This window comes from Cherax quadricarinatus, unplaced genomic scaffold, assembly GCF_038502225.1.
Source record: "Cherax quadricarinatus isolate ZL_2023a unplaced genomic scaffold, ASM3850222v1 Contig1109, whole genome shotgun sequence".
NCBI lineage: Eukaryota > Metazoa > Arthropoda > Malacostraca > Decapoda > Parastacidae > Cherax > Cherax quadricarinatus.
Window position 1 is genome coordinate 1 of NW_027196135.1, and position 57,500 is coordinate 57,500.

The 57,500-nt window shown below is 39.9% G+C and overlaps 1 protein-coding gene across 1 annotated transcript; it reads left to right on the plus strand.

Annotated features, from left to right (window-relative positions):
• Positions 1–9,213: 9,213 nt before the first annotated feature.
• bug (thioredoxin domain-containing protein bug) lies at positions 9,214–50,098 on the plus strand (the record flags this gene model as incomplete). The annotated part of the gene is given in 7 exon segments (XM_070080851.1): positions 9,214–9,244; positions 12,748–13,409; positions 20,472–20,552; positions 22,222–22,404; positions 38,475–38,677; positions 43,422–43,596; positions 48,519–50,098. Coding segments are annotated over 7 exon segments (1,506 nt in total). The 3' UTR covers positions 48,696–50,098.
• Between the last annotated feature and the right edge of the window lie 7,402 nt (positions 50,099–57,500).

Sequence of the window (57,500 nt, forward strand, 5' to 3'; positions counted from 1 at the left end):
CTTACTTATTCATACGTACTTCTTACTCAGTTGTACCTGTTTCTTACTCATTTGTACCTACTTCTTACTCATCTATTTATTCTTATTTTTACTCATTTGTGCCCACTTCCTACTCATTTGTACATAAGTCTTATTTTTTACTCATTTATACCTACTTCTAACTCATTTGTACCTATTTCTTATTCAAGTTATATCTACTTCTTACTCATTTGTACCTACTTATTTGTACCTACTTCTTATTCATTTATACCTACTTCTTACTCATTTGTACCTACTTCTTACTCATTTTTTCCTACTTACTCATTTGTACCTACTACTTATTCACTTGTACCTACTTCTTACTTATTTCTGTCACTGGTTTTGTCTTCTGGGGCTCTGGTGGCCTGGTGGTTAACGCTCTCGCTTCACACGGCGAGGGCCTGGGTTCGATTCCCAGCCAGAGTAGAAACATTGGACGTGTTTCTTTCCACCTGTTGTCTATGTTCCCCATCAGTAAAATGGGTACCTGGGTGTTAGTGGACTGGTGTGGGTCGCATCCTGGGACACTGACCTAATTTGCCCGAAATGCAGAGCATAACAAGGGAGTTTCTATATAGTAGTATGTCATTGTTGTCAGTTAGGACTGTATACCTTGTACATGTACTTGTAGTAAATAAAGATATTATTATTATTATTATTATTTACATTTATATGTACATTTATATGTACATTTATATGTACAGTGGAACCTTGGTATACGACCAGCTCCTTACTCAAACAAATCTCAGCACTCGACCAAACAAATACGACCTGCCAGAGCTTCGCTATAAACTATTTCGTGTTTCTTCACAATTTTTGGTGTTTTTTTGTATTATTTGTATAAATAAGTCACCATGGGGCCTACGAAGATTAGTGATAACAGCCTACCAAACAGAAAATCGGTTGGGAAGAACTTGTTCGATACTCAAACGGAGCAGCACTCAAACAGCCTTCTGGAATGAATTAAGGTCGCATACCAAGGTTCCACTGTACTTTTATTTCTTTTCCTTAGCCTTTCCTGTGAAAATTATTTATTACTATCATTATTATTAGTAGTACAGTGGACCCTCGAATTTAGTAGTCCCTTTTCTGTATGCAAAACTATAGATATTCTCTATAACATGTATTTTTTGTTAATATTTCCCATAAGAAATAATGTAAAACCAATTAAACCATTCCAGACACCCAAAAATATTAACAAAAAATACATTTTATAGAGAATAACTATAGTTTTGCATGCAGAAAAGGGACTACTAAATTCTAGTTGTAATATTATTATTGTTATGTGAGTAAATTACTTACAGGAGGCTTACAGGGCATCACCTGAATTATTGCCTGCAAATAATTTGCATGAGGTAAGTGGGACTTGAGTCACAGTAGGTCATTGAAGTGCTGTGTGGAATTTTTCAAGGTTTTTGTTCTGTGGCATTATCAATAAACCATGGTCTTCCTATCATTTTGTTTAATCTTACCTTTACACAAGGTTCACCATTTCAGAATTTATTATAGGGGTCACGGTAATACCCTGAAGAGTCTCTGGAGGGGGGGTCATAGGACGAAAAAGGTTAAGAACCACTGAATTCTAGTCAATGCAAAATGTGGACATAACCTGCTTTCCATAACAGTAGCATGTATTTCTAAAATTCTAGATAAGCATTGCCTTGTGTAATAGCCATCCAAGCTTTGGAAACTTGTAAGACAGGAGCATTTGCCATTTGAAAATTTGTCTCTGGAATACTCAACAATATTGTATAAGTTTATTCAGGTACAGGTACACAAATAGTTACATAAATTATCATGCTTATCAGCATGTATAGATCACCCAGGATAACTCAAAAAAGTCAGACAAAGTGACTTATTTCCATTGGGGTCCTTGTAATATCTTACTATTCCAACTTCTTGCAGAGTAAAATGATATACCACTGGCAGATGCAAGATGAAAACTGTTATTAAGGTAGCCCCCTGAAAGGGACCTTAAAGTGGTTGCCAGAATTTTTCTTTTTTCTTCCTCATCCAACTTTTTGCTTTTATTTTGCTCATAACTTGAGATGACCTAATATATTCAGTCAGCTTAAAATTTTCAGTGCTTGTGAGGGTGTCCTGTAGTTTGATTATTAGCACACTCGGCTCACACACTGAGGTCTGGGGGTCAAACCTCGGTACATGTGGAAACATTAGGACAACACGTGTTTCCTTAAGACACCTGCTGTCCATGTTCACCTATCAATAAAATAGATACCTGGGTGTTAGTCAACTGGTGTGGGTCGTGGCCTGGGAATAAAATTGACCTAATTTGCCTGAAATGCTTTGCATAACAAGTGACTTTCTATGTAGTAGTATGTCATTGATGTCAGCTGGGCCTGTATACCTTGTACATGTACTTGTAGAAATAAAGGTTATTATTATTATTATATTATAACTAGGGTCATATTCTTAGAACAACTGGTATGTGCATGTACCCCATGACCAAAGTTGTTGAACCCATTCCCAGCATCCTGGAATGTCTCCGATATCTTTCAAAACCCTCGGTGGCATAACTTCAAACACTAAAATAATCTGCCTCCTAATTCAACAATGACAAAGTGAAATTCAAGTGTGTAGTTGCACATTTGCCTAATTTATGTGTAAAATAGTGTGAAATTTTTATTCCCATCAAATCTTCTGAACAGCTTCAGTGTACAATAGCTAATGCATCTTATTGCCAAGATATTACCCCAGTGGAAATAAGTCACTTTGTCTGAATTTTTGGGGTTATCTTAGGTAATTTACACATCAGTAAACATAATGGTACTTATGTATACCTGTGCCTAAATAAACTTACTTTTCATTGTTGGTGGGCAAATTTGTCAATATAATAAAATAGTATAAAAAAAAAGCTTTGATTTGTTGGAATCCATGCCACAATCAGCTGGTGTGATTTCATTAAACGCATTCTTGACATTGTTTTTTGGTAGCATAAGACCCAAATTGCCAGTTTTATTAAATAAATAGTAGTATTCATTTATATTCAGTAACTAAAGAATGCTGCTTCTGATCAGCTTTGAATTATTAGTGATGAGGTATTCTGTAAGAATAAGGGTGTCCCGTGGCTCAGTTGACAAAGCACTCACCTCACACTTTGAATCCATGGTTCAGTCCCCAGCATGGGTGGAAACATTGGGCAGGGACCTGCTGTCCCTGTTCACTTAGCAGTAAGTAGGCACCTGGGTGTTAGTCGACTGGTGTAGGTCACATCCTGGGGGACCTACACCAGACGCACACTCGACATAAGACAGACAGTCATCGATGATGCACTGGCTTTCTTGGGTTATCCTGGGTGACTAACCCTCCTGGTTAAAAATCTGAATAAATCTTATCTTATACTCCGTAAGTTTAGTCTGTCCTTCCTGCCTGCAGATGGAGATACTATCCTAGTAATATAGCTAAATTAACACTTAATTGCCAAGAAATTCCATCCTCATTATATACAACGGGACAACATTTACAAGTATCCGAATTAATCCCTACACCACAACGGTGTAGAAATTTCTGGCACTGTGGCCACCCAGCTAAATATAGAAGGTCAATGGCAGAATGCCTAGAATGTAGTGTAGCTGACCATAGCAATACATCCTGTAGCCAACCTGCCACTTGCCTTAACCCTTTGACTGTTTCGGTCGTATATACATGTACAGTGGACCCTCACCTAACGATATTAATCTGTTCCTGAGAGCTCAACGTTAGGCGAAATTATCGTTAGCCGAATTAATTTTCCCCATAAGAAATAATGGAAATCAAATTAATCTGTTCCTGACACCCCAAAGTATGAAAAAAAAAATTTACCACATGAAATATTAATTTTAATACACCTACCATCCGACTTACGACCTGCTCGATATAGGTCCACTCGACTTACAATCGTGCATCTGGCAGCTGGGCTGGGCCGGCTGATGCACACCACTGTACAATATTTGACAATACTCGTGGCGGCAATGCGTCATGCAGGCAGCATCAGTTTGAGTAACCCTGTCCTATCAGCAGCATCATACTGTATTAACTGTACTAACTGGACAGTAAATTTCACCATGGTCCCTAAGATGAAGTCTGTGGCAAGAAAGGCTCTTACTCTCGAACTCTCTATTTGTTTTCACTGTTGCACATAAACCTGTCTGTATCTGTCTGCCTATATATCTGTGTATCTCTGTGTGTCATTGTCTACCTGTGTGTGTCTTTCTGTCTACCTGTGTGTCTGTCTACTTGTGTGTGTGTCTTTATGTGTACCTGTGTGTGTCTTTGTCTGCCTGTGTGTCTGTCTACCTGTGTGTGTCTGTCTGTCTACCTGTGTGTCTGTCTGTCTACCTGTGTATCTGTCTACCTGAGTGTCTGTCTACCTGTGTCTGTCTGTCTGTCTTTCTGTCTGCTTGTCTGTCTCAGAGCCACTCATTAAGAGTATAATTGGTCTTGAAGATGCCATATTAATAATGATAATAACACAATAATAATCACTGAGGCGCATTAAATGTGTATAAAACGTTGATATAGACATTTTGCTTAATCCATCTATGATATCTTTTTCAAAATTATATAATAAACATGCTACATAACATATAAACATATAAATTAACAAATATGAGATGTTTTTCTGGTCGGCTTGACAGAGTGAACAGGAATCATTCGTGTCCGGGCTGGTAACAACAACAACAACAACGTTTGTTTACATAACTCGCCAACCTTCTACACACTCATTCGTTTATTCATTTAATCTTGTTTACTCACCTCTCACTCTACATTAAGACTACAGATATTTTAAGGTAAGTAATGAGTGGACACGATTATTATATTATAGTTTAATAATAATAATATTATTAATATTAGTACATATGTATTATTGTAATAATAATAATTATTATTAATATTATTAATTTAGGGCACTGGAGCACAGATCCACTGTATAGCACTTTGTCTGGATTATTTGGGTTATCCTAGGTAATTTATACTATGTATGATAACTTTACTTACGTGTACCTGTGAGAAAGAGAGAGAGAGAGATACAGAGAGAGAGAGAGATACAGAGAGAGAGAGATACAGAGAGAGAGAGATACAGAGAGAGAGAGCCACATTCAGTCAGCCAATCGCCCACCCGGCCTTCCACCCACCCGGCCAGCCAGCCAGCTACGTATTACACATGTTCCAGAGTTGTTTCTCTTTACTTAGGGTATAGGTTATACTACATTCTGGCAGGATGACACTACCAGTGGTATTCTCCCATTCCACTATGTCGACAATACATAAAGATAACAGTAACATATGATACTGTATGCGATGTAAAATTTACAATAAAGTTCACTACCATGTATACATTATATACAGTAAATAAATAATTAAAATATAACAATAGAAGTAAATTATGGTAAAACAATAGAAGTAAATTATGGTAAAAAAAATTAAATAATGATTGTACATTACATACATTACAGTACTATGTAGGTAGTTTATATAGGAAAAGTTTGACATTATGCCCTACCCAGTATGTTGGCAATTTTCAAAGGTTCGACTTACGTCCACTTTGACTTACGACCGGTTGGTCGGAACCAAGCTTGGTCGTAAGTCGGATGGTAGGTGTACACACAAACTGACGATGACATGTACAATTACATGACACTTGCCTTTATTGAAAATCTGGTGATGATTGATGGGATGGGAGGAGGGGAGAGTGTGGATGGTGTTTAATGTTTAGAAGGGGAATCTCCTTCCATTAGGACTTGAGGTGTCAAGTCCTTTTCCGGGGTTACTTCCCTTCTTCTTTTAATGCCACTAGGGCCAGCTTGAGAGTCACTGGACCTCTGTCGCACAACATATCTGTCCATAGAGCTCTGTACCTTCCGTTCCTTTAAAATTTGTCAAAAATGGGCCATAACATTGTCATTGTAATAGTCACCAGCACGGCTTGCAATAGTTGTGTTAGGGTGATTTTCATCCATAAAGGTTTGCAGTTCAACCCACTTTGCACACATTTCCTTAATCTTTGAAGTAGGCACAATGGATTCTGTTTAATGGATTATTTGGTGTAACTGGTAGCAGGGAGTAAATGATACGTCTTTGGAGGCTTCTTACTTTATTGTTAAGTCGTGGTGGGTACACAGGCTTGTGTGTTGTGCCCATGGCCCGGGAGGGCCATCCCACGAGAGAGAGCTACTAGGCCTTGTGTCTTCCTGTTAGGCCGCTGTGAGAGTGTGTGTGGGACCAGCTTCCCACAGACCTGGACAGGCCCAGAGGGCAGCACCTGAGTGGCGCAAAATATGAACTAAGCTGGCAGACAGCATGGGCTGTCTGTGCAGACAGTACAGGCTGTCTACAATTCCACAACTGGCATAGGCGTCTCAGGGGTAGCCTGTATGTTTGGATGCGACCGTGGTGGCTGGCTTGTAAACACTGGCACCCACGGGACAAGTGAGGCATGCTCAGGCCACATGTGGACGCGTCTCGAATGGAACGAATCGCGTTGGGTGAGTTTTTTAGCGCTGGCCGAAGCAAAATTTTTTGAGTTAAAATGTATCGCTAGGTGGGTTTAACGTTATGCGATGCGTTCGTTAGGAGAGGGTCCACTGAATATGTCTTTCGAGGTACCGTGTTTGACGTATATATACTCATAAATTCTAGCGGCTTCAAATCGAGCAGGAGAAAGCTGGTAGGCCCACATGTGAGAGAATGGGTCTGTGTGGTCAGTGTGCACCATATAAGAAAAATCCTGGAGCACGCAGTGCATAACGAGAAAAAAAAACTCCGACCATTTTTTTAATTAAAATGCCGAATTTGTGGTCTATTTTCATATAGTATTTATGGTTGTATTCTCATTTTCTTGGTCTCATTTGATAGAATGGAAAACATATTATAGAAATAGAGGTAATTTTGATTGGTTTTACTATAAAAAGATGGTTTTACTATAAAAAGAACCTGGAAATGGAGCTCAAAGTAGGGGAAATGTTTGATTTTTGCCAATGTTCAAAAGTAAACAAATGATGTCATTGTCCAATAAATGTCCAACTAGCCATTCTGATATGCAGTCATGAATGGGTTGACATTATTTGTACAATTATTACAGTATTGCAGTAGTCTGCATAACAGTAGATCTTCTATTTTTTGTTTGAATAAAAATTCAAAATAGAAAGCAAGAGTAATATAAGAGGGGCCTGGAGACATGACTGATGAACAAAGAAAATGTTATTTTAGAGCCAGGAATGTCTGCATTGTTCATTCTGGACCTTATTTTGAAATTGTCATATTTTTTAATTTTCGTGAAATTGGCCAAATTGCAAATTTCTGACCACGTTATTGGGTAGTTGAAATCAGTAAATGGGCAGTTTCTTGTACTCAATCGATAGAAAAAACGGAGTTCTAAAGAAATAGCTATGAGTTTGGTTGACTGGAACAATGGGATTAGCCAAAAATAGGGCTCAAAGTGGGCGATATCGCCGATTTGTAAATATTGCCAAGGTTGCCAACTTCGTGAGAGCGTAATTCAGTCAGTTTTCCATCAAATTTTTTTTTTGGTGTCATTACAATCAGGAAAAAGATTCCCTATCATTTCATAAGATTTTTTTTTTTTTTTTTTTTTTTTTTTAAATTTTGCGACACCAGGAGACACCTCAAGATTGGGGGTTGCGACAGTCAAGGGGTTAATTGCAAAGAGGTGCATCCTATGTATTCATACTTGTGAATTCCTCTTCTGATTTGTTTTGAAACATCAATGTTGATAGGTAACTGCATTGCAAACTTGTTACACTCTACACTATTCCAGTCACTTGCATTGAGGTACAGGGGCTGGGGTTATGCACTTACCCCAGTTCCCTGCCCCTCATCTTATGGCTGTGATAAACTTCTGACTTAATTTGCAATAAATGATACATGTGAGTTTATAATTTCTGTGTAGGATATACAGATAATGGTCATCAGTCCAACTGATGTTATTCTGCTTAATCAGGAAATCCAGTTTAACACTTTCAGTGTAGCAAACCCTGAATTTAAAAGTACTGTCAGTGTTACTATTCTAAAAAAAGGTGAGACCAAAAATGCAAAATTTGATGTAAAACTTGTAGAATTACACAGGCACAAAGTAAGAGATCGGGGAGCACTTTAAGCAACTTCAATTTTGCTTAATTTGAGGCCTATTTTAGGCCAATTCTGTAGCTCAAACTGGTCCATTCCTGTCTACTTTACTAGTATGGCTTCTGCTCTGTTGGTTGAGCAAAAGAAACTGCCCATTCATCTATCAAACTACAGTATATTATACTAACCTATTTTTCAGCTATTAAAATACAGTGGACCCCCGGTTAACGATATTTTTTCATTCCAGAAGTATGTTCAGGTGCCAGTACTGACTGAATTTGTTCCCATAAGGAATATTGTGAAGTAGATTAGTCCATTTCAGACCCCCAAACATACACGTACAAACGCACTTACATAAATACACTTACATAATTGGTCGCATTGGGAGGTGATCGTTATGCGGGGGTCCACTGTATAACCAAAAATGATTAGTCATGGTTAGGCCATCCCAGTAATTAAAGCAGGCCTACTTGTAGTCTGAAATTGACCAAAATTATCTCCATTTCATTAGTATGTCTTCTGGCCTATCAGTTGGCACCAAGAAAAAGCCAATAAAACTGTGAAAATAACCCTAGAAAACAATTCAGAGTTGCTTTTTTAAACCAAATGCAAAGTCAAGTTAGTTGTTAGCCTACTGTATACGGCACGATTTTTTCTATACTGCACACAGCCATGCACAAACCCATTCTCTCACGTCTAAGTAAAAATTTACTGTACACAGCATATTTGAGGAGGCTATGATTAAGACAGATTTACAGAAACATCACTTACTCCAAAAAATGTTAATATAGTTGAGAGCATTGAAAGGGTTAATAGCTCCAACTTTCACTGATCTTGGATGAATAAAATCTGACAGTATGACAGTTTTCTTAAATTGCTCTTTTTAGAAATAAAGTTAGGTTATGGTTATGGCTTTCATCTGAGAAAATAGTAATATAACTTCCGCTAATTTAGATTTGAGTAAGTTATGCTGATATAATTGTAGTATATATGTCTTATGATTTTTCTTAGTTTTAGCATTATATGTGATTAATGTGTACTGTTTACAGTACAGTACATATATACATATTTGCTATTTGCAATTTAATTGATAACTGTCTTCATGTACAGGTTAAAATGCAGAGGCACACATTGCAGATCAGTAAGTTATTATTTCTTCCTTGTTATTCTTCTTGTTTGTAGCTGTATACATTGTAAAATCAATATCAACTAAAAATATTAAGAAATCATGCTGAAAAATAAATAAGCTATTATTTGATTATATTAACTGTTTGTATTTTAAGTTCATAAATTAGTTGAATCACCTTTTTTAAACTAGACAATTATAAAATTATTTTTTTAATGAATTATGTTTTAACTTGTATCTTTTTAATCCCTGTTAATACTACCTACAGAGTCTTAAAAGTAATAAACCAAACTGTGTACAGGTCGGCCATCACTAATCTGGCATCATTGGGACCTGTAGTCTGCCGGATTAGTGAGTTTGTTGGATTACAGAGTGGTTAGGTTAGAATACACTTAATTAACGTATCAATAGAGACTGCTAAATCTTCCTCATTTTCATCACTGCCTTCTCCTCCACTGGCTTGTTGCTGTGGATTTACAACCATTTGCACAATTTCTTAGTCAGTATAATGATGAAATTTGAGTTAGTATAATGATCTGAGTCAGTATAATGAAATTTGAAATTAGGCTAGCTGAAATTAGTGCCGGATTACTGATGGAACCAGATAACTGATTGCCGGATTAATGATGGCTTGATGATTATTGTATATTTTGTAATGCAGTGATTAGAAATAAGGAATCTCAGTCTCGTTCTTAATTTTCACGCTCAAATATATATTAATATTATATCCAGGTAAACCTCATTAATACTGCAATTGCTTTAGAGCACTTTATTAATATGGTGCTTTTCAATTATATTGATGTTTATTATTTTTTGTGTTTGCATTGCTCTTAATTAAGATGGTTTCTGGCAATTTTCAATAACAATTTATTTATTATTTTTACTTTTGGATCTTTTTATTAGGCCTAGTGCTATTGCACACGTAATAAATGAGAGTGAAAACATATTTTTGGTCTTTTATATGCACTGACAAGTAAAAGTAAAGGTTATGAGTCACTTTAAGGTGATATTCGCTTTATGGCAATGGTCTGGAACATAACCAGATGTATTAGTGACCTATAGCTGTACAGGAGAGCCCCCACATATACTGCACCTTTTTGGTGTCCCACATTTTTATTGGCTTCAAATTGAGCCATTGTTCATTATGTTCCACCTGCCAGTGATAGTCACCAGTGGGTGGAGCAGTGGCTCAGTTGAAAGTCAACGAAAATGTGGAACATTGAAAAAGGTGCTGTATATGCGTGGCCCTTCTATACTGTATATACAAGAGTGGCCACTATTAGGTGCACCCTTTTAGTACTGGGAAGGGCCTCCCCCCTCCCCTTTGCCCCCATAACAGTTTGAATACATACTGGTCCATGTTGACATGATAGCATCATGCAGTTGCTGCAGATTTGTCTGCTGCGAATCTCCCATTCCACCACATCCCAAAGGTGCTCTATTGGATTGAGATCTGGTAACGGTGGAGGCCATTGGAGTACATATAATGAATTAACTCATTGTCATGTTTGTGGAAACAGTTTGAAATGACATGTGCTTCTTGACATGGCATGTTATCTTCTTGGAAGTAGCCACTAGAAGATGGGTATATTGTGGCCATAATAGGTTGCATATGGTCAGCAACAATACTCAGGTAGGCTGTGGCATTTAAATGATGCTCATTTGGTATTATGGACGAATGTGTACCAGAAAAATATTCTCCACACCGTTACACCAACACCACCAGCCTGAATCATTGACACAAGGCAGGATAGACCCATGGATTTATGTTGTTTATGCTAAATTCTGACCCTGTCATCTGCATGTTGCAGCAGAAATGATGATTTGTCAGACCAGGTGATGTTTTTCCAATCTTTAAGTGTCCAGTTTTGGTGAGCCTCTGCCCAGGGTAGCCTCAGTTTCCTGTTATTTGCTGACAGGAGTGGAACTCAATGTGATCTGCTGCTGTAGCCCATCCTCTTCAAGGTTGGACATTTTGTGCATTCAGAGATGCTTTTTGCATACCACTGTTGTAACACATGATTATTTGAATTACTGTCTAGTATGGGCCAACAGGCCTGCTGCAGTGTTCCTCCTTTCTTATGTTCTTATGTTCCTGTGAGCTTGAACCAGTCTGGCCAATCTCCTCTGACCTCTCATTAACAAGGTGGTTTTGTTCACAGAACTTCTCCTCACTGGATGTTCTGTGTCTTTCACTCCCTTCTCTGTAAACTCTAGAGACTATGTGTAAAAATCCCAGGAGATCAGCAGTTTCTGTGATGCTCAAACTACACTGTGTGGCACCACTAATCATTCCACAGTCAAAGTCACTAACATCACATTTCTTCCGGCATGCTTGTAGGTATTGAGGTGCTGTTACATGATTGGCTGATTAGATATTTATAATAAACAGCAGGTGTACCTAATAAAGTAGCCACACATTTCACACTTTCTACTGTACATGCTGTGTCTACAGGACACTCAATTCAAACATTAATCCAGGGTTTAAATTTTGTCCAGAGAGCTGCCTCACAGCACAGAGAGACAATACAAAGAACAGGTATCTGTGACCTTCCACATGTATGACTCAACCTGCTCATACACCCCTTGCATATAAAAGGCACCAAAATTTAGAACTCACTGCAGGTAAAGAAACTGAATGTTATATGAATGCATTTAGAAGCCTGAGTAGATCTATCATCTACTCTGATAACATGGGTATAGATAGGTACACTTATGGAGCAACTTGCAATGTGAACAGACTGAAAGATGTAGTGGCCAGGCTTGAGCTTGGTTACAAGTACCTCTGGCAGGTTGGCAGACACACAGATGATGAACAAACCAAATGCAAAGTAGGTGGTCAATCCTGTGGTCACTTGAATGCTATGTGCTTTATTGTTCACTTATTAGGGAATACAGGAGGGCCCTACTTATACAGCAGGTTAGGTTACTGTTGTAAAGTGAAAATAGCTGTAAAGTGAAACATAGCAATTTTTTCACTTTCAAATGCATAAAAAAAGTCTGATAACATGTTTACACTATCATATATTAAGTAAACAATAGCTAGGCTTAAAAATGCATGTACAGTATACACATTACTTACCCTAAAATATTTTCATCCTTTGCTTATAGTGAGTGGTGAATATATTTATTGTAGGAAGTTTGAATATATGAAGAATGGGTATCATTGAAAACCCCTGTATTAGCAAAATGCTGTAGAGCAGAAATAGACTGTATAATAACCTATGTGATATGTCAAGATATCTTGTTAATGAAAATAAGATACCAAACATTGCAAACAGATTTCGTAAATTTTATTTGCAATAGATAAGTCAATTGTAGATCTAAATACAGATGCACTTCTATTAATTAACCCTTTTGAAGCCTAGTCCCTAGGTCTTTTGTGTATCCACATGCTTTTGCACTACCATCCACAGGATGGATATGGGTGCACAAAACCTAATCTAATCTCTACATAGACTATACATGAAGTTAGTTACTTTTATAACAGTATATTCATTCAACCTTTGTATTTTCAGAATTCATGATCAGTTTCTTGTTAGTGCTCACAGTAGAAGTATGTTCAATAGAAGATGGAGAAGAACTAAAGGATATAAATATTGATAACACTCTTAATCATCATACAACATTTAATCATGCAGATAAAAAAGATGAATCGAGTACTGTAACTAGTGATGAGCTTTCATCATTAGAGTATACTGAGTGTACTTCACCATTACAAAATGTAAATGGTGATTCACTTCATTCTAAAAAACCTTGCAAAGGTGTTGACTCTTCAGTACCAGATGGAGATGACCTGAGTGAACCAACGTTACTTGGAGAAGATAATGATAAACAACCCTTTGCAACTAAAATTGGTACTGCATCGCAAGACTATTGTCCCAAGTTAGAAGAAGAAGTCACCTACCATTGCCGGCATCACTCTGCTCACATCGCAGATGCAGTGCAAGATGACCACCCTAAAGTTGAACAAGATGATGTAAATTGCAAACTTTTAGAAAAAAATAGTAAATATTTTTACAAAATACAAAATGAAAAGAATGAGGGGGATGGTCATTTAGAGAAAGAAAGAAGAAGTGAAATTTTGGTAGATGATAATGCAGGAAGAGAATTGGAACAAGAGGAGATGGATCCTGAGCTGGAAAATGTTCCTCTCAGAGAAATCCTTTTGAAACTTAAGGTTAGTCGGTTATGTTTTTCTTTAGCTTTAGGCTTCTATTGTCTCGTCTTTTTTCACTCACGTCCAGTTTCCTTTGGTAAGCTTTCTAGAGGAGGTGGAGGTGACTGCTAAGAGGCCCTTAACCCGTAAATGGTCCAAACGTATATATACGTTCACTACCCCAGTGCCCCGAATATTTTGAAAAATAAAAAAAAAAAAATTTATAGAAAAAAGAGCACATTTTTCTAAGTGTTATAGGATAAAAAAAAAAAATTTTAGGGTCAGTACTTATCGAGATATGAGGCCGCGAAGTTGACACTTGGCGATCACCTGATGACAACATGGAGCACTGCCGTTTGCAGAAACTCTACATATTTACTGTTTTTTCCATTTTTTTTCTTGGTTTTCTTGATACGATACTTATGTTTTACAGTAATTCTTTTGATTTCAATGTCAGTTGTTGCTTATACACCAATAATATATACAAAATTATTATCATATTGTCACAGACACACATGTACACACTGACAGGTGATTTTGCACACCTGGCTCAATCACACATTATTATCTACAACTATATACAAGTATTTACATGTCCCACTTATGATTCTAGAACTCCACGATTGTATGATACTCCATGAAGCATGGATTCATACAGAGTGCCACCCCACACTGGTTGCAAATGTATCATGTGTCCTTTCACTGTTGGGGTCGTTTTGTGGTGGTAGCACACACAACACATTTTTTCTGGGAATGCTTCTTTGGGGTAGGTGGTATTGGTACCAAGTAGTGACAGTTAGGGATGATTCGGTCTGGCACTTCCCCCACTGGCTGTGGTTGTGGTTGGGGGACAGGTTGTGGTGTGACAGGTCGCTGTTGAGGGGCAGGTACAGGTGTGGTACCATACTTTTTTGCTATCTGTTTTATGACATTCAGGGAGAATTCTGCAAAACGCTGTCATTTTCTAGTCTTTATTTCATACATATTGAATGCATTGAGCACTGCAATGTCTACAAAGTGATAAAACAGTTTTATATACAGCTTGTGACTCCTACGCACACAGTCAACGAACCCTATCATCATGTCACACTTGTCAATGAGTCACATATTTTTTGTATAGTTGACAACAGCAGCTGGCTTGGCAATACGTTCATTGGTCTCCCTGTTCACTTTGTCTGTTTGTACCATCTTGTTTCTGTGGATGGTTGACAGCAATGTCACGTCCCGTTTGTCATGCCACGTCAGTGCCATGATGTCATTGGCATGAAATCCTTGCACTGCACCTTCAATACTGCCTCCACTGAACCTTGGCATATATTTTTTATTCCTTCTCACTGTTCCACATATATCAGTATTGTTCACATGTAGGAAATCAGCGAGCATAGGGCTTGTATACCAGTTGTCTGTGTACAATGTATGGCCCTTGCCAAGGAATGGTTCCATCATTTTTTGAACAACATCACCAGAAATGCCCAACATGCATCTGGTATTGTCGAGTGTGTTTTTCCCGGTGTATACAATCACATCCAACATAAGACCACTCTCACAGTCACACATAACAAAAAGTTTTATACCAAAGCGATGATGTTTGCTTGGTATATATTGTTTGAATGACAAGCGTCCCTTGAACAGAATCAAGGACTCGTCAACAACAATATTCTTGAAGGGATAAAAGTAGGCACTGAATTTCTGCTTCATATAGATAAACACTTCCCGGATTTTGTATAGAAAGTCATTTCTGTTGGGCCTATTCCTGTCTGAGAAGTGCAACATTCATAGCACTAGAATGAATCTGTTGCAGGGAAGGAGGTCACAGAAGACAGGAGTACTGATAAAGTAGTCTGTGGCCCAGTAGTTAGGTATATTGTTCTTATAGGTATGTGGCATAAGCATGACAGTGGCATGGAATAAATACATTTCATCCACTGTTGTATCTTTCCATCTGCGCAGCCGTGACGATTCCCCAACCTCTGGTGTATTGTCCATGATATAGCGGTAATAATTCTTCATCTGGGTCATTATCAAGTTTATTATAGGCTCGTCAAAGTATAACTGGAAAAAGTCTAACTCTGTAGACTCATTCGTTATGGGACATTCTGGCAGGATGCCACTTCTACTCACTCTGGCACGAATATACTTTGTGTCCAGTTCCACTCTCGGTCACATGGTGCAGGGTGGACCTCTGGCATGGGGCATGGGGGAGCAGGAGGGGGGACAGGAGTGGAGGCAACACATGGTTGAGGGGGTGCCGGGCGGTCCTTTGTCTGTCCACCCACCGCGCCATGTGGTCCAGGCACCGTGCCACCCACCACTATTTCCTTCATCCCTGCATATTCACCTTCATGACCACTTTCACTATCAGTGGCAGGGGTTTTGGATTGTGACCTGCCATGACCCTTGTCACCGACTGCAAATGGGTAATGACGTAGGTAATGATGCCTAAAAGTATGCTTCACTGGTGAATAATAGTCACTGTCACTAGATGAATCCTCTAATGGCATAAAATCAATCTCATCGTCACTTATATCACTTTCACTATCACTAAAACACCGGGAAATGATAGTTTCCTCTTGCATAGTTGCCTATGTGTAACACTCGCCACTCCAGAGGTGCTTGGCCCAGTGTCTTGTGTGGCCACACTGGCCACCCCAGAAGTGCTTGGCCCAGGGTCTGGTGTGGCCACACTGGCCACCCCAGAGGTGATGGGCTGAGGGTCATCTGGGTTATCGTCTATATTTTCACTATTTCCTTGATTATTAGTAGCCACATCTGTGTCAAATCCGCTAAACTTGGGTTCCATATCACTTTCCTTGAATAATAGAGTGCTAATACAATGAGGCGTGAGTGAATCACGAGGATGTGCCATGATGTTGACCCAAGATGGAGCTGAATGTAACTGGTCCTACCATGTGGTACCCAGGCATCCCAGATTTTTTTGATACTGCGCACACCGAGTGCTCACATCCATTCTCTCTTGTCTAGGTGACGCAGGCCTATTGCGCCAATTTTGAAGGAATGAAAAATAAAACGTAAATATACGTTTGGGGCAGTAGCAGTAAAAACGTATATATACATTTGGACTGTTTATGGGTTAAAATCCCAAACCACAGTACAGAAGAATACAGGTATTGTAACCTGTGGTACTACAGTACTATTCTAACCAAAACTCAAGGGAGGGCATAGCAAAAATTAACACTTGATTAACATATAACTAAGGCTGCATTGCAGTAGGCCTACTGGTCCATAGTAGGCAGTACCTACTGAAATCAAACCTTTCTCACTCATAACCCTCAAGGAACGTTCCTTGATGCTGGTGAAGGGCTCTTGGATCTGTGCTCTAGTTCCCTGAATTGAGCTTGAATACCTTCCATACCCCCCCCCCCCATCCACAGGAATTGTATAAACCCTACAGGTTTAGAGCCCCCTAATGTTAATAATAATAATAATTTCTCATTCAAATTTGTCCAGCCTGTTTTTAAAGCTAACCAGCATTCTAGCTTACATAGTCAAAGGAGAGCAAGGAAAGGCAGGGCAAACAAAGCAAGCAGACAGTTCTGGCATGCATGGAAGCAGGCACGGAAGCAGGCATGCATGTTCACATGCATGGAGAGATTTTCTTTGGATTTTTACTCAGAGAGTTAGCCATCTAGGATAACCCAATAAATGTCAGTACATCATCAAGGACTGTCTGTCTTATTTCAGTTGGGGTCCTCTAATTTTGTCCCCTAGGATATGACCCACAACAGTAAGCAAACACCCAGGTACTTATTCCTGGGTGAACAGGGACAGCATGTATAAGGTAACATGCCCAATGTTTCCACTCATGCCGGGGATTGAACCACGGACACTCAGTGTGTGAACTGAGTGTGCTATCAACTGAGGTACAAGTACCAGGCAGACAGTGAGAAAAGCAGGCAGGTAGGGAGGGATGGAGGGAGGGGAAAGCAGGCAGGCAGGAGGGAGGGGGAAACAGACAGGCAGGGAGGGAGGGGGAAACAGGCAGGCAGGCAAGGAGGGAGGGGAAACAGGCAGGGAGGGAGAGGAAACAGGCAGGCAGGCAGGGTGGGAGGGGGAAACAGGCGAGAAGGGAGGGGAACAGGTAAGCAGGCAGGGTGGGAAGAGAACAGGCAGGCAGGTAGGCATGGTGGGAGGGGAACAGGCAGGCAGGCAGGGTGGGAAGAGAACAGGCAGGCAGGCAGGGTGGGAAGAGAACAGGCAGGCAGGCAGGCATGGTGGGAGGGGAACAGGCAGGCAGGCAGAGTGGGAAGAGAACAGGCAGGCAGGCAGGATGGGAGAGGAACAGGCAGGCAGAGTGGGAAGGGGACAGGCAGGTATGGAGGCAGACAGGTATTGGTAGAGATTGGTAAAGATATGTAGACTTTATTCAAATTAGTAATCCTGAAGAGTTAATAACCCAGGATAACCTAAGACATGCAATGTGGTTTGTTTACATTGGACTCCTGTTTAAGGTCTCACAGAATGTGACCCACTGCAGTCAACAAACTCCTTCCTGAAATGCACACACATGCTAGTGGCTTTCTTTTGTCTTAACAATATTTTATTATATGTACACTACATTTTTATACTGCACAAAGAAATGAAATTTGTTTGTTTGTTACAGTATGTAATTACTGCAAGGTAGCAGTTAAAAATAACAAAGAGCTCAACCTGAGTACAGGCATACCTCACTAATATGGCAGGTTAGGTTCCAGACCAGTGTCGTAAAGCATTTGTCACCTGAAAGCAAATCACGGCCTTTTTTTCACTTACCATTGCATATAAAAGCCTAAAAACATGTTTTTACTATCATTTATTAAGTGTGTAATACTACTTGGCCTAAAAAACTATGCAAAAGTAAAAATAATAAATAAAATAAAAAATTGCCAAAAATGATCTTAAGAGCAAGGCAAGTGCCAAAAATAATTAACATGAATATACAGTGGTACCTTGACTTACGAGTTTAATTTGTTCCGTGACCGAGCTCGTAACTCAATTTGATCGTACATGTGAAAAAATTATTTTGTTTAATACTTTTGGGTGTCTGGAATGGATTAATTGGATTTCCATTATTTCTTACGAGGAAAATTAATTCAGATTCCGACAGATTAGGTTAGAGACATGTTCTCTGGAACGGATTAATGTCGTAATCCAGGAGTCCACTGTATATCAAATCAATTTTCCTCATTGAAATTAATTGAAATGCCATTAATCCGTTCCAGCCCCCTTCCCCCCCCCAAAAAAAAAAAAAAAAAAAATTTTGCTACGGGTTTTTAAATAAGAAAAATGTAGTCATAAATAAGAAATTATTTTTGCCTTATTTGCCAGGTCCCAACAATGTTTTAGAAATGCTGGAGTGTATATATGAATCTCCTTGAAGCACGGTGTAAGACGAGTGTCACTTCACTGCTGACAGTGCAGCATCGAGTGATATTTGGTGATCGTGCACTACCTTGGCTTTATTTTTCACTGTTACACATAAACATGTCTGTCAGTCTGTTTCTGTCTGTCTGTTTGTTACTATCTATTTGACTGTCCGTCTAGCTCTATGTTTATCTTTCTCTGCTTATCTGTCTTTCTGTCTGCCTGTGTTTCAGTCTTACTTGTCTCTCTGTCTCAGAGAGCCACTCATGAACCAGCAGGTATTACACACGCTGCAGAGTCATCACGCATGATTCCTGAACAAGGGAAAATGTGTATCACTTGCCAGTCATGCTTATTATGCCTTATATCTACAAGCATAGTATAGCACTTTGTTTGGATTTTTTGGGTTATCCTAGGTAATTTACACTATGTATAACTGTATGTATGATAAAAGATTTCGTTGGAATTTTTAACCCCGGAGAGTTAGCCACCCAGGGTAACCCAAGAAAGTCAGTGCGTCATCGAGGACTGTCTAACTTATTTCCATTGTGGTCCTCAATCTTGTCCCCCAGGATGCGACCCACACCAGTCGACTAACACCCAGGTACCTATTTGCTGCTAGGTGAACAGGACAGGTGTAAGGAAACGTGTCTGAATGTTTACACCTGACAGGAATCGAACCCGGGCCCTCTGTGTGTGAAGCGGGAGCTTTAGCCACCAGGCCACCGGGCTACGTACCTGTGAGATAGAGACAGAGACAGAGACACAGGTAGACAGAGACAGAGAGGAGACAGACAGAAGGAGATAGAGACAGCCAAAGCAAATCAGCCAGCCAGCCAGTCAGCTGGCCACCCAACCATCCGGCCTGCCGAACATGTATTACACATGTTCCAGAATTTTTCTCTTTACTTAAGGCATGCATTATAGAACATTCTGGCAGGTTGACACTACCAGTGGTATCAAAATTGCAAGGATGTTACACATTGGTTATTATCGAGGTTTTTAATATTTCCTCAGTGTCTCCTGTGAGTGGTGATGTATCTGAAGTTCGCTCGTAACTCGGATTTTGGCTCGCAACTCAAGCAAAAATTCGACTGAGCGACGGCTCATAACTTGGAAAACTCATAAGTTGGAGCACTTGTAAGTCAAGGTACCACTGTAATTGAAGTGCGACATTAGCGAAGTGCTCTAAAGCGAGTGCCGTATTAACTAGGTAGGCCTGTACTCTTGGTTATAAGTCAAACACCTTACCACTACTACAAGGTGCCAAACTTAATTTGCTAGGATGTGTTGATAACATTATTGCTACACCCTTTGTGTAACTGAAGTAACTATGAGATAGACTGGGGTTTGTTGTAAGGACACAAAATGTAAACACTTCGACATTTTTTGCCAAACAATAATGCTTTTTTTCAGTCACTTAAGTTCCTATGTTAGTTTTCTGTTCTTATTGGATTTTAAAATATAATGTGGTATATTACTTTTATTTATTGAGTAGTTTGTAAATTTGTTGCAGTCCATATTCTTTTAAAACACTTAAGTACTGCTGTATCTTAGAAAATATTGAGGTGTTGCATTGGTACAGTATTATATTGCTTAAGTTATGCTAAATGCTTTCTCTGGATTTTGGATTTGATTACAGAAAAAGCTCTTAAACAGCCCATAGATAAAGAGAAAAGCAATAAAATGTTGCATTGCAAATTATATGGATTTTGTTTTCAGCCAGAAGGCCTGACAGATGATGAAGATGAACACTTGTCTGACTACTCTCTCACTGAGGCAAATATGGAGGAAGATACTGAGGTTAGTTTACACATAGTTTTTTTGTAATGTGCAGTGTTGTATTTACATTTTAGGATGCTTCTTTATAAGTCAGACCAATAATTAGGCTCTGTACAGACAAGTAATTTCTAGTTAGGATACAAGAGCTGTGAAAGCTGGAGAAGCCTCATGAACCTTACTGCCAATCAGAGTTGTGGCTGGAGAAGGAAGTAGCTAAGAGTCTTCCCCAGAGTGAAGCACCACCAGCATTATGAGCTCAGTCTCGGTTAAAGGCATTAATGATGTGTCATAAGGGAAGGCATGCCTGATACACAAGGGATTCAGCAGTACTTCCAAGCCATGAGCACGGTGGTAACGATTATACAAGGCCTGCACAAACTGAGAGCATATTGCAGTTCCTGGCATTAAACAACAAACCTTGCTTCAGACAGACCCCAGAGAAAGACACCATTTGATCCAAAGCAAGCAGTATAACTATTAGAAGGGAGGCCATCTCATTTGTAACAGCATTTGCTTTGAATCTGATGTGGGGCACAATCTTTCATTAAGAGAGGTCTAAGCCTGGAACACAAAGGAGAACAAAGAGGAGGGACTACATTTGAGACACTAATGAGAAAAGAGGTTCAAAGAAAACTGGGAATCCATAAAAACAAAAACAGATTGTTAGGAAGACTGTAGTAATCAAAGGAGAGGTCTTGCCAGACAGCATAACATTTCTCAGCTATGACCAAGTGTTATGGAGCCAGCACCCAGATCCAGCAAAGAGGAAGGTGGAAGAATTAGATAGCGGGGCACAATTTTTTATACTGTGCACACTCATCGCACGGATCCATTTTCTCATGTCTAGTCCAAAATTTACTGCTCTCAATATATTTGAGGGCACTGTACTGAAAACATAGATCTACATGAGTGACACTGGCATTAATAACATAGATCTATGTACAAGACAGTGGAAGGGTTAAACTGGCTTATTTTGACTCATAAGAAGTAATGACCAGGAAGAAAACAGAAAATAGGCATTCAGCCAGATGAAGTTTAACTGCACCAACACAAAGTTGAGCTTAGGGAAGGAGGAAGGGAGGAAAGGGTAGTGGGAGGATAGGTATTCACAGGTTCATAACATGTGCATGTTAACCCAAATAAGGACAGACTGTTTAGGTGGTGGTGGAGGTAGGAGAAAGGGTAAAAGAAGAGGATTCTGATAAATGTTTTTATTTTATTTTTCAAGTGTTTTTCGACTAAATTAATTTCTTTTTGTATCTTACCATATAGTGCATGTGTGGTAAGCTAATATTTTTTGGGGGTAAGCAATAAAGATATGATGAATTTGCAAAGTCTAAGAATGAATTCCTATATTTTACAAGTCATAATAGAGTCACTTTATGTACTGTGGGCCCGGAACACACCTATCACATAAAGCGAGAGGGACCTGTAATGTTTGAGTATCTGCAACAATCAAAACAGCAAGTCAGGATTTTTTTTTCAAACCAGCCATATCCCACTGAGGCAGTGTGACCTAAAAGGAAAAATGAAAGTTTCTCTAGGTCAGCATCCATAAGTATTTAATTTATTCCAAAATGCCAATATCATTAACATAGAACATCATAAGTTGGGGGACTACTATACTGCTTGTTTTTAAAATCTAGAATGATGAGTACTGTGTGTAATTCCTTAATTTTTATATTTCTAGGTGGAAGAAGAAGTCCTTATGTCTTCAGGTTCAGCAGAGAAGCAAGAAGAGGTTCCTGATGATAATAGCAGTGGCAGCAGCAACAGCAGTAGTGGAAGCAGCAATAGTAACAGCAATAGTGGAGGCAGCAAAAAAGCTGTTTGCTTACAACTAAATGTGACTGAGCCTATCACCGATGTTGAAGTAATATTTTTATTATTTTAATTATTGCTTTAATAAGTTTTAATGAGGTACTACTGTCCTGCCAAGTGAGTGTAAAAAGAAAGCTTGAACTTGTTTTACATGATGGTAGGATTACTGATGTCTTTTTTCTGTCTCATAAACATGTAAGATTTCAGGTACGTCTTGCTACTTCTACTTACACTTAGGTCACACTACACATACATTTTTTTTTTTTTTCAACAAGTCGGCCGTCTCCCACCGAGGCAGGGTGACCCAAAGAGAAAGAAAATCCCCAAAAAGAAAAAACTTTCATCATCATTCAACACTTTCACCTCGCTCACACATAATCACTGTTTTTGCAGAGGTGCCCAGAATACAACAGTTTAGAAGTATATACGTATAAAAACACACAACATATCTCTCCAAACTGCCAGTATCCCAAACCCCTCCTTTAGAGTGCAGGCATTGTACTTCCCATTTCCAGGACTCAAGTCCGGTTATATAAAATAACCGGTTTCCCTGAATCCCTTCACTAAATATTACCCTGCTCACACTCCAACAGATCGTCAGGTCCCAAATACCATTTGTCTCCATTCACTCCTATCTAACACACTCACACACGCTTGCTGGAAGTCCAAACCCCTCGCCCACAACACCTCCTTTACCCCCTCCCTCCAACCTTTTTGAGGACGACCTCTACCCCGCTTTCCTTCCCCTACAGATTTATACGCTCTCCATGTCATTCTACTTTGATCCATTCCCTCTAAATGACCAAACCACCTCAACAAACCCTCTTCAGCCCTCTGACTAATACTTTTATTAACTCCACACCTTCTCCTAATTTCCACACTCCGAATTTTCTGCATAATATTTACACCACACATTGCCCTTAGACAGGACATCTCCACTGCCTCCAACTGCCTCCTCACTGCAGCATTTACAACCCAAGCTTCACACCCATATAAGAGTGTTGGTACTACTATACTTTCATACATTCCCTTCTTTACCTCCATAGATAACATTTTTTGCATCCACATATACCTCAATGCACCACTCACCTTTTTTCCTTCATCAATTCTATGATTAACCTCATCCTTCATAAATCCATCCGCTGACACGTCAACTCCCAAATATCTGAAAACATTCACTTCTTCCATACTCCTTCTCCCCAATTTGATATCCAATTTTTCTTTATCTAAATCATTTGATACTCTCATCACCTTACTCTTTTCTATGTTCACTTTCAACTTTCTACCTTTACACACATTCCCATAAGCACAGTATCATCAGCAAAAAGTAACTGTGTCACTTCCCATTTTGTATTTAATTCCCCATAATTTAATCCCACCCCTCTCCCGAACACCCTAGCATTTACTTCTTTTACAACCCCATCTATAAATGTATTAAACAACCATGGTGACATTACACATCCCTGTCTAAGACCTACTTTTACCGGGAAGTAGTCTCCCTCTCTTCTACACACTTTAACCTGAGCCTCACTATCCTCATAAAAACTCCTTACAGCATTTAGTAACTTACCACCTATTCCTTACACTTGCAACGTCTGCCACATTGCTCCCCTATCCACTCTATCATATGCCTTTTCTAAATCCATAAATGCAATAAAAACTTCCTTACCTTTATCTATATACTGCTCACATATATGCTTCAATGTAAGCACTTGATCTATACATGCCCTACCCACTCTAAAACCTCCTTGCTCATCTGCAATTCTACATTCTGTCTTACCTCCAATTCTTTCAATAATAACCCTACTGTACACTTTTCCTGGTATACTTAGTAAACTTATTCCTCTATAAGTTTTACAATCTCATTTGTCCCCCTTCCCTTTATATAAAGGGACTATACATGCTTTCTGCCAATCCCTAGGTACCTTCCCCTCTTTCATACATTTATTAAACAAAAATACCAACCACTCCAACACTATGTGACCCCCGCTTTTAACATTTCTGTCATGATCCTGTCAGTTCCAGCTGCTTTACCCCCTTTCATTCTACGTAATGCCTCATGCACCTTCCCCACACTCACATCCTGCTCTTCTTCACTCCTAAAAGATGATATACCTCTCTGGCCAGTGCATGAAATTACCGCCTCCCTTTCTTTGTCGACATTTAAAAGTTCCTCAAAATATTCTTGCCATCTACCCAAAGCTCCATCTCCCCATCTACTAACTCCCCTTCTCTGTTTTTAACTGATAAATCCATTTGTTCCTTAGGCTTTCTTAACTTGTTTAACTCACTCCAAAATCTTTTCTTATTTTCATTAAAATTCCTTGACAGTACCTCTCCCACTCTATCATCTGCTCTACTTTTGCACTCTCTCACCACTCTCTTCACCTTTCTTTTACTCTCCATATACTCTACTCTTCTTATAACACATCTGCTTTGTAAATACCTCTCATAAGCTAACTTTTTCTCTTTTATCACACCCTTTACTTCATCATTCCACCAATCACTCCTCTTTCCTCCTGCACCCACCCTCCTATAACCACAAACTTCTGCCCCACATTCTAATACTGCATTTTTAAAACTATTCCAACCCTCTTCAACCCCCCCACTACTCATACCTGCACCAGCCCACCTTTCTGCCAATAGTTGCTTATATTTCACCCGAACTTCCTCCTCCCTTAGTTTATACACTTTCACCTCCCTCTTACTTGTTGCCATTTTCCTCTTATCCCATCTACCTCTTACTCTAACTGTAGCTACAACTAGATAATGATCCGATATATCAGTTGCCCCTCTATAAACGTGTACATCCTGGAGCCTACCCATCAACCTTTTATCCACCAATACATAATCTAACAAACTACTTTCATTACGTGCTACATCATACCTTGTATATTTATTTATCCTCTTTTTCATAAAATATGTATTACTTATTACCAAACCTCCTTCTGCACATAGCTCAAATAAAGGCTCCCCATTTTCATTTACCCCTGGCACAAGCACGTATATACACACCCCTCTGGGTTTTCTTCTATTGTCTTAATAGTTCTTGTTCCTGTTTATTTCCTCTTACTTCCATGGGGAAGTGGAACAGAATTCTTCCTCCGTAAGCCATGCGTGTTGTAAGAGGCGACTAAAATGCCGGGAGCAAGGGGCTAGTAACCCCTTTTCCTGTATATATTACTAAATGTAAAAGGTGAAACTTTCGTTTTACCTTTTGGGCCACCCCGCCTCAGTGGGATACAGCCGGTGTGTTGAAAGAAGAAAGATATATATTAACTTATATTTGGTATAGTCACCAAGTATTAAAATCTATAATTTATGTAGTACCATGGTATTTATTTATTTATTTATTAATTTGAACATAATAAAGTGAAGTACAAAGTTATTACAGTGTATTATCACTATTGTCATAATTAATCTCTTATTGCTACTCAGGTGGGAAGTTTTTTATTGAAATAAATTTTAGTCTTCTCTTCCTATTAACACTCAGTATATTTTTCTTTCTTCGTCTAATCTTGCCTTCATCAAGTCATTTATCTGTGTACATTTCAAACCCTTTTTTCAGTGCCTTGACTTGCTAACTCTCAAACCACGGAATGGGTGGACATTGAACCTATGGTAAGTGAGTCCGAAAACTCCAAACCAGTGTGTAAGGCACTCAGCCAGCTGGCATAGTGGCTTACTCACTGGCTTGGAATTTTAGGACTTGTTATGATTTCAGTCCCCACTCATTCTGTTTTTTGTTTGCAATTATGTTATTATAACTCTGTTCTCTCACTTTTGATGTTCCACCTTTAATGTAGATTCACTCACCTCTGATGCTCCCACCTTTAACCCTTTGACTGTTGCAAGCCCCAATCCTGAAGTGTCTCCTGGTGTCGCAAAATATTCGAAAAAAAAAAAAATTTCTTATGAAAATATTAAGATTATTTTTCTGATTGTTTTAGTCCAATAAAAATTTTTTTTTGCCATCAGTACTTGCTGAGATATAGAGGCATGAAGTTTGCAGAAAATGAGCCGCGTATGGCAACAGCAGCGGCTGCCACTCACCCGGCAAACTTTGGTTTACTTTTATTCGAAGGTTTCTTGTTTTTTTCACTATTTTATTTTTTCACTTAACTTTTGTGGCCTGTGAGACCAAAGTATGGTCCAATGTTCATATACAGTGGACCCCTGCCTTATGAACGCATCGCCTTAGGTTAAATCTGCCATACGAAGCATTTGAACCCAAAAATTTTGTCTCGCCTCACGATAAAAAACTCGCCTTACGTGATTCGTCTGGGACGCGTCCCACATGTGGCCTCAGCTGCCCCATGGGTACCAGTGTTTACAAGCCAGCCAGTGCGGTTGCATCTAAGCATACATTCGGTACATTTCATATTATCACAGTGTTTTTAGTGCTTGTAGCTGCAAAATAAGTCACCATGGGCCCCAAGAAAGCTTCTAGTGCCAACCCTGTGGTAAAAAGGGTGAAAATTACTATGGAAACGAAGAAAGATATAATTACTAAGTATGAAAGTGGAGTGCGTGTCTCGGAGCTGGCCAGGTTGTATACCAAACCCCAATCAACCATCGCTACTATCTTGGCCAACAAAACGGCAATCAAGGAAGCTGTTCTTGCAAAAGGTGCAAGTTTGTTTTCGAAACAGAGATCGCAAGTGATAGAAGATGTTGAGAGACTGTTATTGGTGTGGATAAACGAAAAACAGATAGCAGGAGATAGCATCTCTCAAGCGATCATATGCGAAAAAGCTAGGAAGTTGCATGACGATTTAATTAGAAAAATGCCTGCAACTAGTGGTGATGTGAGTGAATTTAAGGCCAGCAAAGGTTGGTTTGAGAGATTTAAGAATCATAGTGGTATACATAGTGTGATAAGGCATGGTGAGGCTGCCAGTTTGGACCAAAAAGCGGCTGAAAAATATGTGAAGGAATTCAAGGAATACATAGACAGTGAAGAATTGAAACCTGAACAAGTGTTTAATTGTGACGAAACAGGCCTGTTTTGAAAGAAATTGCCAAGCAGAACCTACATTACTCAGGAGGAAAAGGCACTCCCAGGACATAAGCCTATGAAAGACAGGCTTACTCTTCTGATGTGTGCTAATGCTAGTGGTGATTGCAAAATGAAGCCTTTATTGGTGTATCACTCTGAAACTCCCAGAGCGTTCATGCAAAACAATGTCCTCAAGGCTAATTTGTGTGTGCTGTGGAGGGCAAACAGTAAGGCATGGGTCACTAGGGACTTTTTCTATGACTGGTTACACCATGCATTTGCCCCCAATGTGAAAAATTATCTAATGGAAAAGAAATTGGACCTTAAGTGCCTCCTGGTATTAGACAGTGCTCCTGGTCATCCTTCAGACTTGGCAGAGTGACTTTCTGGGGACATGAGCTTCATTAAGGTCAAGTTTTTGCCTCCTAATACCACTCCTCTCCTGCAGCCCATGGACCAGCAGGTCATTTCAAACTTCAAAAAACTCTACATAAAAGCTAAGTTTCAAAAGTGCTTTAAAGTGACCTCAGACACTCGATTGACTCTAAGAGAGTTTTGGAAAGATCAATTGACGATCCTCAGTTATGTAAACTTTATAGGTAATGCTTGGGAGTGACTGACTAAGAGGACCTTGAACTCTGCTTGGAAGAAACCGTGGCCAGAATGTGTAGAAGAAAGGGATTTTGAAGGGTTTGAGGCTAACCCTGAGAAGCATATGCCAGTTGTGGAATCCATTGTGGCATTGGGGAAGTCCTTGGGGTTGGAAGTTAGTGGGGAGGATGTGGAAGAGTTGGTGGAGGAGGACAATGAAGAACTAACCACTGATGAGCTGCAAGATCATCTTCAACAGCAAGAGGCCAGACCTGAGGAAACTGCTTCAGAGGAGAGTAAGTAAGTAAGAAAGTTTATTCATGTATACACAAATACAGTTACATAGAATTATCATACATAGCAGCATATGTGTAGAGAACCTAGGATAACCCAAAAAAGTGACTTATTTCCATTGGGGTCCTTTTACCTTATTGTAATATAAAGGTTATAATATTTTCTTATTATTCTATAATGAAGATAACATCTTATTATCATAATAAAAAGACTATCTACTACACGAGGGTCATTAAGACTATCTACAATACGAGGGTCATTACTAGGAATAAGGTAAAATTTACACGTATGTTAGCTAAAAAATAGAAAATAATTCCCCTCCCTTTCTGTAGCTACATTCATCAGACACCTTTTGGCACTCTTCTTGAACTGGTTCATGCTATGACTGGCTTTGACATGTGCGGGTAGTCTGTTCCATTTCTTTATTGCTGTACAATAAAAGGTGTTTGAAGCCTGGCCACTGACTGCGGGTACTATAAAGTTGTGCTCTCTCCCCTTAGTACTATGATTGCTTTGTTCCCAACCTTGACAAAGTTGACAGCAAGATATTCTGGACACTGTTTGTGAGCAATTTTATAAACATGATTTAGCTTCATTTGTTTTGCTCTGTCTTCAACATTCAGCATATCCAACTGCTGTAATTCATCCTGGCCTACATGCTCTCTTGGTCCCAGCCCAAGCATGAATCTTACGATTTTGTTCTGGGTGATTTGCAGTCTATCTTTCAGTTTTTTTGTCAAGGCAGAGTACCATGAAGAGCAAGCATAATCCATATGGCATTGTATAAGGGCTAGACATAGGGTCCTGCGAGCCTCAGTAGGTAGACACTGTGCTTGTCTATACAGGAACTTCATTCAGTCTGGCATTTGCTTTCTTTACTACACTGTTCCCAATCAATTCTCCTGACATGCATAGGTCAAAGGGGATTCCCAGATATTTTACTGATGAAACCAAAGTGATGGGCTCCCCATTACACTGGACATTAAAATTATTTATCCTTCCAGTTTATGTTTCGTGCCAAAGATAATGGCTTCAGTTTTCCCAAGGTGTAATGATAGTTTGTTGTTTACTAACCATTTGCTGCAGGACTCCAGTTCCAGTGTTAATACATTAGCTATGTCTTGTGGGTCTTTACCTGACACTACCAGAGCACTGTCACCTGCATACAGTAGGAGTTTGCACTTGACACTGATAGGCATATCATTGCCATAACATAAGAATAATAAGGGACCCAGAATACTATTTTGGGGAACTCCACATGCTATCGGAAGGGGTTCTGATTCCGTTTTGTTGATTTTGACAATTTGTCTCCTGTTGCTAAGGTAGGACTTAAACCAGTCTACAGAACTTATACCGATAGCTTGAAGTTTCTTACATAATATATTGTGGTTGACAGTATCAAAGGCCTTTTGCAGGTCTAAGGTTACCATATCTATGAGGTTCCCCATTGACATCTCAGTTATCAGGTAATCCATCAGATTAATTAGGGAGGTGTTGGTTGAGTAAGATCTTCTAAAGCCTGATTGATAGCTATGGAGAATGTTGTTGTCTCTCTAGAATTTTGGATAATATACTAAGTATACTAACAGGCCTATAGTTGCTTACATCAGACCTACTATTTTTCTTGAAGATAGGAGTAACTCTGGCCTCCTTGAACCCATCCGATACGGTATTAGTGGTGATTGATAGATTTATTATGTGAGCACCATCTTTTAGGAACTTAGACGGGATGTTATCCGGGCCAGTGCTCTTAGTTGGGTTTAACCTGCTTAGTTCTTTTTGAATAAAGTCATGAGATACACTTACTAGTTGACAACTGTTTGGGGTTACCTCTTTATTGGTATACGTAGTATGTTTGAAACTTATCAGAGTCTGTGTTAAAGGTATTTGATGCAGCTGGTAGTTTACTTACTAGTGTTGATGCAACAGATGTGTAGTAGGAATTAAAGCAATTTGCCACCTTAGATGTTTCGTGGCATACCTCATTATCGATTGTGAGTACTATGTTGGACCTATCTACTGGCTTATGGCTATACCCCAACGTTTTAGTTGTTGCCAGAGCTTTCTGGGATTATGCTTATAATCTTCAATTTTTGAGCAATAGTGCTTTGCCTTTGCTCCTTTTATAAGTCTCTGCACTCTGTTCCTCACCCTTTGGAATTCATTTAGTACTGCAATATCCCGTCTGTTTGCCTTAAATCTTTTTAGCAGCTGGTCTCTGAATTTCATATTATCTAATATCTCAGTAGTCATCCAGGGTTCAGTTCTTCGTTTAATTCTAACCTCTTTAACTGGTGCAATATTCTCAAGGATGGTAGTGAACATTGTTTTGAATTTTTCCCAGGCATCATTTACGTCCGTGCAACTTGTTATCTCTGTCCAGTCACAATTGTGTAGCCTATTTACCAGTGTTTCTTTACTGTAGTTTCTAGTTGACCTCATTTTTACTGTCCTGTGTAGGCCTATCCTATCCCTAGTGATTTTCCTAGTGCAGTAAATGATGAAATGATCACTAAGGCCTGTGGTAATGACACCTGACTGACTAATGTTCTCAGTGTGATTACAGAGTATGTGGCTGAGAACTGTGTGATCCGTGTTGGTGTATTAATTAGTTGAGTGTAACTATTTAAACGTAGAATTTGCTTATACCTTTTGCATAGCCCGTTATTTTGCTGCTGAAAACAGATATTGAAGTCGCCCAGTAATATTGTCTCGCACTTGTTTTCAAGTCCGGACAAGACTCTGGAAAAGTCTTCTAAAAACTGGTCCTGGGTAGGAGGGCGGTAACTAGTTCCTATTAAGATGGGTTTGGTCTTGGGAAGCAGTGCTTCAAACCATAGAATCTCCAGTTTATTGTTATTTAAATCAGGTCTTGGGTTGTAAGCTAAGTCATTTCTAATGTAGGCACATACTCCACCACACTTTCTGTTCCTATCTAAGCGTTTTAAATTGTAACCTTCTATTTTGACCTCATCGTCAGTCACCGTATCATCCAACCAGGATTCAGAGATGGTTATAACTGCTGCCCTAATTTTGTTAGCTAGAATCCTAATCTCTGCCAATTTAGGAAGAAGTGATCTTGTGTTGACATGAATAAAGTGAAGGCCTGTTTTCATAAAACAATTATAATCATCAATATATGGCAATGGGTCATTTGTATTAAAATTAGGTAAATCAGTGTCATCATTGCTGAAGGGTAACTGTGCCAAAGTGCATTTGTTACACACAAAGTGAATTCTGGCACCGTTACTATACATCCATCATGCACCCACCCCTTACACATTTTACATAAGGTGCCTTTTCTGTTTTTCATGCATTCTTTAATACAGTGTATGCACCTGTTTGGTAGTGTTTGAGATAGTAATGGCTGTATTGTCACACATTGACCTATGTATGCATTACATATGGAGTTAAGGTTATCATTCCTAGCTACTAGACCGTCATTATCACCGTCATTTATCTGTCTGTTTTGCCTCTGCACAATAGTTTGAGGTCCTGGATTAATTTGGATATCACCACTTAAGAGCGCTACAATAAAAGCTGTGTGCCACTGTTTTTGTTTGGGTATGTGGTGTTGCCATACCTTGCGGCAATAGTGACATTTACTTTTCTGGTAGGACGGCAACTGTTGAGCTTTTACTGTCCAGGGTGCTATTACTCCATTTGCCTTTTCCAGCCCCCATGACTGATTTCTTTCTTCATGGAATTGAAGGAGAAAGATAAATATAATTATGGCAGCCTGTACCTCCCTAATGCCTGCCATTTTCACTCTTCGCTCTTTTACTCATATACAATAATATTTATTTCTCTTTTCTAGTCACCTAGAACACCCTAGTATCTGCTTTAGCAATCACCACTGAATTACTAGTAAATTTTCTTCTTCAAAACCCTCTTCACTGCTCACTTTTCCCTTAACTTCACAAACCCCTTTCAGTTAACCCCTTATTACACACTCCCCTTCCCGCCTCACTTCACAGTCTGGTTTCACCTATTAACTTCTAACTCCTTTCCATTCTGGTAGACCAGAAAGGTTTAATCAATGGTTTTATCCTTCCAAATCCCCTCAATTCCATTTATCAGGGGTTGTGTCGTTTTGTTGACTCCTGACCTGGTCTGCTGTCTCATCCATTTTTAAAACACTGAGGGAAGTAAACGCCACTTACAACCTGACTTTCCTTGAGTTTATAGATATATTTGGCGTTTTCTCCTATGATTCTCTCACTGTACACTGGTCAGCTGAATATAGGTCAGCTACTAAAACATTAACCTTGGCTGTTTAACTTTTCACTTCTTTCCCACTACTGGCACTGAGGGATAACCGACCTATAACCTTGGAGTTTTGTATTGTTGATTTGACGTTGTCTCCTGTGTTTCCCTCTCGTTAGCACTGGTACAGGTGATATGATGGTGGTACACATATGATGCTACTGTCAGTACAGATGAACGTCAGTAAAGATGAGAATTTCACTTCGCTAGTTGTACGTCTGGCAGTAGCTGGTGTTTGGATGCCAGTCAGCCATGTTTAAATACTTAGTTCTTTCCCTCGTTTGGCACTGAGGGGAAAAAAGGCCTTCAGACCTGTCACTTACTTGGAGTTTTGTTGATTAGGTTTTCTGCCATGTTGTCTTCCCGTTGAACACTGGTGCAGTTGATATGGAGGTCAGTTATTTCATTGTAGTGGAAAACATCTCAGGTCTGGTTCACTTCTGGCAGCAGGTCTGGTACTTGAATGCCGGTCCCTCATTTGTTATATTTAGTCCATTTCGTTGTTGTCACCATCAGTTTTAATGTCACTATAGGTTCCTTGCATGTTGTTGCAGCAGTACTTGCAATTTGGCCGTCACTGGAGTTCGGATAGGCCCAGGGGACGGCAAGATATAGGAGCAGCCTTGATGCTGCTTGCTGCGGCTGCAGCTACCGACACACCCTTTGAAAATGGACGGGAGGTGGGAGTTTTGGCGGGAGGGAGTGTGGGTGGGCTGGAATATGAGGGTAGGGGGGCTCATTGGGTGGGAGGGAGAAAGTTACCAATCAAAGATTAAGGAAATGTGTGCAAAGTAGGTTGAAGTGCAAACCTTTGCGGATGAAAATCACCCTGACACAGCTACTGTAAGCTGTGTTGGCAACCTGTACAATGACAATGTTATGGCCCATTTTAGGAAAGTCTTAAAGGAACGGGAGGTACAGTGCTCCATGGACAGATTTGTTGTGCAACAGAGGTCCTGTGACTCTCAAGCTGGTCCTAGTGGCAGTCTTTTATGAAAGTAAAAGACTGGGCAGGCTATGCAAAATACCCCCAATTAAAAGTAGAGGCGCCATTGGTACACTAAGAGAAAACACCATAAGTGTCCGGGACCCAAGACTGTTCAACAGCCTCCCATCAAGCATTAGGGGAATTACCAATAAACCCCTGGCTGCCTTCAAGAGAGAGATGGACAGATATCTAAAGTCAGTGCCAGATCAGCCGGGCTGTGGCTCATATGTTGGACTGCGTGTGTCATGTGGGTTTTCGATAAAGTGGATGGGTAAAAGTACTCACGTAGGCTGGTAGTACGTATAATATATATCAGGAAGTATGGGAAGCGCCAACAGCCGACCTGCCTCTCTCTGCTCCCTATCTTTGACTGACCCACAAGTGCCTACGGGTGAGGGTGTTTGAAATCCTGCTATGGTCAGCAGCAATATGAATAACAGTGATTCACACAGACGGTTGGTAGTGAGTCATCTACTGGTACACTGGTTACTGGTAACTGTTTACTAGGAACTGGTACTACTACTGAGACGTGCGGCCAGCAGTAACAGCCTAGTTGATCAGGCCCTGATCCATCGGGAGGCCTGGTCATGGACCAGGCCACAGGGGCGTTGATCCCCGGAATATCCTCCAGGAATAACCTCCAGGTAACCTCAAGTCCTAATGGAAGGGGATTCCCCTTCTAAACAATAACAGCTTCCACACTCTTCCCTCCTCCCATCCCATCAATCATCACCAGATCTTCAATAAAGGTAAGGGTTATGTATTCTATTCTTAGTAGAATAGTAATTGTGCATGTCTTCCTCAGTTTATGTGTATTAAAATTAATATTTCATGTGGTAAAATTTTTTTTTTTCATACTTTGGGGTGTCAGGAACGTATTAATTTGATTTCCATTGACTCAAGAAATCGTAATGACACGATTGCAAATAAACCATACCATTATTTCTTATGGGGAAAATTAATTCGCCTTACGATAATTTTGGCTTACGATGAGCTCTCAGGAACAGATTAATATCGTAAGGCGGGGATCCACTGTATACACTAGTTGAATGTAACACAATTATAGCAAAAACACTAGTATCATCATAATGTTTACAAAACTTGTTTACACAAACAATATAAAAAATTGTTTATCACAATTGTTCTATAATATATATACATATGTACAAACACTGGAGACTTTTCTAGAACTGCTGCAGCTTGTGGAATTCTTTGAAACATGGGTATAAGCACAATGGTGTTTTACACTCCTCACACATAAAACAAGTGTGTGTGCATTTTTGTGGGCATTTTGTGGTATGTCCACAGACAAAACACCTCTTCTGAGCATTTTTCTTGAGAGCAGCAGCAGGCAGTGGTATGGGGTAGCGATCACCAGGCCTCAGACGAGAGGGCATGTGTTGATAATTTCATGGGCGCTGGTCTGTTGCAAATGTTGTTCCTTGGTACTTGAATATTATTTGTCTGATGACTGACAAACAAAATTCACCATATTTGGGTTTGTTGTTGATCTTCAGCTTATACATATTATAAGCATTCAGCATGGAAATGTCAAGAAGATGGAAAAAGAGTTTTATGTACCACTTATAACTCTTGCGAACACAATCAGCAAACCCAATCTGCATGTTACATTTGTCTACTAACTGCATATTGAGGTTGTAATCCATCACAGCTGCAGGTTTTACAATGGATTCATTGGTCTCTCTATTCTGCTTCCCACTGTCTACCATTTCATGTCGGTGAACTGATGTCAACAGTGTGACATCACATGTGTCATGCCACCGAAATGCCATGATGTCATTGGCAGCAAACACCTGAACATCACCTCTACGAGTGCCAGCGTCGAACCTAGGCATATCCTTACGATTTCCACGCACTGTGCCACACACATCTGTCATGTTCACTTGCAAGAAATCACTGAGTAAAGGGCTTGTGCACCAGTTGTCAGTATATAAAATAAGCCCCTTACCAAGATATGGTTCCCTCATTGTTCTAACCACATCACCAGAGATACCCAGTAACTTCCTGGTATCTTAGCAATGTTTTACTGCCAGTGTACACAATTATATCCAAAACCAGACCACTTTTGCAATCACACAGTACAAATAACTTTATACCAAAGCATTTCCTCTTGCTTGGTGTGTACTGCTTGAATGAGAGTCTTCCTTTGAACAAAATCAAAGACTCATCAATAACAAGCTTCCTGAAGGGATAAAAATAGATACAGCACTTTTGTTTCAGGTACATAAACACATTTCTGATCTTATATAACCTGTTGTTTCTGTCAGGCCTTGTTTTGTCTGAAAAGTGTAGCATACGTAACAGTAGCACAAATCTATTCACTGGTATAATGTCACTGAAAGCTGGGGTTGAAATCAGGCGGTGTGTCGACCAGTATGTGTTGACGCTGTGCTTATACACATGTGGCATAAGCATTATTGTGGCAAAGAACAGATATATCTCTGCCACAGTTGTGTCCTTCCACTTGTGTAGGCATGATCTTGGTAAAAGAATTGTGTTTGCCATGGTGTACTCAAAGTATGTATTGCTTTCCCTGACAATAATGTCCATCAGGGGTTCATCGAAGAATAACTGAAAGCATTCCAGTTCAGTGGCATTATTCCCAAGTGTACATGATGGCCGTATTCCACTTTGTGTTTCATCAAAGTCATGGGGACTGGGAACAAACTCATCACCTTGCTGCCAATCCCAGATGCGGTCAGCTGGTGGGTTCTGGATATTGAAACGTGGTTGTGGTTGTGCAGGTTGTGGTTGTGAATGTTGTGGGAGTGTGGGGTTGGGTGAGGCTGGTTGTGGTTGTGCAGAGTCAGCAGCGTCGGTAGTAGCGTGGCCTGCTGCTGGTGCTACATGACTCATGCCACCATCACTATCACCACCACCACCTTCTGCCTCACTCACATCATTCATACCCATCATAACAATATCATCATCTTCACTATCAGTTCATGGTGTAGGGCCACAGGATGTGCTCTGAGATTTACTCCTTCCCCTTGGAACAGCATATGACACACTACCAGATCGCATGCTACGTCGTATATACTGCTGCTTCACTGGGGAATATTCACCCTCACTGTCGCAACTAGAACTGCTTTCAATAGCTTTGAAATCACTATCGCTTTCACTGCTCACATCTGAGTCTTGTACACAGGCAAATAGTTTCCCCTTTCATCCTGGTACAGGTGAACATGAATGAGCCGGCCCAGCACCAGAGGTGGAAGGTCGTGGGTCATCTGGGCTTTCATCACTAATTACGTTATCCTGGGCACTGTTTTTGGTCACACCCGCTTGAAAACCATGGAATTCACTTTCACTGACACTTCCATTGCTGTTAGAGCTATCACTTGGGAACAAAAGACCTCCAATCTGCCGAGGAGTGAGGTACTTCTTACCGCCAGGCATGGTGAAAATGGACTACCAAGATGGCATTCCCACAATGCACCACTGAGTCCCAGATTTTTTTCACAGGGTGCACACCCACCACTCAGACCCATTCTTTCTCATGTAGGCCTACCAGCCTTCCCCCGCTTGATTTGAAGCCACTAGAATTTATGCGTATAGATACGTCAAACACGGTGGCTCGTAAGATGTATATACAGTGGACCCCCGCATAACGATGGCATCACATAGCGATTATTTTGCATACCGCTTACTTTAATCGCAAAATTTTTGCCGCGCATACTGATTAAAAACCCGCTCACCGATTTTCGTCCGAGACGCGTCCAATGTGCGCCCTCACCCAGCCTCACATGTGCCGCCCGTGCCATTGTTTACCAGGCAGCCTCCGCGCTAACATCCAAGCATACACTCGGAATATTTCGTATTATTACAGTGTTTTCGGTGGTGTTTCTGGAAAATAAGTGACCATGGGCCCCAAGAAAGCTTCTAGTGCCAACCCTGTGGTAAAAAGGGTGAGAATTAGTATGGAAATTAAGAAAGATTTTGAAGGGTTTGGGGCTAACCCTGAGAAGCCTATGCCAGTTGTGGAATCCATTGTGCCTACTTCAAAAATTAAGGAAATGTGTGCACAGCGGGTTGAACTGTAAACCTTTATGGATGAAAATCACCCTGACACAGCTGTTGCAAGCCGTGCTGGTGACTATTTCAATGACAATGTTGTGGCCCATTTTAGACAAATCGTAAAGGAACGGGAGGTACAGAGCTCTATGGACAGATTTGTTGTGCGACAGAGGTCCAGTGACTCTCAAGCTGGTCCTAGTGGCATTAAAAGAAGAAGGGAAGTAACCCCGGAAAAGGACTTGCTACCTCAAGTCCTAATGGAAGGGGATTCCCCTTCTAAACAGTAAGAAGATAATGCTCTCCCCTCCTCCCATCCCATCAATCATCACCAGATCTTCAATAAAAGTAAGTGTCATGTAAGTGTGCATGCCTTTTTCAGTTTGTGTGTATTAAAATTAACATTTCATGTGGTAAAAAATTTTTTTTTTCATACTTTTGGGTGTCTTGCACGGATTAATTTTATTTCCATTATTTCTTATGGGGAAAATTCATTCACATAACGATTATTTCGCATAACAATTACCCCTCTTGCACGGATTAAAATCGTTAACCGGGGGTCCACTGTATATATATGACCAAAACAGTTAAGGAGTTAATGTAGATTCACTCATCTCTGATGCTCCCACTTTTAATGTAGATTTATTCATCTCTGATGCTCTCACCTTTAATTTAGCTTCACTCACCTCTCATGCTCCCTCTTTAATGTAGATTCGCTCACCTCTGATGCTCCCACCTCTAATGTAGATTCATTCAACTCTGTTGCTCCCACCCATAATTCTGATTCTCTCTTGGTGTCTTACTTGACACTGATTTGCTGCATCACTTGTGACCTCTTCTCTTCATTTTTGCCAAATGTCCTTTCCTCAATGCTTCCACCTGAATGACCTACAGGAGTTTAGCACTTTCTAAGAGTATAATAATAAAATGCAGCATTTTGTACTTTCAGATCATCAATGCAACTACACTAATGAGGTTACTACAGGTTGATCCCAATGTAACAAGTAGATCATCTGCTGGCCCATGTTACCTTATCTACTTTTTCAGTCCCTATTGTCCATTTTCTGTCATGGGGTCAGCATATGTCAATGCTCTTTCTCGTTCAGTGCCAAATATTCCTGTTTATGGCCTGGACAGCATTGAGCACCATAGGTAAGTTAATTACACACTTAAAATTAATATTGACATGTTTTTATAGGGGGATAAGTCTGTTGAGTATACCTGGTAAAGTGTATGGTAGAGTTATTATTGAAAGAATTAAGAGTAAGACGGAGAATAGGATAGCAGATGAACAAGGAGGCTTTAGGAAAGGTAGGGGGTGTGTGGACCAGGTGTTTACAGTGAAACATATAAGTGAACAGTATTTAGATAAGGCTAAAGAGGTCTTTGTGGCATTTATGGATTTGGAAAAGGCATATGACAGGGTGGATAGGGGGGCAATGTTGCAGGTGTATGGTGTAGGAGGTAGGTTACTGAAAGCAGTGAAGAGTTTTTATGAGGATAGTGAGGCTCAAGTTAGAGTATGTAGGAAAGAGGGAAATTATTTCTCAGTAAAAGTAGGCCTTAGACAAGGATGTGTGATGTCACCGTGGTTGTTTAATATATTTATAGATGGGGTTGTAAGAGAAGTAAATGTGAGGGTCTTGGCAAGAGGCGTGGAGTTAAAAGATAAAGAATCACACATAAAGTGGGAGTTGTCACAGTTGCTCTTTGCTGATGATGCTGTGCTCTTGGGAGATTCTGAAGAGAAGTTGCAGAGATTGGTGGATGAATTTGGTAGGGTGTGCAAAAGAAGAAAATTAAAAGTGAATACAGGAAAGAGTAAGGTAATGAGGATAACAAAAAGATAAGGTGATTAAAGATTGGATATCAGATTGGAGGGAGAGAGTATGGAGGAGGTGAATGTATTCAGATATTTGGGAGTGGACGTGTCAGCGGATGGGTCTATGAAAGATGAGGTGAATCATAGAATTGATGAGGGGAAAAGGGTGAGTGGTGCACTTAGGAGTCTGTGGAGACAAAGAACTTTGTCCTTGGAGGCAAAGAGGGGAATGTGTGAGAGTATAGTTTTACCAACGCTCTTATATGGGTGTGAAGCATGGGTGATGAATGTTGCAGCGAGGAGAAGGCTGGAGGCAGTGGAGATGTCATGTCTGAGGGCAATGTGTGGTGTGAATATAATGCAGAGAATTCATAGTTTGGAAGTTAGGAGGAGGTGCGGGATTACCAAAACTGTTGTCCAGAGAGCTGAGGAAGGGTTGTTGAGGTGGTTCGGACATGTAGAGAGAATGAAGCGAAACAGAGTGACTTCAAGAGTGTATCAGTCTGTAGTGGAAGGAAGGCGGGGTAGGGGTCGGCCTAGGAAAGGTTGGAGGGAGGGGGTAAAGGAGGTTTTGTGTGCGAGGGGCTTGGACTTCCAGCAGGCATGCATGAGCGTGTTTGATAGGAGTGAATGGAGACAAATGGTTTTTAATACTTGACGTGCTGTTGGAGTGTGAGCAAAGTAACATTTATGAAGGGGTTCAGGGAAACCGGCAGGCCGGACTTGAGTCCTGGAGATGGGAAGTACAGTGCCTGCACTCTGAAGGAGGGGTGTTAATGTTGCAGTTTAAAAACTGTAGTGTAAAGCACCCTTCTGGCAAGACAGTGATGGAGTGAATGATGGTGAAAGTTTTTCTTTTTCGGGCCACCCTGCCTTGGTGGGAATCGGCCAGTGTGATAATAAAAAAAATAATAAAAATGTTTTTATACTGTGTTTTTTCTTTTAAGTTATTTGCTGCATATTTTTATCTGCTTTCTTGATATTTGGGATATTGCCCTCTTCTCTGGTCCACTAGAGACTGCTTTATTTGATCTAATATATTGTTAAGTATCTCCTAGGTTTATATTTTACAGGGGCTCAGCAGGTAAGTTATAAGGTGAAAATAAAGTTAACTGTTATTTCTTTTGATTTTCTCTATTTTAAAGCAGTTTTGGCATAGTTCAGAGATCGTATAGTAAGCATTACAGATTGTTAGGAACACTGATTAACCCTTAAATTAGTCATGATGTATTGTTTTTTACCACTTGACTGTTTCTCATCATAGTAAGCCAACTCCAGAGAAAACACATTGACCTTCATTTATCTAACAAAGGTGTTTTGCCAGAAGTGCTTGAACACAGTTCAAATAATGCTTCTATAATAATAATAATAATCTTTACTTGTACAAGTACATGTACAGTGTATACAGACCTAGCTGACATTAATGACATACTACTATATAGAAAGCCCTTGATTATGCATAGCACAATCCTCTGCATTAGCAACCTCTGAATTAGCAAGATGCCATAAAGTGAAGTGCTGTAAAGTGGGGCCCTCCTGTAATGTCTTTGCTGAATGCCGTTTTGTCATGGCTGCCGTCATTGACTTTGAGAAGGCTTATGGCACCACCTAGCAATGTAATTTGCCCCCAGTAATTTCTTCTTGGGAGGGGGCCTAGTTATGCTACTGATATTTTTTCAGAACTTTTTGTCTAGCAGCCCCTTTTTCTGTGTTAAAGTCAATAACAGTCTTTCTTCTGATCTTATGCATGGTGTGCCTCAAGTGAATGTGTTCAGTACCATTTTGTTCCTAAGTACCCTCACTGAACTCGCTTTAGTCCTTCTTCATAGAATTTGGTTTTCATTTTATGTGGAGACTTTTGCCATGGTCTGTGCTGGCAGGCACTCAGAAGGTGATCACCTCATTGCAACATTTTATTAAAGGTACAGTACAATACTTCAGGTTATGCTTATTCACCTGACTTTAAGTTCTCAATTTCTAAAACTAGCTCTGTTGCTTTTTCTTGATGCCTAGTCATCTCCTTTCTTTCAGTGTCCTTATATGGTTCTCCTATTACAGCTTGACAAGTAATTAAGTTTCTCTATCACCATTTTTATTATCATATGCTGTGGAAACATTAACTCTTTAGGATGAATATCATAAAAGATTAAAATAGCTGAAATTTTGTTGCACCATTCTTAAGGACTGATAGATGGACCTTGCTCCATCTGTACTTAGCCTTGGTCTTGTCCAAAATGACTGTTGGAATCAGGTATATCTGTCAGCTACTACTGTTTCTGAGCTAATTGTCATTCATAATCAGAAATTGTATTTATGTTTAAGTCTTTCAGTAATCCACATTTGAAAGCCTGTATGTAGAGCCTAATTTCTTTGTTATCATGTTCATTTTTATAATTTTTCGTGATCCAACAATCTATATAATTACAATGGATGTCAGTAAAGCTTTCAGATTTAATTGACACCCATGCTTTATTCTTATCCCTACAAACTCTTGTAGAATCCTGAGGCATGCATCCTCTTTCTGTTCTACCTATTCCTTACTTTTCCCTATTGCTCTGGGTAAGTCTTTGATTCAGGTTTGCCCTTCTCTTCTGACATTACCGGTCTCAAATTTTGACTTTGGAATTGTGCCTGCTCTTTCTTGATTATTTCAATAAAACTTTGATGCTACAGCTGTATATGCTGAAGATTTCACACCTGATGGAGTATGATATGCATTCTTCTTTCCTAATCCTACGATCCAAGGCCAGTAATCACAGATGACTTATAACTTCACAACAGACTTGTTTGCTCTTCTCGCTGCTGTTATCCACATAGTTACCATGATTGCCATATCCTTTTTCATAGCCTCAACTCTCTGAATACATTACAAGCAATTCATACCTATGATTCCTTGCATTCCATAGTCATTTGCATTCAGTGTTGGCTGTGCATTGCAGATGCTGCAATGCATTCTTCAGTTCAGGACCTTTCTGCCTTTTGCAAGTATTGACCATTCTTTGATTATTTTCCAGTTGTCACTCAACTCTTGCAATATTACTGGTGGCATCATTGATCCTCATTTGTGATGCTTTTTTCTTTCATCAAGTCACAATTGAGCTTTTAACCATAGTCCTTTCCTTACTTCCTCTATGTTGACCACACTAGACTCATGCATGGTCATCTCATGGAACATGTGTAGATCGATTATCTTATTCATCAAAGAGCATGCCAGCTTGGTTTCTGATGCCTTCTCCAATATCCTGTCTTGCTTGCTCTGCCCAACCTCCTCTCTGATGCACCCATATTTGTTTCAGATACTCTTTGATTTCCTAACTAACACAGGTTTGCCTCATCAACTCTAACCATTATTCTTTCAGCTGCTTTCTCTCTTCATCCTCCATCTCTCTCTCCCTGTCATGCAACTTTGTGTGTAACCCTTATTGGTTTAGCACTTTCCACGAATATAATAATCATCCTCCCTGAGATACTTCTGGTTTCTTCTCTTCTTGCCTTTTTCAGTGCCCTGATGAGACTGCTTGCTTGTTTTTTGGCAGACTCTAAGAAAACATAAGAAGTGTTTGTTTTACGGACATTAACAAGACTTCTCCCTTATGTTAAAGACCATTCCTATCATATAAGTTGCCTCTTTGGCTAACTACTTATCCCTCTTCTAACTTTTACAGATTTCTCCTCTTATACTGAGCCTTTAAAACATTCCTTATCTGAATCTTATTCCTGGTCTTGTTTCTGTTAGTGCTTGCCTTTCCCAGTACATTGTTAGATGATCTAATTCTTAGGAAACAGGTGACTTAATCTTACCTTGGTTGTCTAATCACCTCTTCATCTGACCTGTTTTCTGGTTTTCACACCTTTTCTTGCTTAAGTATGACTTGATAATTATCCAAGGTACACTGAAATGTAATCATTATCATCTCCAATTTATTGGTTAACTGTGAATAATCACATTAGGCTGCTTAACTTTGTCACATTAAGCTACTTACAGTAATTATCTTTTTGCTTGGTGTTATCTAACAATTTTGTTACTGTTATTTAAGAATTTCATCATAAAATTTTTTTGTTTGATCTTTTCAGTGTAAATGCCCGTTATGGTGTCATGGGAACTCCAACATTACTTCTGTTTCACAATGGCAATGGAGTTGGACGATATAATGCCTCTGAATACTCCGTGGCCCAGCTGTTGTCTTTTATAAGGCATTATACAGACCAGGAAATTGTCAACATTAATGTCACTTCATCAGACTTCCGGGTATAGTTCATATATTAGGTAGATGTATTCATGAGTGGGATTGTGTGAATATTTGTGTTTGTGTGAGTGTGTATTTTTATGTTTTTTTTTTAATTTACTTGTGTGTATTTGTGCATGCATGCTTGCATGCATATGTGTACATGCGTATACATAGAATTACCCACCACCTTACCTTGGTGGGAGATGGCTAGTGTGATAGAAGAACAAAAAGACATTGTCCTCTTTTAGAGAGGCATCCAAAGTGTGAGTGATAGTGGCTTTTTTTCTTTGGGGACACATTGCATAGGTTGGAAATGGTCAGTATAGTACTTAAAAAAATTATATCTTGCCCTAATCTACTCCTCCCATAGTTTATAAACTTTCACCTCTCCCTCTTACTTGGGAGAATGGTGGGCTAGTGGGAGTATAGGTAGTACAGGGGTTGAAGAGGGGTGGGTTAGTATTAAAAATGCAGTACAGTAAGGCCCCGCTTTACGGCATTTCGCCTCACAGCGTTCCGCTAATACGGCGATGTAAATTATGACCAAAATTTGCTATACGGCAAGCGGTCTTTTAAATACGGCACCCCTCCACCCGGTTTGTTTACATTTTCTGTGGCCACATCTATTATGTCAGGAAACTTTCCAAAATTTCAAGTGTTTTAAAGTTACTGCATATTTTATATGTACTCTGATAATTATACTTATGTGTACCTGTACCTAAATATACTTACACACTGTGCTTGTGTGCAAGTACACATTAAAATCGCTAAGTCTCTCTCTACTCATGACGCCAATATTACGTAATAATAATCACTCTTGGGCACACTAAATGTCTTATTTTACATCAATATAGGCATTTTCATTAATCCATCTATGATATTTTCCTCAAAATTATATATGAAACCCATTACGTAGCATATAAACATGATATATACACTCAGAATAAAAACTGATGTAAATATGAGATTTGTTTACAAAGCAGCTGTGTAGGTGGTGTCGGAAGAATTACGTTTTCTCTAGTCAAACACTGGGGGGTAACTGTAGAAAAATATTCTTTTCGTATGGCTTTACTCTGTGTATAGCAATTCACGACCCTTGTGGGTTTAGTGCTTTTTATAATAAATAATAATAATAATAATTATTATTATTATTAATATTAATAATAATATTATTATTATTATTAATATTAATAATAATAATATTATTATTATTATTATTATTATTATTATTATTATTGCTAATATTATTATCTTCATTCACTCTAAAAATGATGTGTTGCTGTTTGTTTATTCTGAACTAACTTGTACACAATGTAAGAGTATTTGTATTGTGAGGTAATTATTATTAAAATAAAAAAATATTGGGGTAAATGTTTTACAAACTCTTACAAATGGACGTGAACGAACTAAAAGTAGACACATATTAATACGCATTTATTTCGCCTGACCAAGTGATCGTCCACTACCTGTTCAGTTTGTGTTCTTACATTGTCTCAACTCTGTATCTCGTTCTCTCTCTCATTTACTCTTTCGTTAACTAGTTGGCTCTCATTGACGATGGCGTTTAAGGTTAGTTGTAATAAAAAGAGAAGTCGTAAGCCTCTTGCTTTAGGTGCCAAGTTAGAGGATGATGGTGTGCCATTCTGATTTTATTCAATAAACACCCTGCCACTCACCTCTCACACATTAATATTAATATTTTAAGGTAAGTAATAAGTGTACTCTGTGTGTATCTTACCTTTTATTGTGTTTTAATGCCTATTTCTATTGCTAACTTAATATAAGTTAGTGTAAACTTCTTGTCTGGCATTTATTGCATATTTTATATGCTCTGATAATAATACTTGTGGAGCCGGGTGGAGAGACAACATTACGTTTTCTCTGCTCAGCCATCAGAGAAAACGTGTATGAATCTGCGTTTGGCCCAGCCACTTCCCCACTCTGCCTTTGTTTACAATTTTCAGCATGAATTATTCATTACTTCTACCTTCGTTTATGATGGCATCTAAAGGTAGTTGTTAGAAATGATTAAATTCAGTGAACAAGGCATGTCGATGTTAATAATATGGCTCTGGGCCACAGTGTAGGTAGCCGGTAGGTGTAGCCCAGGCTACACCTACCGGCTACCTACACTGACTTTATACAAATAAATACTACTCACTTCTCTTCCTATATTAAGACTACACATATTTTAAGGTAAATAATGAGTGTACTGTATGTGCATTTTACCTCTCTGGGATGTTTTAAATATCGTATATTAAGTATGAAACGGGGAGCCAGTGCTACCTACACCTGGGCTACCTGCATCTGACTTCCTACAAATAAGTACTACTCGCCTCTCTCCCTACATTCAGATTACAAATACTTTAAGATAAGTAATGAATTTACTGTGACTGTATTTTACTTTGTGTGTTTTTAATGCCTAGTTCTATTACTAACTTAATATAATTTAGTGTAAACTTGTTGTCTGGCATTTATATGCATTTATAAATGGAAAAAATGGAGTTCTGCTTTCCGGCGATGTCTGCTTTCCGGCGACAGCCTGGAACCTAACCCGCCGTATAAGTGGGGCCCTACTGTATTAGAATGCAGGGCAGTAGTTTGTGGATAGAAAAAGGTGGGTGCTGGAGGAAAGAGGAGTGATTGGTGGAACGATGAGGTGAAGTGTGCAATAAAAGAGAAAAAGTTTGCTTACGAGAGGTTTTACAAAGCAGAAGTGAACGAGAAGTGAAGAGAGTTGTTAGAGAGTGCAGATGGAGAACAAATGATAGAGTGAGTGAGGTGCTGTCAACAAATTTTGCTGAGAATAACAAAAAGTTTTGGAGTGAGATAAATAGCTTAAGAAAGCCTAGGGAAAAAGTGGATTTGACAGTTACAAACAGAATAGGGGAGTTGGAGGTATTGGGAAGATGGCAGGAATATTTTGAGGAACTGTTACATGTTGATGAAGAGAGGGAGGCAGTAATTTCATGCATTGGCAAGGGAGATGCGAGTGTAGGGTAGGTGTGCGAGGCATTGGGTAGAATAGAAGGATGTAAAGCAGCTGGAACTAATGGGATCATGACAGAAGTGTTAAAAGCAGGTAGGGATATAGTTTTGGAGTGTCTGGTAATTTTGTTCAATAAATATATGAAAGTGGGGAAGGTACCTAGAGACTGGTAGAAATCATTCGTAGTTCCTTTATATAAAGGGAAGGGGGACAAAAGAGTGTAAAAATTATAGGGGAATAAGCCTACTGAGTATACCTGGTAAAGTGTATGGTAGGGTTATTATTGAAAGAATTAGAGTTAAGACAGAGAGCAGGGTCACAGATGAACAAGGGGGCTTTAGAATGGGTAGGGGATGAGTAGACAAAGTGTTTACATTGAAGCATATAAGTGAACAATATTTAGATAAAAGGTAGGAAAGATTCATTACTTTTATAGATTTAGAAAAGGCTTATAATAGGGATAGGGGAGCAATGTGGGAGATGTTGCAAGTGTATGGAATAGGTGGTAAGTTACTAAATGCTGTAAAGAGCTTTTATGAGGATAGTGAGGTTCAGGTTTGGTTATGTAATGCCACCATGGTAGTTTAACGTATTTATAGATGGGCTTGTAAAAGAAGTAAATGCTAGGATGTTGGGGAGAGAGGTATGATTAAATTAGTAGGTGGATTTAAATACAAAATGGAGTTGACACAGTTACTTTTTGCTGATGATACTGTGCCTTTGGGAGATTCTGAAAAAAAATTGCAAAGGTTAGTGGACGAGTGTGGGAGGGTGTGTAAAGGAAGAGAGTTGAAAGTGAACATAAATAAGAGTAAGGTGATGAGGGTATCAAGCAATTTAGAAAGGAAAAATTGGATATCAGATTGGAGGGAGGGAGTATGGAAGAAGTGAATATGTTCAGATATGTGGGAGTAGACTTGTCAGCAGAGAAGTTTATGAAGGACGAAGTAAACCATAGATCTGATGAAAAAAAGTGGGTGGTGTATTGAGGTATCAGTGTAGACAAAGAACTTTAGAGTATAGTGGTTCCAACAATCTTATATGGGTGTGAGTATGAGTTGTGATTGTTGTAGCGAGAAGGAGGTTGGAGACAGTGGATATGTTGTGTCTAAGGGCAATGTGTAGTGTAAATATTATGCAGAGAATTCATAATGTGGAAATTAGGAGGAGGTGTGGAGTTATACTTCAAGCAGGCACTGGACAAGCACCTAAAGTCGGTACTTGACCAGCCGGGCTGTGGCTCGTACATTGGATTGTGTGCAGCTAGCAGTAACAACCTGGTTGATCAGGCTCTGATCCACCATGAGGCCTGGTCATAGACTGGGCCGCAGGGGCGTTGACCCCCGGAACTCTCTCCAGGTAAACTCCAGGGCTGAGGAGGGTTTGTTGAGGTGACCTGGTCATTTAGAGAGGTTGGTGCAAAATAGAATGACTTGGAGGGTGTTTAAATCTGTAGTGGAGGGAAGGAGGGGTATGGGTCATCCTAGGAAAGGATAGAGGGAGGGGGTAAAAGAGGTTTTGTGTGCAAGGGGCATGGACATATAGCAGGCATGTGTGAGCTTGTTAGATGGGAGTGAATGGAGATGAATGGTTTCTGGGATTTGACGAGCTGTTGGAGTGTGAGCAGGGTAATGTTTTGCGAAGGGATTCAGGGAAACTGGTTAGCCAGACTTAATCCTAGAGGTGGGAAGTATAATCCCTGCACTTTAAAGGAGGGGTTTGGGATATTTGCTGTTTGGAGTGACTTCTAAACTGTCATATCTGAGTGGCTCTGCAAAGGCAATGATTGTGTGTAAATGATGGTGAAATTTTTTTTTTCTTTTTTTGGGTCATCCTGCCTCAGTGGGATATGGCCAGCATGTTAAAAAAAAAAAATTGTTGAACTTTTACTCAGTAAAAAATTAATATTGCAGTTGCAATATAAATGATGCTATGAATACAATTTTTTTTCAGGCCACCCTCCCAGCACAGGTAGCAGAAGGACGCCCATATGCCCTCTGGGCAGCATGGACATTTCTCATTAGCTTTGCTTCATGGTTATTCTTAACATCTGAAATATGTGCTAGACTTACTGAGGCAATATTAAACAACTGGCGAGAGGCTGAAGCACAGAATGACCACCAAGACTGATACTTGCTTTAGAATAAGAGAGCAAGTTTTCTTTAATTGTTGCAGAAAGGAAAAACAAATGTAATTATTTTAATCATTAACCCAAATTTAGAGAGGAAATTTAGCATTTTGGCTCATCCTGGATTATTATCAAGTCACAGTTGTTCATGACACTCTCAAATGTCATCTGGAGTTTTCTCCAAATTACAGGTTAATTGCAAATTATTTTTAGCCATGATATTGTGATTTATTCTTTTAATAAATTTGTATGTACAGTGGTACCATGACTTACGAGTGCCCCAACTTATGAGTTTTCCGAATTTCGAGTCGTTGCTAGATCAGTTTTTTGCTTTCAGTTATAAGCGAGCTTCAGATACACTGCCATTTGCAGGAGATACTGAGGAAATATCACAAACTTTGATAATAACCAATGTGTAACATCCTTTCAATTTTGATGCCACTGGTAGTGTCATCCTGCCAGAATGTTCTATAACGCATGCCCTAAGTAAAGAGAAACAGTTCTGGAACATGTGTAATACATGTTTGGCAGGCCGGCTGGTTGGGTGGCCAGTTGACTGGCCAGCTGGCTGATTTGATTTGGCTGTCTGTCTGTATCTATCTCTGTCTCTGTGTCTCTGTCTATCTCTGTCTCTGTCTATCTCTGTCTCTGTCTCACAAGTACACATAAATACAGTTATACATAGTGTAAATTATCTAGGATAACCCAAAAAAATCCAGACAAAGTGTTACACTATGCTTATAGATATAAGGCATAATAAGCATGACTGGCAAGTAATACACATTTTCACTTGTTCAGGAATCATGTGTGACAACTCTGCATCATGTGTAATACCTGCTGGTTCATGAATGGCTCTCTCTGAGACAGAGAGACAAGTAGAGAGACAGGAAGTCAGAAACACAGGCAGACAGAAAGGCATATAAGCAGAGACAGAGATAAACATAGACAGATAGACAATGTTTATGTGTAACAGTGAAAAATAAGGCCAAGGCAGTGCATGACCATCAAATATCACTCCACTGCTGCCCTGTCAGCAGTGGAGTGACACTCATCTTACACTGTGCTTCAAGGAGTTTCATATATACTCCAGCATTTCTTAAACATTCCTGGGAACTGACAAAAATCATTTCTTTTTTATAAATACAGTTTTCTTTAAAAACCTGTAAGAAAAAAATTGGTTTTTTTTTGGGGGGGGAACTGGAACAGATTAATGGCATTTCAGTAAATTTCATTGAGGAAAATTGATTTGATATACGATAAATTGAGTCACTAGCTGGGTCACGGAACAAATTGAACTCATAAGTCAAGGTACCACTGTATTAGAGTTTTCAAGTGAGTCAGAAGCTCAAGTAGAAAGTTGTCTGTACATAAGTAATAACTTAAATAAATATATTTATTTAGTCAAGGCTTTTTTTTTTTTCCAAATTGCCTATATCCCACTAAGGTAGAATAATCCAATAGCTGTATTGCCAGAAGTGCATTTACATCACAATTCTAATAACCTTCTATATTGCAACATCCATCCTTTTACTCTTGAGTGTTGTGCAGGCATTACACTTTCCACCTCCAAAACTCTAGTTCATTTAATCAGTTTTTCCTGAATTCCTACATAAATGTTACCTTCAGTATCCATCATGTTGTATGTGTAGTGCAGGTTAACGAGACTACTCAAGCTTGCAATTTTACAAAATTACAACCTTAAACAACAATCTTGTTACTGTTTTCAGACAAACTCTTTTAATACATGATATCTAGCAGTCTTTCTATTTCAACTGTCCATCAGCAAACATTTGCAGAGCATACATGATACTTTCCAGTAACTACAACTGCAACTGCTACCCATCTTCAAAATAGATACCTAAGTCTGGCCTGGAAAGGCGAAGATAAATATTCAAATATTCTTACTAAGTTAACCTTTGAGAGGTGTTAGCTTCCCTCTATGGTTTATTTAGCAGGTAACTACTTAACACCTAGGTAGTAGGTTGGTAGACAGCAACCGCCCAGGGAGGTACTACTGTCCTGCCAAGTGAGTGTAAAACGGGTCCTGTAATTGTTTTACACGATGGTAGGATTGCTGGTGTCTTTATTCTGTCTCATACATATGCAAGATTTCAGGTGCATCTTGCTACTTCTACTTATGCTTAGGTCACACTACACATACATGTACAAGCATATATATACACACCCCTCTGGGTTTTCTGTTTTTTTTTCTAGTTCTTGTTCTTGTTTATTTCCTCTTACCTCCATGGGGAAGTGGAACAGAATTCTTCCTCCGTAAGCCATGCGTGTTGTAAGAGGCAACTAAAATGCCAGGAGCAAGGGGCTAGTAACCCCTTCTCCTGTATAAATTACTAAATTAAAAAAGAGAAACTTTTGTTTTTCTTTTTGGGCCACCCTGCCTCGGTGCGATACAGCCGGTGCATTAAAAGAAAGAAGAAAGAACTACTTAACAGTAGAGGAACTCTTGTCAACTCAACATTGCCATCAGCACTACCATTTTGGACACCCTCTAAACATTTTCAGTCTTGTACAGGTTGCCTTCCCTACTAATGATGGCAAAACCTTTTAAAATGCCTATTCCTTATCCGAATTGTGCTTGAACTCTTTCAGCCTATTTCCATTCATTCTCTGCATTCTTTAAGGAACACAAGATCCACTTCCTAAAACAGGGCATGGCCATATCATTGACCATCTCATAACTGGGCTACCCAGGTATTCGTATGTTTTAATGGCTTTTCAACTAATGTCTGATACACATACTTCTTCTCTATCTTGTGTACCTGGAGTTTACCTGGAGAGAGTTCCGGGGGTCAACGCCCCCGCGGCCTGGTCTGTGACCAGGCCTCCTGGTGGATCAGAGCCTGATCAACCAGGCTGTTGCTGCTGGCTGCACGCAAACCAACGTACGAGCCACAGCCCGGCTGATCAGGAACTGACTTTAGGTGCTTGTCCAGTGCCAGCTTGAAGACTGCCAGGGGTCTGTTGGTAATCCCCCTTATGTGTGCTGGGAGGCAGTTGAACAGTCTCGGGCCCCTGACACTTATTGTATGGTCTCTTAACGTGCTAGTGACACCCCTGCTTTTCATTGGGGGGATGGTGCATCGTCTGCCAAGTCTTTTGCTTTCGTAGTGAGTGATTTTCGTTTGCAAGTTCGGTACTAGTCCTTCTAGGATTTTCCAGGTGTATATAATCATGTATCTCTCCCTCCTGCGTTCCAGGGAATACAGGTTTAGGAACCTCAAGCGCTCCCAGTAATTGAGGTGTTTTATCTCCGTTATGCGTGCCGTGAAAGTTCTCTGTACATTTTCTAGGTCGTCAATTTCACCTGCCTTGAAAGGTGCTGTTAGTGTGCAGCAATATTCCAGCCTAGATATAACAAGTGACCTGAAGAGTGTCATCATGGGCTTGGCCTCCCTAGTTTTGAAGGTTCTCATTATCCATCCTGTCATTTTTCTAGCAGATGCGATTGATACAATGTTATGGTCCTTGAAGGTGAGATCCTCCGACATGATCACTCCCAGGTCTTTGACGTTAGTGTTTCGCTCTATTTTGTGGCCAGAATTTGTTTTGTACTCTGATGAAGATTTAATTTCCTCATGTTTACCATATCTGAGTAATTGAAATTTCTCATCGTTGAACTTCATATTGTTTTCTGCAGCCCACTGAAAGATTTGGTTGATGTCCGCCTGGAGCCTTGCAGTGTCTGCAATGGAAGACACTGTCATGCAGATTCGGGTGTCATCTGCAAAGGAAGACACGGTGCTGTGGCTGACATCCTTGTCTATGTCGGATATGAGGATGAGGAACAAGATGGGAGCGAGTACTGTGCCTTGTGGAACAGAGCTTTTCACCGTAGCTGCCTCGGACTTTACTCTGTTGACGACTACTCTCTGTGTTCTGTTAGTGAGGAAATTATAGATCCATCGACCAACTTTTCCTGTTATTCCTTTAGCACGCATTTTGTGCGCTATTACGCCATGGTCACACTTGTCGAAGGCTTTTGCAAAGTCTGTATATATTACATCTGCATTCTTTTTGTCTTCTAGTGCATTTAGGACCTTGTTGTAGTGATCCAATAGTTGAGACAGACAGGAGCGACCTGTTCTAAACCCATGTTGCCCTGGGTTGTGTAACTGATGGGTTTCTAGATGCGTGGTGATCTTGCTTCTTAGGACCCTTTCAAAGATTTTTATGATATGGGATGTTAGTGCTATTGGTCTGTAGTTCTTTGCTGTTGCTTTACTGCCCCCTTTGTGGAGTGGGGCTATGTCTGTTGTTTTTAGTAACTGTGGGACGACCCCCGTGTATGTAATAAATCTGAAAGGCTTCTGAATTGCTTTCTCAGTTTCCAATTCCATGCAGGCTACTCAATCTATTCTTGCTCCTCAGGTGATAGCAGTCGAAGTTCACACTGGGCCACCTTCCTCTATTCCTGAATCTTTGGTTTCTCCTCCTCCATCTTCAAGATGGGTCCCCTTTGTTGTAGTAAAGAGGTTCTTGATCTGAGGAATTGGCCTCTTATCTCCTTCCTTTGACCAAATTTAAATTTCCCCAACCCTCCAGGAAAGTAAGGAAATGAATATGCATGGATAAGGAGGGAGGTCAAGCGGCAATACGAGAATGACATAGCTTCAAAAGCCATATCTGACTCAAAACTGTTGTACAGCCACAGCAGGAGGAAAACAATAGTCAAGGACCAGGTAATCAGGCTGAGGAAGGAGGGAGATACAAAAAATGACAAAGAAGTATGTGAAGAGCTAAACACAGAGATTAAAGGAAGTATTTTCAGTGGAGACAGACTGACTCACAGTAAACCAGAATGGTAGGGTACACCAACAAGTGCTGGATACACTACACAACCAAGGAGGAAGTAAAGAGGCTGCTAAATGAACTAGGGACCTCAAAGGCAGTGGGACAGGACAACTTCTTTCTGTGGGTTCTAAGAGAGGGAGCAGAGGTGCTGTGTGCCACTTACAACAGTCTTCAACATATCTATCGAAAGAGGGTAACTACCCGAGGTGTGGAAGACAGCAAATATAGTCCCAATCTTTAAGAAAGGAGACAGGTAGGTAGCATTAAACTACAGGCCAGTGTCACTGACATGCATAGTATGCAAAGTCATGGAGAAGCTTATCAAGAAAAGACTGGTAGAGCGCGTAGAAAGGAATGAGCTTATACACGATAACCAGCACAGTTTCAGGGAGGGGAAATCCTGTCACAAACCTACTGGAGGTTTATGACAAGGGGACAGAAGTAAGGCAGGAAAGAGAGGGGTGGGTAGACTGCATTTTCATGAACTGTAAGAAGGCTTTTGACAGTTCTGCACAAGAGATTAGTGCCAGAGGCGTCGTAAGGGGGGGGACGGGCCGCCCCGGGGTGACACCATTTAGAGGGTGACACCATAGAGCCTCTAAAGAAGGTAACACTAATGACCAAAACCATGCTGCAGCAACCTAAGAGAAAAATTCTTCGTTTCTATATAGCCTGTTATAGGATTACATAGTACAAATAGGCCTTTTCTTCTTTCAACAAACCAGCCGTATCCCACCAAGGCAGGGTGGCCCAAAAAGAAAAACAAAAGTTTCTCTTTTTAAAATTAGTAATTTATACAGGAGAAGGGGTCACTAGCCCCCGCTCCCGGCATTTTAGTCGCCTCCTACAACACGCATGGCTTACGGAGGAAGAACTCTGATCCACTTCCCCATGGAGATAAGAGGAAATAAACAAGAACAAGAACTAGAAAGAAAATAGCAGAAAACCCAGAGGGGTGTGTGTATATATATGCTTGTACATGTGTGTAGTGTGACCTAAGTGTAAGAAGAAGTAGCAAGACGTACCTGAAATCTTGCATGTTTATGAGACAGAAAAAAGGACATCAGCAATCCTACCATCATGTAAAACAATTACAGGCTTTTGTGTTACACTCCCTTGGCAGGACGGTAGTACCTCCCTGGGTGGTTGCTGTCTACCAACCTACTACCTAGGACAAATAGGCCTATATAGGGAAAATCATTGATTTTGATGATGTGATAGATGATTTTGCAGGATTGAAGGCAAGGAAATGAACTATCAGATTCTTTGAGATGTTACCTGCACTCAAGGCTAAATCAGACCTAGTGTTTTTCTTTATTTTTCAAGATTTTTTTTCATTGTTGAAGATGAATAAATGTAGGATCTGTTGCCTGTACTCAGAGTGGTATTTGAGTTTATGTTTCCTCAATATTACTACGATTATTTATTTTATCATTAATAAAGTTCGGTTTATGGCCTTTAAATGTTCTCATTGCTAAACATTAGTCACTGGTCATGCAGCAGTGATGTAACTGGAGTTTACTACCCCTATCCCCCCACCCTTGGACTTCATGGAGGTGACACCAAAGATGCTGCCCCGGGTGACACCAATGATTCCGCCCTGGGTGACACCAACTCTAGCGATGCCTCTGATTAGTGGACAACCTAGAAGGGTAGGTAGGAATAACAGGAAAGCCACTGCAATGGACCAGAGAATACCTGTCAGGAAAGAAACAAGTGATGGTACAAGTGACGAAGTGTCAGAGTGGGCGCCTGTGATGTGCGGGGCTCCACAAGGGTCAGTCCTAGGGTCAGTGCTATTTCTGGTATATGTGAATGACATGGCATAAAGGATAGATTCAGAGGTGTCCCTGTTTGCAGACAACTTGAAGCTAATGCAGAGGATTCAAGTAGATGAGGATCAAGTAGAACTACTAAGGTATCCAGACAGGCTGCAAGCCTGGTCCAACAACTGGCTCCTACAGTTTAAACCCACTAAGTGCAAAGTCATGAAGATTGGAAGGGTAAAAGAGACTGCAGACAGAGTACAGGGTATGGGGCCAAAGACTGCAAACCTCGCTCAAGGAATAAGATCTTGGGGTGAGCATAATACCGAGCACATCTCCAGAAGCACAGGGGCTGTATAGCCCTTGTGGTTTAGTGCTTCTTATTGATTATAATAATAATAATAATAATAATAATAATAATAATCCAGAAGCACACATCAACCAATAACTGCTGTAGCTTGTGTCAGTAGTGTTACTTTGTACTTAGATAATCCCAGCTACTTTATAGATATGCTCTCTTGCTGGCCGTGACATCACGAAACCCATCACATGTGAACAGTAGGCAAGGCCTTGCGGTCAGTTCCCGTTAGGCATAGACTGGACAAGGCAAGGCTCCTGGGCTACTCTTCTAATTATGCGCCTCTAAGACATCCAACGCGTGTATGTCTTACTCCAATATCTCCTCACGAACCCCCCACTACAAATGGTGACAGCGGTGTGGGCATGATTGTGAAGATTATGCAGATTTAAAGAGATTGTTCTACCAAGCCAGATGGACATTATGTGTGTATGATCAGGTAAGTTCAACAGACGATGCAACCCACAATCAAGCCAGCATCCTCCAGCCTAGTCTATACAGCTTCCTGATTAGTTGTTTCATGCCTTATTTGCTAACCTACGAGAAGTTGATCTGAGTTTTGCAAATTAAGCCAAGCCACTTAGCCAGTCTGCAGGGGAGACCCTAAGGGGGCTGTGACAAATTTCCGCGCGCGCTCAACCAAAAATCGAAAAATTATGGAAATTGAGTTACATATACCGAAAAATATCTTAACTCTTTGGCAATAGAATGGTACCAGAATGAATGTTCTACGACGTTTCTACAAGAAATTATAGTCATTTATATCAGGTATGGTGACGGCGATGTGGGTAGCGAGTCTGCTCACAGCCCATATACTTTTTTATCTCTTTTTCTTGCATTATTCTTTCTAATATAATAACTGACTATTTGGCATCATAAAACAGTAATTTTAGTTAGTTTAATATGTTTATTATGCACCCCATACCCATCCAGTGGGCGGTAGTCAAAAGATTAGAGGTACATAATGGGTCCAGGGACTGGGCCTCAAAGTTTTGATAGCTGAGCAAGTTACAGAGGTAATGAATTCACAATTTACAAAGGTAATGAACTCACAATTTACAAAGGTAATGAACTCCAAGTAGGTCTAGTCACAATCATGACAAGTTACAAAGGTATTTACAGATTACAGAGGTACACAATGGGTCCAGTTTTGATGGCTGAACTAGGTACAAGGTAACGAACTCACAAGTTACAAAGGTAATGAACTCACAAGTTACAAAGTTAATGAATACTGTAAGAATGGTTACTTACGTGTATACATGGCTGCAATCATGAACAAATTTTAGAGTAATGAGCAATTCACACTTCCACACCCGGTCACAACTGTAGTGAGTTATTGGTGCAAATGTTGATTGCTGAGTCTCTCTCTCTCACACACACACACACACACATACAAATTCATACACACACACACACACACACACACACACACACACACACACACACACACACACACACACACACACACACACACAAACTCATACACACAAACGCACACACACTCATACATACACACACACACACACACACACACACACACACACACTCATACACACACACACACACACACATGCACATACACACACACACACACACATACACAAACACACACACACACACACACTCATACACATACACACAAACACACACACACTCATACACATACACACACACACACACACACACACACACACACGGTGGAGACAGTGTAGTGGGTCACAAGCGCCAGGCTCCGAGGATCTTAGTGCTTTTAGGGCGTGTTTTAGCAGCTAGAAGCAACCAGTGTTAGTGACAACGTCAGTGAACAACCCTACAAGTGATAACCAGTGTATTAGCAAACAGAAATAAAGTGAAGGCGAGAGAAAGCCTGA